Source organism: Myotis yumanensis, unplaced genomic scaffold (genome assembly GCF_028538775.1).
Source record: "Myotis yumanensis isolate MYYU_CA2020_CCGP unplaced genomic scaffold, mMyoYum1.0.hap1 SCAF_3, whole genome shotgun sequence".
NCBI lineage: Eukaryota > Metazoa > Chordata > Mammalia > Chiroptera > Vespertilionidae > Myotis > Myotis yumanensis.
In genome coordinates, this window is record NW_027223754.1 from 60,201,902 (window position 1) to 60,273,990 (window position 72,089).

The window sequence follows — 72,089 nt, forward strand, 5'->3', positions numbered from 1 at the left end:
GTGGTTTCTGAGGCCACTTATTGTTAGTGGGGCTCCTGATGCATCTCTCTTGCCAGTTCTTGTGGGTTTGCCTGATGCTATCAGAGGGGCTCCCATTGTTTCAGGGGGAGGAGGGAGCTTTCTTAGGCTGGCTTCTGTCCCTGGGTTGCAGGTCTGAACATGCTGGGTTTGGGTGCCTCTCTTTTGGGGAGAGGCACACAACACCCTGCCTCTATGTTGTTCCTCCAGTCCTGGCATTCCAAACAAGTTTGCTTACCATCTTTCAGAGGTCCCTTTGATTGTCTGTTGCTTTGGTTCCAGGATTTATGGTGTCTAGGGGGAAGAATTAGGGAGAAACAGGTCTATGGCTTCTTGTCTAGACCATAAGTCACCATAAGTCTCGATGGAATGAGAAACCATGTTAAGGTTTTAAGCAATGAAATTACAGAATCTTTTTTTTTTTAAATTTTAGAAGATCATTTTAGTTTCTACATGGAAAAGAGATGTTAGGGCTTAAGAGTAGAAATGATGAAATATAAAACTATTACCTACTATACTGAGATATGATGGCTACTTGGACAAAGGTATGGCTAGAGAACAGATTACAGACAGATTTTGAAGGAATTATGTGAAGATTTTGTGATAAATTGGCTATAGAATATGAATAAAAGGGACATGCCACAAATGCCTCTCAAAGTTCTGGCTTAATGGACTATGTGGGAGAGGAAAGAAGAAGGGGAATAGATTCAAGAGGTATTGAAAGAGTTGACTTTGAGATGGGTTTTACATATCCAAATAGAGATGGCACAGAAATGTTTGTAAATATCAGAAGAGAGGAATGGACTAGAAATACAATGAGGCAGATATCAGATCATAGGTAATATGGAAACAGCAGGAGTGAACCAGGTCACTTTGGAGAAAATAAAGTAAGTAGAGTTAAGTGCTCAGTTCAGAGCCCTGAGGCAAACCCACTTTTAGTTGTTAGTGGAGGAGGAATGTGCCAAAGACAATAAGAAGCATCAGCCAGAATGAGATAGGAATAAATCCAAGACATGTTTCCCATCTCTATTATAATTTATTTCAAATTCTCATCATATTAATCACCCTTAAGGATGATAAACAAAGCACGAAGTCACAGGAACACTCCTCCACATAATATAATGAAGCTCCCTAATTATTCAATTATATCATTGCCATGTCACATTTAAGAAATTATCTGTAGGAGAAATTCCTGTATGTACATACTCAAAAATGTGGAAGATAATGTCAGAAAATGTTCACAGATTATATTTAATGATGGAATTATGTATAGTTTTTACTTCTTCCTTTCACTTTTCTAATTTTTTAGAATTTTCTATAACAAATATATTAGAAAAATTGTCTACATTTTATTTATTTTCTATTAGTTAGAGCAGGGGTAAGGAATCTAAGTATTATGGCACCCCATGATTTTAGCAAGCATTCCAGCTGTTTTTTTTTAAAGTTAGATATATACAATTTATTTGCTTCTTTGCTATCTTCAGGCTTTTTCACACAGATTAGCATGTAGTTATTTATAAATATTGTGAGACAATGATGCATATATTAAAGAATGTGAAAATTGAAATTAAATGATCTGTATTTGAATTCTAGCTCTGCCACTTCATAGCTCTGGGATAGAATGGGACTGCTGCACTAGCTGGTTTGGCTCAGTGGATAGAGTGTCGTTCTGTGGACTGAAGGGTTCCAGGTTTGATTCTGGTCAAGAGCATGTGCTGGGGTTGTGGGCTCAATCCCCAGTAGGGAGCATGCAGGAGGCAGCCGATCAATGATTCTTTTTCATCATTGATGTTTCTATCTCTCTCTCCCTCTCCCTTCCTCTCTAAAATCAATAAAAAAATAAAATAAAATGGGACTGCTAATATATATCTTGAAGTGTTATCTGAGGATCAAAATGAGATAAAACATATGAATGGCACAGCCCGCTTCCTGGCACATGGTAGCTAATTGATATACTAGAGGCCCGGTGCACAAAATTCGTGCATGGGGGTGGAGTTGTCCCTCAGCCCAGCCTGCACCCTCTCCAATCTGGGACCCCTCAGGGGATGTTCAACTGCCTGTACATAGACCGACTGTCAGACATCCCTCTCACAATCCGGGACTGCTGGCTCCCAACTGCTCGCCTGCCTGCCTACCTGATTGCTCCTAACCGCTTCTGCCTGCCAGCCTGATCACCCCCTAAACACTCCCCTGCTAGCCCAATCGCCCCCAACTGCCTTCCCCTGCTGGCCTGGTTGCCCCTGACTGCCCTCCCCTGCAGGCCTGGTCACCCCCAACTGCCCTCCCCTCACGGCCCAGTTGCCCCCAACTACTCTGCCCTGCTGGCCCAGTTGCCCCCAACTGCCCTCCCCTGCTGGCCTGGTTGCCCCTGACTGCCCTCCCCTGCAAGCCTGGTTGCTCCCAACTGCCCTCAGTTGCCCCCAACTACTCTGCCCTGCTGGCCTGATTGCCCACAACTTTGAGGATGGGGCAGTCAATTAGCATATTCCCTCCTTCTTGGCTGTGGGTGGCGCCATCTTTGTGATGGTGTGTGGGTCAATTAGCATATTCCCTCTTTATTAGATAGGATGATGGTGGCTAATAGTGTAGGCTGTGTAGATAAGACTGCCTGGGATTGAAATTTACCCTTCATTTACCAAATGGGTCACTTTCTGCAAATTATTTCACCTCTATGTGCTTCATTTTCCTTGCATGATGAGAGTCTTAATAGTACTTACCTCAAGGATTATTATGAAATAATATATGTTCAACACTTAGAATAGTGCCTGGGAATAATACTCAAGTACTCAAAAGATAGCATTTTGCACATTTCTTTTATGATTAAGGATCTTTTATTTCAATGACTAGATTTTAAATTCCCCAGGGGGCAGAAACAAGGTCTTGCTCTTTTTTAAATATACAGTGATTATGTGCTCAAAACATTTACAGTTTAGAATTATCATTCCAAATATCAATTCTCATGACATAAGGCTAGAGTAGGAGCTCTCATAACAGATCTTTGCTGAACTGTCTACTAGGTTGATTGTCCTCTTCTGACTCAGAAGCACCGATGCCCAGTTGATGCTGATCATTCCTGTACACTACAGGCCATTACTTTCATGCATGTCAGCACGTTTCTGCTCCCAATAGTTGGATTGTTTTCTTACCAAGAGACCTGTGCTTATGTAAAAACCAGTTAATGCCTATTGTACTTACCATGGCACATTTATTTAAATTAATTGTTAAACTTTTGAGTACAAAAAGAAAAAGTTGTGTTTCTTATAAAAATTAAGTTGATTGCTTTAGAAAGATTTGATAAAATGAGTTCCTAAAAATTGCTATCAAATTAGGTGTGAGCAGTGCAAAGAAATATATTAAGAAAACCATATACACTCATTGCCTCACAAATATCTTTAGGTTCTCTTTCCTCTTAAGAAATACAAACTAGAAACCAAAGGCAATTAATGATTTATGTAATTTATATGTATGGTTTATGAAGTTACATATCTTCATCAGTGAACACATATTGAAAGAAGAGATCTTAGCCCAATATCTAGAGATTGGTATACACACACACACACACACACACACACACACACACGACATATACACACATACATTTAATGGGAAATGTATATACATGTACATATATATTTCAAGTTAAAATGAAATATTTAAGATTTATATGAGACAATTTTTAATGATTCCCTTCTTTAATCAACAACCATTCATCCTGAAAGAATAAGAGGTCTTTCAAAGTACTTAGATGGGTTCAGCAGAAATTAAACTGAATATCTACTGATTTTGAATTCTAGCTTAATCATATGCTAACTTTATGCTTTTGAGCAAGTTACTTATCCTCCTGAATCTTGGTCCTTCATTTGTAAAAGGAATTTTTTTTTTAAATTAATGAGAGCTTTTTCATAAATGAAACCACATATGTAAAGCACATGGCAGAGTTCCTAGAAGGGAATGAGTGCTTAATAAATACAGTTTTTTTTTTAATACTCAGATGATTACTCAGTCTTAAGCCATGACCTCTTTTAAGCCTTAAACCACATTTCTCATTGCAGACTGCACATATCCAATGACATTGCCTCAAACCACCTTCACCATTTTCTTATACTGAGTCTTAGACTAATTTTCAAGGCACCATTCTCCTATCTTTCAACTCATTCTCACCAAAAAAATTTGGCCACCAAATATGCTTGCTTTTGAATTTTCAAAATTCTCTTCCTTCTCCCTCCTTTTTATCCATTGATATACCCTCATTACCTCCTTCCCTCCTTCCTCTCTTCACAATTACTCTACTTTATTTAGTTTAATATGAGCTTTTTAATTCCATTATTCAAAAGTGGGTTTACATAAAGTCTCTATTAAATAACATCCCAAATTATTTGTTTCAATACTTTATTACTTATCATTGTACATTCCCATCTCTCTTCTCCCCATTGTATTCATTGCTATTGTTCTGCCTACCAATGTACACACACACACACACACACACACACACACACACACTCATGCCTTGCCATTAAATCCAAATTGGGACCCAGCCTTCTTAGTTTCCCATATAAGCTCATCACAGTCCCACTGGAACCACTCTGCAGATTAAACCCTTTCCTCCCACCCGCCAGACCCAACTTTTTGCTGTTCTCAAATACATCTGATTTTTCACAATTCTATATTGTCCTTTTATTTCCTCTTGCAGGTAAATTGCTCCATCATTTGGAGCACCCCCTTTTTTTTCTGCTCAGGAATTGACCCCATTCCCAATTATACAGCTCTGAAGATATTTAGGGAATCTGAGAGGCTAAAGCTGTATTTCTGTCACTATCTAGACACACACACACACACACACACACTCGCTGTTTTGCACATCTGTAGGCAGAATGTAATTCTAACAGAGTTCTCTTGGGTTGACTTAGTGTCTTCTCACTAATTACTCCACATAGGGCCTCAAGTGACAATAACAGCTGGTTATGCAATTAAATCCTTTGGGCTGTGAGTGGATAGCTCAGTTAGGATGACTAGAAGGGCACAGTGTATAATGTACTTATTGGTTTAATAAGATGGAAAGTATTCGGCTGCTCAGTTATGCAATTCATTTTAACTGGAATGGAGAAATCAAATTAACTGCAAGCAGGTATTGGAGGAGCTGACAGCTCCAACATCCTCAGTGTTCCATGAAACCAGAGATTGTCCTTGGAGAATCACAGGTGTTCTTCCACCCCTTCTTTTTCTTAGAGCATTTCAACATAAATGTTCAATATATATTTTTGAGCAGCTAAAAGGATATTTTGGTTTGAGCTCTGCCAACTACAGAATTTGAAAAACAGTAACGTGAACCTCAGTAGTAGAGGCTCAAATATGTAACCTGTGGAAACAGTGCACTGATCAGTATTCTAACTTGCTGCGTACCTTGCCACAGAAAGAGCAGAAATATATGGACATGGTATTTCCGTCTCATTTAGACTCATTGGGATAATTTTGATTCATGTTTCACAGAAAAATAGACTGTTCCTGTTTTCCAACATTACTTTGATAAAGGCTCGTGTGGTAGATTTACTTTTCAGTGCTCATAAGAGAAGGAGAGAATAAAGAACAAATTTAACTTCCATTGGAAATATTCCTTATTTTACCATTTGAGTGATTTAGGATGTTTTCTTAAAGGCTTCCACACATGGCTTAAAGAGAGAAGGCACAAGTTAATAGTATAAATTTATAATAGCAATTTAAATATTCAAAGCTCCTTGAAAACACCACCAACAAATTATTATTATATAGAGATAGCACCATTTCTTAATTTATTTGGTGTATGATTTAAGTGAACAAGTAAGTGGAAATGAGAGAATAACAATTACAGAAAAATTAAACCACTTGGCACATTCATTTTAATTGTTGAAACATTTCATGTTGATATAAATTTACTGAACTGTATAAAATTTAATGGCTTATTAAATCTTTCGTACACATGACTGTTTCCTCATGCATTTGTAGCTGTGCTGTGCAAAACAGAGGGACTTTGTATCTGTTTATTGCTGCTCTCTCTCTGTCTCTCAATATGAGCTGCTTGTGGGCCAGGGTCCTGTGTCTCATTTTTCTAATCTTATCACCTACCAGGATCTAGCTATTAGTATCTGTACTTTTAATGAAGAAATTATTTTTTTTAAGCACATAGATAATATCTAGTATGTGCCATGCACTATTTTAAGCACTCTCTCTATTAAAATATTAGCTAACTAGAGGCCTGGTGCACAAAATTCATGTACTCGGTGGAGGGGGGGCGGTGAGGGGGTCCCTCAGCCCTGGCTGCGCCCTCTCGCAGTCTGCAGTCCCAGAGTCCTTGGGGGATGTCTGACTGATGGCTCCCCAGAGGGGGAGTGGGCCTAAGCCATCAGTTGGACATCCTTAGCGATGCTGTGGAGGCAGGAGAGACTGCTGCCACCACTGCTGCACTCACCAGCCATGAGCCCGACTTCTGGCTGAGCAGTGCTCCCACCTGTGGGAACACACTGACCACCAGGGGCAGCTCCTGCGTTAAGCGGGATTGAGCGAAACCGGCTCTCCTACATCCCCTGAGGGGTCCCGGATTGCAAGAGGGTGCAGGCCAGGTTGAGGGGCCCCACTGGTGCATGATTGGGACAGGGGAGGGACACAGGAGGTTGGCCAGCCGGGGAAGAAGCGTGGGAGGGCTCCAGGGCATGTCCGGCCCATCTCACTCAGTCCTGATCAGCTTCAGCAGCAAGCTAACCTACCAGTCAGAGTGTCTACCCCTAGTGGTCAGTAAACATCATAGCGACTGGTCAACCGGTTGACTGTCTGCCCCCTGGTTGTCAGTACATGTCATAGGGAGCAGTTGAGTGGCCTTAGCACATCATTGGCATATTACACTTTGATTGGTTGAATGGACAACTGGACGATCAGACACTTAGCATATTAGGCTTTTATTATATAGGATTTTATTCCATAACAACTCTATTAGTTGTCAATTTTTGTGTAACAAATTATCCCCAAACTTAGCAGCTTAAAGCAACAACAGGTATTGATTGTCTCACACAGTTTCTGAGGGTCAGGAATTTGGGAACAACTTAGGGTGGTTTTGTGGTTTCAGGGTCTCTCATGAGATTATAGTCATGGTGGTTGTAGCTACAGCCATCTGAAGGTCTGACCAGGACTAGAAGAACAACTTCCAACGTGATTCACTCACCGGCCTCACAAGTTAGTGCTGGTTGTTGGTAGGAGGCCTCCGTTCTTACCAGGCCAATCGTTAAGTCCCAGTTGTTGTTACCTGTGCTTCTGACTGACTGGCTATAAGTTGGAGGCTCCCACCACCCCTTCTCAAGTTCCATTAATTTTCTAGAGTGGCTCATGGAATTCAGGATAACAGCCATGGAAAAGTTAAATAATTTGGGTTATGCTGAAGCTTAAATGAGAATACCCAAATGATGTAGAACATTACCTGGCACATATCAAGCATTCAGTAGATAATAACTAATATTTTTTCCCTGTAAACCACATCACTAAGTTATTATAAAAAGATACAAGTCAGGAACAGTCAGAGGAGATGCATAGGGTAAGAGATGTAGGAAGGGGCCTGGAGCTTTCAGGCCTCTCCAGGCACACCCTCCCAGCACCTCCACAGATTCACCCAACCTGAAACTCTCTGAACTCTATCCTGTGAGATTTTTACGGAGGCTTCATTACAGAGGCATGTTTGATTAAATCATCAATGATTGCTGATTGAGTCAATGACCAATGAGTGGGTGGTGCCTGAAAGTTCCAACCCTCGAATTATGGTTGGTTCCCTGGCAAGTAGCTCCCATCGTTAGGGACTCTCTAAAAGTCACCGCATTAACATAAACTCAGGTGTGGTCGAAAGGGGTTTGCTATGAATAACAAGACACCTGTCACCTTTATCACTCTGAAGCTATTTTAGGAACTGAGAACCAAACCCAAATATTATAAAAAGGTGCCATTATTGCTCTAATTACTTAGTAAGTTCCAAAAGTTTTGAGAGCCACAGGTGAAGAACAGTTTTAAAGACCAAATATATATTTCATGTAAATTACAATATCACAAGTGATCATTGTAGGCCATCTTGAAGGCTGGCTACCACAATGAAGTATATGAAATAGGAATTTTTTTTACTTATTTCCCATATTTTATATTTGGGAGAAAAGAGCCACAGAAAGCTTATATAATTTGGGTTATGCTGAAGCTTAAATGAGAATACACTCATGCTGTAGAACATTACCTGGCACATACAAAGCATTCAATAGATATTAACAAATAATTTTTCCTGTAAACCAAAATAATTGCCTTTGGCAGTTGTTTTCACATTTTAATGGGTCAAATTTTGGGTTCAGTTTTATGGAAAAACATTTTGTGGCTATTGAGAGGGAAAGCTGGCAACTGGTGTACATTGGTTTTCCATTGCTGCTGGAATGAATTACCGCAAACTTAGTTGCTTAGTACAAACACTAATTTATTATATTTCAGTTCTGTAGGTCAGAAGTTTTATTCAGATCTTACTGGACTTGAGTTGGCAAGTCTGCATTCATTCTGGAGGCTCTACGGCAGTGATGGCGAACCTATGACACGCATGTCAGAGGTGACACGTGAACTCATTTTTTGGGTTGATTTTTCTTTGTTAAATGGCATTTAAATATATAAAATAAATATCAACAATATAAGTCTTTGTTTTACTATGGTTGCAAATATCAAAAAAATTCTATATGTGACATGGCACCAGAGTTAAGTTAGGGTTTTTCAAAATGCTGACACACCGAGCTCAAAAGGTTCGCCATCACTGCTCTAGGGGAATCCATTTTCTTTCCTTTTCCAGGTTCTGGAAGTTGCCTGAATTCCTTGGCCTGTGGCCACCTTCCTTCATTGTCAAAGCCAGCAGAATAGCACCTTCCAATCTCTCTCACATCTTTCTAGCCTCTCCTTCCATGGTTGCATCCCCTCCTCTGCCTTTCCTGATCTTTGTGTCTCCCTCTTGTAAGGAAGGACCCTGTGATTACATTGGATGCACCAGCGTCCAGTCCACTCTCCCCATCTCAGTGGTCTTAATCACATCTGCAAAGTCACTTCTGCCATGTAAGGTAACAGTCACAGGATCCAAGGATTAGGATGTGGGTGTATTTGGGAGGCAATTATTCAGTCTACCACATGGTAAGTTTATTATTTGAATTAAAACTTGTGTTATTACTACTTAACTCTCTTGGGCAATAAAGAGAAAATTGAGTCCATCTCTCCCCCGCCCCCCCCCCCCCCCCCGCCCTCTCTCTGGGGTGCTTTTAAAGTTTATTCTCTCCATTTCCTGAAAATGGTATAAGCCTGCAAAGTATTGTGAGAAGCAAGCCTGTAGCAGAACCACATTGGACCACGTATCATAGCCCGAGTCCTTGCACAAACTCTGCCTCTTTCTATCTGTGAGGCCCTGGGCAAATCATTTAGCATTAAAAAAACAAAGCTAAATTATATTGTGACCTAAAGTACCTGTCTTGCCTACCTCACAGGATTGCTGGGTTCATCAATTGAGTAATAGGAAAGGACGTGCTTTGTAAGATATAAAAAGCCAAATAAATATAAGGACCCTTGGTTATCTCTGCATGATATTTGAGGGGTTTGCCGTAGTGTAGTGTGGGGAAGGAAGACATATTTCTCTACCATTCTAGTTTCTTCTGGCTGGTCTAATAATGAAATCAACATGAAACAGATTAACAAGAGAAAAGAACCAAATTTAATTATAAACATACATACTGTCACATACATGAGACAGTCAGACTCCACATACATGAGAAGTTCAGAGGCAGAAAGGGAAAATGAGGTATACTATATATGACATTCTGAGCTAAGGGGGAGGTAGGGTACCTTGGGACTTCAGAGGGGAGGAAGGTCCTTCACAGGATGATAATAAGAGCAGATGTTCAATAATTAGAATGTTCAGTAATTCTATGCCCTGTAGATAGGTCATAAAAAGTTACTTCTGGCCAAGTCCCTAATGTTACCTTGTTAAGAGGGGTAAAGTTCTTCTTGAGCCCACAGGGTCTCGACTGCCTTCAACTCGAAACTATCCACATGCAGAAGTGACACATCCTGGGGAGGCCTCCTCTGAACCCCTTCAGTACAACACCTGGGAGAGAGCAGGTCACTGGGGCCAATGCAGTCTTTTAAAAAGAGCCCTCTTCACAGTCCCCCTCTCTTGCCCGGGTCCCACACCCACCTTACTGCCAGTGTCGTCCCAAGCCACTCACAGATGAAGCCAGCACTGCTGTGAACACGGGCCAGGGCAAGTCCAGACATTCGAGGGGCTCCGTGAGTGGACAGGACTGTGAAGGGAGTATATTTTATTCTAGGCCTTTAGCAGTTAGATGGAACACTGGAGAGAGAGGCAGATTTTCCAACAAAAAAGGTATATCCCTTAGGACCGCCCATGCTCTAATAAAAACAAAGGCAGGCTTTAACTTGTGAGCTTGGATTTAAATAGCATGGTAATCAAGTAAAAATGTTATTAAACGGCTTTTATATGTCAATCAGAGAGGGACTTAAGTGTTGAATATCTCTCTGCATTTGTTTTTTATTCGCTTGTGTATATGTCGTGAAAGTAGACATTTTTGGGCCAATGGAGATGTGTTAGATAACTGGATGGTCACAAACATGGAGGGGGAAAGCCTTGATCGTGATGTATACTGTTGGTGCCTTTCCTTCTTTCATAAAAAGGTCTTTGGGCTGCTTGTGTGTGCCTGTGCCAGGGCCCTCAGAGAACACCAGGACTGTCATTTAGTAATCCTCTCAGAGCCCACAGATACAAATAAAAACAGCCTGGGCCCACCCCCGTTTCCTTCCCTAAGCAGTAATTTATACATTAAAGGCCAGGAACCCTGTCATCTGAAATAATGAGGTAATAAGGAGTTAGAGAATGGTCAAGAAATCAAAGCGCTGAAGACAGGGAGGACACCCAAGAGGTCCTAAAGTTAGCCTCTCTATTGCTACTTGGAGACCCAGAGCTTTAAAAGGTACTTTTTACCCCTTTTCAGCCAGGGACTAATTTTTTAAAAAAAAATTATTGATTTGTGTCAACAATCAGTCCATTTTCTATCAGTGCTGATTTTATTACCCATGATCCATCCTGCTCCAAGGGACTGTGGGGTTGGAGCTTAGGGGCTCCGCCCCAGCAGTGTGCCTGTCCTCCAGACCACCAGCCACATACCACACGGGACATCAGTCACTCCATGGGAGGTGGCTACAGATGACTGCAGCCTCTACCCAATCAGTATCTTTTAACAAAAGACTCAAACAATGTTGAATTTCTAGGAAACAACCTGGATTTTTGCCTTATTCTCCTTGAAGTATAGATTTCACAAAACGAAACTCCTTTAAAGAAGAGAATTACTGCCTGCCCTGAGAGAGAGTCAGAGAGACTGCTACTCTTCTGTTCATTTGTCCCTCTAGACAAAGGTGAGCAAGGGAGGACCCACTCTTCCTAGTCCCGAGCAGTCATATAAAGATGTGTGGGGGAAATACTGTTTTTTTTCAAAGCCCGCCTTTCATACTGAACATTAACCTCAATTTTTCAGGGAGCAGAAAAATCTTGATAACGATCCTGACCCTTTGACTTCCCCCCTCCTTTTTGCTGCCTAACTTCCAGACAGTTTGGTACTCATTAACATTTCTCTTTCATACAGAACAGAGAAAATAAGAAATTTGACTAGAAACAGACAATTCTACTGTCTTAAATAGGGTTGATGTATATACCAAAATAAGATGTTCATTTAATCTCTATCCCTCACACATTATGGTTGCATAAAATTTTACAAAACCTCAAATCAGTTTTCTTTGATTCAGCACTCTGCATATAATTAACTGGTTTGCCTTATTTGCAGGAATTCTAATGTACCTGCTAAGTAATCCATCTCTAATTGTGGCATTCAACAACTCTGAAGCTTGAAATGCAAACTTCAATTTTTAGGATTAAAAGCCCAGCTTTCTTTGCTAGAAGAAGAAACCTTTTTAGTGGCTGAAATGATTGACCTGTCAGTCATGTCTCAGAATAGTGAATGTGTTAGTTAAGGGATGATCCCTTTGGGTCTGCAGGATAAATGACCTCAATATGGATGTGCTACGATGGAGATATCCTGATATATAAATAAGGTTGCGGGGAGGGTGGCGCAGAGGAATTGGAGTGTTGAGTAGAGCTGGGACCTTCGGAGCACATCTTCCTGGGAGGTTGTAGACCAGGACTCAGACAAGCACTGAGGTGTGCGGCTCCAGTGTGGGGGGCCATTCTTATCCCCCACCCCAGTGAGCTCAGCCTGCACTATTCCCCCCTTGGGGATACTCATTTGATCTTCCTCTCTGCTGTTAAGAGGCATTTCCCTGCAGAGTTTGCTTCTGCAAAGGGGCCAGCTGAACCCTGTGGTGAACTCCCTCCAGGGGAGCTAGAGTGGGAGACTCAGGCAGGGACTGAGTAGTATGGTTCTGAAGTAGGGGTCACTTTCCCCCCATTGAGTGCTTGACTGTGTTGCTCCCAAGCAGGAGACACACTAGCCTTGTCCTCCCGACCCTGGTCATCCTGCCTATCAATCTCTGCCTTGTGGAAGGTTCTGTGAGTTGTGGCCAGCCTAGGCCCACTTTATAATCTTTCTACTGAAGGCTCTTGAGGAAGACCAGGCAACCTCAGGGGGTAGCTGGGCAGCCTAAAGGTGGAGGTGGACCTGAGAGTGCCTTGGACCTTTTACTAATCTGCTCCCTGATTCAGAGCTAGAGGAAGCCAACCACTGTACACAGCTTGGCTCCTCCCATGCACATCCAGGCCCAGTAGAGGCAGCCACAAACAGTGAATTGTGTGGTAGCCCAAGGTCAGTTGCACACAATGTCTGATTTTGATTTGCACCAGAACCATGCCCACGTGGACTCAGAACTAACACAACTAGTGATGGGCTTCAAACAACACAAGAGCTCAACCCAACTAACCACACAAGCAGCACACCTGAAAGGAGATCCCAGCAGGCACCAGACCATGCTGAGTGGCAGCCCCCTTATAGCGACTCACACAATGTGATTGAGGTCTAGCCTTATATTAATCCAACCTGAGGGTTAGCAGCATCCATGAATGTGCCAAGAGCATTCAAGATTCAACTACAACAGGAGGGCACACATGACTCACACAGGAGACATTTCTAGAGCACCTAGCCCAGGTGACCTAGAAGATTGCACACTGAGCCCCAAAAGACACCTACCACATAAAACTACCACATTTTTTGAGAGTCAGCATATCTACCTCATACACAAAGACAAACACAAAAAAGCAGACAAAATAGGGAGACAGAAACATGCCTGAAATAAAACAAAGAGAAATCCCCAGGAAAAGAATTAAATGAAATTGAAGCAACCAAGATACCAGATACAGAGTTCAAAAAAATGGTTATAAGGATGCTCAAGGATATTAGCAGAAGAATGGATGATCTAAGTGAGAACTTAAAGAAATAGTAAGCATGAAAAAGGACACAGAAGCCCTAAGAAAGAACCAGTCAGCAATGAAAAATACAATATAGGAAATGATGAATACTCTAGAAGGAATCATCCAGGTTAGATGACACAGAGGATTGAATCACTGATATAGAGGACAAGATAACAGAAAACACCCAAGTACAGCAGCAAAAAGAAAAGAAAATGTTAACAATGAGGAAAGTCTAAGGGACCTCTGGGAAAACATCAACCATAAGAATATACATATCATGGGGGTACCAGGAGAAGAGAGAGAGAGCAAGGGATCAAAAAGCTGTTTGAAGAAATAATGCCTGAAAACTTCCCTAACCTGGTGAAGGAAAAAAACCCCCCACACAAGTCCAGGTAGCACTAAGAGTCCCAAACAAGATGAAATCAAAGAGGCCCACACCAAGACACATCATAATTAAAATGGCAAAGGTTAAAGATAAAGAATCTTAACAGTAGCAAGAGAAAGACAATACATTATGTACAAGGGTGCTCCCATAAGGCTTAGGTGATTTCTCAATAGAAGCAGTTCAGGCCAGAATAGCATGGCACAAAATAGTCAAAGTGATGAAAAGAAAGGACATACAAACTACTCTATCATGTAAAATTGAAGGAGAAATAAAGAGTTTCCTAGACAAAAAAGTAAAGAAGTTGATTACCAATAAACCAGTATTATAAGAAATTATAAAGGGTCTTCTTTATGAAGAAGAAAGAAAAGAGGGAGGGAGGGAGGGAGGGAGGGGGAAAGAGAGAGAGAGAGAGAGAGAGAGAGAGAGAGAAAGAGAGAAAGAAATAGGGGAACATAGGTATAAAAATTAAATGGCAACAAATGAGTTCCTTTCAATAATTACTTTAAATGTAAATGGAATCAATGCACTAATAAAAAGATATAGGGTAGCAATATTTTTTTCAGATACATTTCCTCTGGCAAGGGAAATAAAAGAAAAAAAATAAAATGGTACTACATCAAACTAAAGTTTTTGCACAGCAAAGAAACCCATCAACAAAATGAAAAGACAACCCACTGAATGGGAGAACATATTTGCCATGGATACATCTGATAAGGGGTTAATATCCAAAATTTATAAGGAACTCAACACCAAAAAAATCCAATTAAAAAATGGGCAAAGGACCTGAACAGACACTTTTCCAAAGAGGGCATACAGATGGCCAATAGACATATGAAAAGATACTCAACGTCACTAATCATCAGAAAAATTCAAATTAAAACCACAATGAGATATCACTTTACACCTTTCAGAATGGCTGCCATCAATGAATTCACAATGACAAGTGTTGGTGAGGATGTGGAGAAAGGGAACCCTGTATACCATTGGTGGGAATGAAGATTGGTGCAGCCACTGTGGAAAAACAGTATGGAGTTTCCTCAAAAAATTAAAAGTGGAACTGCCTCATCACTCAGTGATTTCACTTCTGGGAATATATCCAAAGAATCCTGAAACACCAATTTGAAAGAATATATCACCCCTATGTTTATTGCAGAGCTATTTACAATAGCCAAGATTTGGAAGCAGCCCAAGTGCCCATCAGTAGATGAGTAGATAAAAAAGCTGTGGTACATTTACACAATGGAATACTACTCAGCTGTAAAAAGGAAATAATACCTTTTGTGACAGCATGAATGGACTTAGAGGGTATTATGCTAAATGAAATAAGCCAGTCAGAGGAAGACAAATACCATGTGATTTTACTTATGTGTAGAATCTAATGAACAAAATAAACCATTGTAATAGAAACAGACTCATAACAGCTGTCAGAGGGGAGGATTGGGGCCTGGGGAAAATTGGTGAAGGAATTAAGAATAAAACTGATAGACACAGACAACAGTATGGTGACTGCTAGAGGGAAAGGGGGTAGGGGCAGGTAGAGAGGGTAAATGAGGGATAATGGTGACAGAAGGAGACTAGACTTTGGATGGTGAACACACAATACAATATACAGATGATGTGTTATAGAAAAAGAATCTATATAATTGAAACCTATATAAAACACTTGACACCTATATAATTTTATTAATCAACGTAACCCCAAGAAATTCAATTTAAAAAAGTCTGGGGACGTTTAAAGTAAAACCAGAATTAACTAGCAGTATGGCAGGCTACCTACTTGTGCTCATTGGCTGGGTTACTTTCATTTTTGTGCTTTACAATTTCCCAGTCAGTTTTAAGTTTTAAAATCAAAGTATGTGAAGGACTTGCCTAAAATAAAGCAACTAGGAAGTATGTATGCATGTATGCGCTCACACATATAAGAGGAGTCAGGGCTGTTAAAGGATTAGGGTTGGGCATGGCCAGAGAAGGAAGAGGAGTTATTAATGTGGGCACTGACCCTGTTTGAGTCCCAGAGCAGGTCTTTGAGCAAACCCAGCTCAAGGTCAGAAAATGAGAGATAGTAGCTAAGGTCTGGGGTAAAGAGGAGATACATTTTCATGATTATGGAGTACAGCATGCCACATGCATTTAACTTACAATATTATGTATCCTTGCCAAGAATTCAAATTGTTACCTGGAAATTTGACACTATATTTGACAAGGTGAGTTGGATGTGCTTGTTAACATTCCATTATGTAGAATAGCAAAGTGAAATGAACTTTCATCTCAGAGTCGGCTCAGAAGAAGTTAGGAGCATCTGCTTGATTACCATGCACCTGTCTCTCAAAGACTGGGAGATTCTGGGAAGAGTATAAAGCAATATTTTCTTGATAATGTTTGGGAGTGTGGTATCTTCCTCATGGGTTTATCTCAAGGATTAAATTATGAGATGGACAGAATTCATTTTCTGAACAAAAAATGAATTTATTCTCCATTTTGTCCATTCAACAAATATTTACCCTGCCCTTACTAGTCCCAGCAAAGCACCAAGTACTAGGGTTATTGACAGCAATTAGTGTAAATTTGCCACTGCCCTCAAGGAATGCCTAAATTAAATAAATGTATAGATTCTAGACAATTGCTTGGCAAATAAGAGGCTCAACAAATACCATTTCTTTACTTTCTCAGTTAAAAAAATATAGAGTGTGTCTCTTACATCAAGCTTTTTAAAATTGCAAAACTGTAAATGAGCCTTAATGTGTGAAAATGAAATGTATTCTTTTATTCAGCCACTAAATAATTATTGAATGCCTGTGAAGTGAATATCACATTATTACTAGCACCTATGTGAAATACAGTAGTATACTTTGTTTAAAATTCACAGTGTCTACACTTACCTGGCACAATTGAGTGATTCAGGGGATAAAAAGCTATTTGGCCTTAAAATAATCCCTTCTGGTATTGTACAGAATTTTGTGGAGTTGTCAAGAGTTTTGTGTTTTGACTTCACAAGAGCACTCATGATCTGTTCCTTGTCTTATCTTTGTTGTCAGTGCTCCCTCCCTAGTTCTGTGTCACCGTCCGATGATGGACTTGTTGGCTGGATCTTTGGGCTGGAAGAGGCTTCCTGGTGAGAGGCCTTAAAATGTTCTCCAGACCAGGTAAGCACTTGCCAATCAATGAGACTTCTAAAGAAAATACCTAGAGGCAAATCCTGACTCCAAGGTAACTCATTGCATTTCCTTATAAATACTTCTCTAATGTGCATCTTTCTGGTTTGAGGAGAAACAGGGCAATGTGACTTGGATTGCTTTTATATGCCTAGTACCTGTGCATCCAAACAAAGAGTTCATCCACCAGATGCTAGCAGAGTCAAACCTGAACACCAAGAATTGCAGCGAAGAAATTAGATTGGTTTTATTGGTAGCGATGCACAAAGAGAACGGGAATGCAAGTGCTTAAAAGCTTGAACTCCCTGTCCAATTACTGGCAATGGGTGTTAGAGGGTGAAGTTGGGCGTAGGAATCTTCAGTCCATGATCAGCTCATGGGTATCTTGTGATTGGTTGGAGCTGGAGTTACAAAGGTATTTTAGGAGTTATGGTCATCAGTCCCCCCAGCTAGACTGGAGATTTAGGTGATGGCAGTCAGTGAGAGTAACTGGTGGAGGTTTTGTAAAAACAACTCAAGGTATGTGTCAAAGTGTTATCTGTGATTCCACAGGCAGAACTAGTGCCCCACGACCCTGATTTATGTCTGAGAAAGTTGACTCAGGTAAATGTAAAGAAAAGGGTCTGGTTTCTCGCAAGCAAGAAACTTGGGGTTTGGGGAGGTGCTGTGCTGAGAAGGGATTCTGGCTTGGTTTCACCTGGCACTATGCTGGGGTCAGTAGTGTTACATGGAGTTGGGGTTCGCAGATTCTCCTTGTGGGTTCTTGCCCTACAAAGTTTGAAGAATAAACTCTCGGACTAAAAGGTTTCTTTAGTAAAAATGTGGAAGTTTACTGGAAGCATATACAAACTCCCCCTGGGGAGAGGTCCCCAAATGGGAAAAGCCTGCTCTCTCGCTCTCTAACGGGGAAAAAAATCTAAATCTGTTCTGAGTTTCTTTTAAAAATATATATATATATTTTATTGATTTCAGAGAGGAAGGGAGAGGGAGAGAGAGATAGAAACATTACCGATGAGGGAATCGTTGATTGGCTGCCTCCTGCACACCCGCTACTGGAGATGGAGCCCGCAACCCGGGCATGTGCCCCTGACTGGAATTGAACCTGGGACCCTTCAGTCTGCAGGCTGACACTCTATCCACTGAGCCAAACCAGATAGGGCTGTCCTGAGTTTCTTATCTCTGGTTTATGTATGCTGGTAGCTCTTTGTCTGAACATGACCCTTTCTAATTGGACCCTTCCTTAATTTAGGCCCCCTGTGCTTTCCTCATAGGCCAGTCTCCTGCATAGTATCAATTTCAAAAATCAAAACCCATGTGGTGACCCCCTCCTCTTCTCCCCCTTACCTTGCAACATTACTCTATCCTCTGTGAATGTATGTTCCCTCTCCCCTGTATCTTGTGACATTTCTCTATCCTCTGTAAAAGTATGCCTTCCTCCTGTAACATTTCTCTATCCTCCGTGAAAGTAAGACAAGCATTCCCCCCTGCACCCCTTATTCCTGAAACTGATTAATGTCTGTCTCTAAAATTCCTTTCAATAGGGACAGGGTTAATATTTGTTGAATGGAGGAAAAGAAGAATAAATGAATTCTGCCTATCTTAAAATACATGCAGTTCTGACAACCACAAAAAATAAAAGGAATGGAGGACATTTGTCCTCTCTTGTGCCGCCCACACTGGCTTCCCTAGGCTAGTGGTCGGCAAACTGTGGCTCGGCAAACCGCGGCTCGTGAGCCACATGCGGCTCTTTGGCCCCTTGAGTGTGGCTCTTCCACAAAATACCGGCTCTTCCACAAAATATCGACTTTTGTGCATGGGCCACGAATTTTCAATCGTACTGTATGTGTGCACCGGCACGTGGTATTTTGTGGAAGAGCCACACTCAAGGGGCCAGAGAGCTGCATGTGGCTCATGAGCCACAGTTTGCTGACCACTGCTAGGCTATCAAGCTCTTTTGATGAGTGATTTTGCCTTGCTGTATTATGATGATCCTTTTTCTTGGAGCAAGTTACACAACATACAGGTTGCAATGTAGCTGAATTAAATTGAAATTCTGTTCTCTTTAAGTTTGGGAAATACGGGGTTAAACCATGTTAAAGGGGTTGCTTTTAACTAGGATTTTTCAGGGGCATTATTGCTGACTGTGTATGGTGAATCTCTAAGGATGTACAGCATCTTGAAACTCATTTGACTTTTGGTTCTTTTCTTTTTGGAGTATTTTGCGCAACTTGAGGTCTGTAACACACCCTTTGTTAAGCCCTGTATTTGGCTGTCATAAGGAAGAAACATAATTCTCCCAACAGTAATAGATCGTTGAATTCAGTTTTACTTTTTGCTAAGTTCCTGCTAAGGAGAACTCAAATGGCTACTATTATCTTCAAAGAAAGAAAATCTAATCAAATGTTATCTGTGGTAAATGGTAGGAAATGAGCTTCCCAGTGTTAGGAATAGCCAGACAGCCTCCCAACAGCCTCCTCCCCACATGGCCGACCTCCCGGCCAATCTGAAGCTGCCAACCAAATGCCTGGGGAGATTCCCATGGAAGCAGATGGTGCTGCCTGGAGACAGTTGTCCACAGCTTGGCATCTGGGCTTGTGAGTGCTGCCCAGCTGAGGACTGTTCAGGCAGAATGCTGGGTGATAGGCTTCCCGCTGAAATCCATTAGCACTTCAGCACAGCCCATTCTTCTTTTCCTTAAAAAGGGATTTGTACTTTCTGAAATCATGTGAGAAATACCTGCCCATGAAGATGTGCAAGGAAAGTGTCGCCTTTAAAAGAACAAACTTAAGGATAGAAAAGCATTAATAAAGATGGGGGTCACCCATTTAGTGAAAGCTGATACTACAACCTAGCTCCTAGATAGCACATGGGGAAGAGGGTTCTCTGTGTTGCTTCCCTACAGTAATTATCTTCTTAGTGACAAGGACTGTGTACTTGACCAAATTTTAGTGAGGCTCCTCTAAGCCTTCTTCTTGAGTGGACCTTGACTTTGGGCTTCTGTCTGTCCTTGCCAAGCCAAGTTTCAGCAGGTATAAGAATAGTTTTTTTTAAATTTATCATTAGACATGCTTTTTCCCTATTGCAACAGTCCTGAATAAAGTCTTCATTACCATTTTAACAGGTATAAGAATAGTTTTTAAAATTTATCATTAGAAATGCCTTTTTTTCCACTATGAAGCTCTCTGCTTGGGATCCTTTGTGCTTAGTTAGAATTAGCAAAGGTGAAAAAGTGAATGATTTAAAAGTAGCATTTAGAGATGCTAGCTGTCTCTTTGGCTGGTTCATAAACAGCTAGAACTTCAGTATAATGAGAGCTAAGAGAGAATCACCAGGTGAGAAAAGGGACAGCTCCTGAATTATGCCGACAGCAAGAAGAAATATTTATATCCTTCTGAATAGAAAGGCCAAGAATGTCAATAAATACATAATATTATAAATATGGCCTATCATTTCCATAATTTTATTTGCCTAATGATTATTTTTCAAAATTAAGCTCAATATTAAAGTAAAATTTAAAACTATAGAAAAATTGATAAATATTTATGCAAAAATTTTTTCCTGTGCCTCGTCCACTCAGACATTGAATTTTTATGGAGTTCTTCTAGCTATACCTAAAGAGATCAGATATCCTCGTTTGTCTAGAGCACTGTTCAAACTAAGTGTTCTAGTTGTGTCCCAGAGGACAGCTGTCTGAGAGCACAGTGTGTCTTAGCATATGTCCTAGACAGGAATCTCAGTTCGATTGTGAATTATATGACTCCTCTAACCCAGTGGTTCTCAACCTTGGCTGCACATTAGAATCACCTGGGAATCTTTTTAAAATCCTGATTTTTGGGCCTCATCCTCCAGAAATTGTTTCTTTGTTACTAATGTTGTGGCCCCTCCCTATAACAAAGAAACAGAATTTCCGGAGGATGAGGCTCAGAAATCAGGATTTTAAAAAGATACCCAGGTGATTCTAATGCGCAGCCAAGGTTGAGAACCACTGCTCCAACCCTACCTGATGTTGGGTACAACTAAATGTTGTAGTGCATACACCTGTGTGAACCCCCACTCCTTGTCATTGACTATATCAGATGCTTCTCACGACCCAGTTCTGTTCTCTTGGTTTCAACTGTTTTCAGAGCCTCTGGCCACTTGGTTATCCAGCTGAATGTAAAGCCAAATATGTGTGGCTCTCTCCAGCCACATGTGAAGCAATTGATTTCTCTCATGCCTGCACCACCCACCTCTTTCCTCCTGCCCTGAGTTTTCCCTGTTGCAGTTGTGGAATGGGAATTTGCAAAGGGCCCCATACATAGGCCATGTGGAATGTGGGGTGTTTATACCTATGTGCCTAATATTGACCAATGCGGGGACAAAAGAAAGCAAATAAATTCTGCTCCTTTTTTTCCTCCTGAGACCCAGTAGTTTATAAACTTCTTGGCAGATAATTTCAGGAGATGGAGCAACCAATTGTACACAATATCTAGTGGTGCCCAGCTTGATAATACACTGCTTTTTACTCTCCCTCTTCCTGCCTCATTCTGCTTTTCCTTCACTCTTGTTTTCCTGGGTTTGAAAATTCTAAGAAAATAGCAACATATAAGATTTTTCTTTGGGCTCAGGTTTCTGAGGAACCCATGCTAATAAATATAAATCTTTCAGCTCCATACCTCCCTTTTTCTTCCCAAGATTCTGGGGCTGGGACTCTGCAAATTACATTTCCCAGACTCCTTTGCCAGTTTGTGTACAGGTTCTTCCAATAGGAAGCCTGGAGGGCAATTGGAAGTTGAAAGAAAAGAAGCAGGGAGAAGGGATCTCTTTCCCCCTGTTTTTGACAGTGTGGCCACAGCAGTGGCAGTTACTCCAACAGGGTTGAAGACCCCAAGCTCCAGCTTCTCTTGCCATTCCCCAAGCCAGCCTCAGGGAAGTAGAGGCAGCAGAAGCAGCTGGGTGACAGCTCCTTCAGAGCACCTCCTTCAAGCTCGTAGGTCCAGGCTCCAGTAATTGCTCCTCTTTACCTAAGTGCAGCCCTTAGGGAGGTATTTCCTCCAGTTTTTATCTCAGTTTTGTTTCTGAGGATTTGTGTGAGGATTAAATGAGTCAATACACAAACATCTGATTCTCATTATTTGCAGGAGATTCTATAAAATCCTGGGAACATTAAATTAGTGAATACTGAACCATTACCCCTAGAGGAAATATGTACACACACACATACACACGTACATACTCTTCTCACATCATAATAATAAAAGACCAGAGGCCTCATGACCAAAACGACCAAATGACCGGTCACCAGGAGGTGCATGGAGCACCTCTCGGTCTGTGGGCCCCTGCAGGCTCCCATCCCTGGATGGCCAAGGGGGAACCAAGGGGAACTGGGCTGGGTGGCAGTGGAGCAGGACTCGGGACTGGTGAGCAGGGGCAAGGCAGACCTCCTGGTTCGGGAGGCACTCACCACTGTGAGGCTCTGGAGCGGAGACTTCACTAAGAACTTCAGTGCCTGCATCGACCCTCAGCCTTCACTGCTGGGAGGTGGACGGAGAGCATCAGCTTTAAAGCACAGACACCCTCCTCGGAAAAACCACCACTTCCCTACTCCACAGCTGCTTCTGTGTCTGCAAGAAATGGCGCATGCTCCTCCTTGTGGGATGGGTGGGGCCAGAGCCTGAGTTAAGCGGTTCCGAGTTCCTGATAGGGGAGAGGCCAAGCCAGGTGGCTGGGCCAGTGCAGGGATGGAGGGAGGGAGGGCCGGGCAGGAGCAAGGGGCAGCCCTGGTTCCCTGCACCTCCTCCCACAGGCATAGCCTTTCCTGGTGTTATGATAAAAGGAGTTGTGTTTTTCTAACTCTGTCCGGGTAAAGGAAACAAGTGTCTGTTGACTTCCTATCTTACTCTCCGAGCTGCCAGTTAATCCCTCTGGATGCATCATATCCAACCTCCAAAGGATCAGAGGAGCAGGTTCAACCTTCCTTCCGTAGTTGAGGAAACTGACCAATAAACCACGTGTCTCATGCCTCAGTGTCAACTCCCACAGTAATGGCCAAGTAATAACTCAGATTGTATATCTAAGGGTATGTTTTCTTCTGTTTTCGTGTTTAATTCAACCCCAGGAATCAAATAATACAATAAAGAATAAATGAGTTCAGAGGGCTCAGCATTGTATTCCCAGGGCCTTTGGTCCCACACAAACCGCAGAGCTCAGTTATCCTGAGATGAAAGAAAAGGAAAGAGAAACGTGGAAGGTTTCCCAGCTAAGTCACAGAGACATCTCATAGCCACATGCTAAGGACACGGCATTAATTTAGGGGTGGAAAGGACACAAATGGAATAGAAGATGGAGCCATTTCCATTCAGATTTAAACCAAGTTAACGAGGCAGAAGAAACACTGGACACCATGGAAGAATAAGGTGAAACGGCCTGGTACGGAGTTTCACAGACCTCGCAGGGACAGCACCTGGGGCTCCGGACATGACAGAGGAGGGAAGGGCCTGGGTGAGAGGAAGTGCCTAGAAAGGCCTGGGAGGAGGAACAAGAGGGTGCTATGCGGAAGGTGGGCCCCACAGGGTGGTGACAGGGGGAAGCCTGAGGGAGGTGGCCAAGTGCCCCCACCTCTGCTGAGGGGTGCATGCATCTGTCCTGGGAGCTGTGGCTGATGGAGAGGGAGACTATGGCTCTATGTGGATGAGTTGCCAATGAGAGCCTCCCTGCAACCACAGTACTCGATGTTCTCAACACGGTGGGAGCACAGGATCATGTACACATCACGAAAGAAAAAGCATCCTATTCCCAACTTATTCACAGACTTCTATTTCTGGTATCTATATTCCCAATGTGCCCACAAGTACATTTGGAAAAAGAAAAAGATTTGTACGTGATATGATGGCATTTTTAGAAAACCCAAGTGATCACAACCAGAGCACTTTTAATACTTAATGAGCCAAATACACCAATGAACAAAAATAGACACAGAGACACATGCATGAACCGACTGTGGAACCTCAGAGGAAAGGCGGGTGGGAAGAGATCAACCAATGGCCTTGTGTGCATATATGCATCCCCCTGGACACAGACAATGGGGTGGTGAGGCCCTGGGGGGGCGGGTAGTAGGCTGGAAAAGGTTAATGGGGAGAAAAGGGACCTATATAAATCATTCAACAATGAAGATTTAATAAAAAGAGTAAAAAATAAAATAAAAAAGTAAAAGAAAAGAAAAGAAAAGCTAAAAATAACTGCCCTGGATGGGTGGCTCCATTGGTTTGAGTTTTGTCCTATACATTGAAGGTTGCGGGTTTGAACCCGCGTTGGGGTGTATGCAAGAAGCCACTGAGCAAGTGGTGCCTGGAGGAGGAGGCTCCTTGGACCTAAACACAGTCCAGGCCTCACCCATGATCCAAGGCCCATCCTTTGCTGAGTGAGACCGGACCTCCCAGCTTCCTGTCAAGTCCCTAGTCTCTGAGTAATAGGGCCGCTTCCCCATGTTCCCCAGAATGCACTGCTCAGTAACCATCTATACCAGTGATGGCGAACCTTTTGAGCTCGGCGTGTCAGCATTTTGAAAAACCCTAACTTAACTCTGGTGCTGTGTCACATATAGAAATTTTTTGATATTTGCAACCATAGTAAAACAAAGACATATTTTTGATATTTATTTTATATATTTAAATGCCATTTAACAAAGAAAAATCAACCAAAAAAATGAGTTTGCGTGTCACCTCTGACACGCGTGTCATAGGTTTGCCATCACTGATCTATACTAATAAAAGGGTAATATGCTAATTAGACCAGATGTCTTCCGGACCTCTTTCCGGACAAAGCCATGGTGGTAGGGGCCAAGGCAGAGGTGGTTAGGGGCGATCAGGCAGGCAAGTAAGCAGTTAGGGGCATTAGGCAGGCAGGCAGAGTGGTTAGAGGCAATCAGGCAGGCAGGCAGAGTGGTTAGGGGCGATCAGGCAGGCAAGTAAGCAGTTAGGGGCATTAGGAAGGCAGGCAGAGTGGTTAGGGGTGATCAGGCAGGCAGGCAGAGTGGTTAGAGGCAATCAGGCAGGCAGGCAGAGTGGTTAGGGGCGATCAGGCAGGCAGGCAAGTGACCGATTAGGAGCCAGTGGTCCCAGATTGCAAGGGGGATGTCCGACTACCGGTCTTGGCCCGATCCCGCAGTCTGTAAAGGTCAGTGTGAGGCAGCTCCAACTCTGGGGACAATGGAAGGCAGTTTGAGTCACAACTGCAAGCTGGGCTGAGGGAACCCTCCCTACCTCCCCCCCACCCCCATGCATGAATTTCGTGCACCAGGCCTCTAATCCTATAAAATAAAAGCCTAATATGCTAAGTGTCCGACCATTCTACCAGTCGCTATGATGTTCACTGGACATCAGGGGCAGGCACTCCGACTGGTAGGTTAGCTTGCTGCTGTGGACTGGCCGATCAGGACTGGGTGAGAGGGGCCGGACCCGCCTTGGAGCCCTCCAGTGTTCCCTCCCCTGCCCGGTCATGCACTGGTGGGGTCCCTAGGCCTGGCCTGTGCCCTCTTGCAATCTGGGACCCCTTGGGGGATGTCGGAGAGCTGGTTTCAGCCTGATCCCCCAGGAATCCGTGCACTGGACCTCTAGTAGATTATAATCTTAAACTGTAAAAAAAACTCATCCTAGTAGAGTCTGGTTTGTTGAACAAAAGAGAAAATGAAGAGCAAATCTAAGGGGCTTGCCTTGACTTACCTAAGGTCACCCCACTGAGCAGTTGCTACATTTGTGACTCAAACTTTCTTCCATTGTCCCCAGACTTGGAGCTGCTGGAGCTGCTTCGCACTGACCTCTACTGTCTCCATCCTCTTCTTCATTCCATCTGAGAGCTGAACAGGAATGCTGAGCTGAAAATGTTAGGCTTCTTACATTTTCGCTGCTCTGTATGTGTCTCCTAATGGCCTTAAAGGCACCAGGAGTATTGAATTTGGGGTTACAAATAAATGTTATTGAATAGGTAGAGAATCCCCAGATAATGAGGATCAGGTATAGCAAATTTAGAACCTTACTTGCCACACAGCCAGTATTCAATTAATGTTCAGTGTTATCTGCTTACCTCCCTTTTTCAGTTGAGAAAGCTTAGTTCACATAATTTGTGTGTGGCAGAGACAGAGTTAAATTCTTGCCTCGGTTCATCTGATTTTAATACTTGTGTTTTCAACCATTATGCTGTATTGTTTTCAACTGTCTCAGAAATTCTTAATTATAACCGTTAGTGGCCATATAACATTTTGTCATTCTGATATATAATAATTTTCTTAAACTATTCACATAATATTAAGGATGTAGGAAAATTCCTAATTTTTATATATAACATTTCTGCAATGAACTCCCGTATACTTCTATCATTTTGCTTCTACTGAAATTCTCAATAATAATAATCTGATTGTGAGTGCTATAACATCTTTAGAGTTTCTGCTACATGCTGTAATTTTGTTTTCCACTAAGTTCTTGTTTAATTCTCTTCACCAAAATTTATTCAGTGTATCAATTTCCCCAAAATCACACCAGGTATTCTAAAGTTGTTACTGTTAACAGCAGAAAATTATTTTTCAAAGTTATTTTAACTTTAATTTCTTCATCTTGAGGAAACGTCTTTCCCTATTTTTTTTCTACTTGTATTTGAATTAGCTGTGATATCTTTCTCTCCTTTAATGTTTAAAGCCTTACTACTTGTCATATACATTTGTGTTTTCTATATATTAAAGAGAAACTTTAATATGTTATGTTTAATGCAATTTTTAGTCTGTAACTACTCTTTTAAATTGGTTATATTTTATTGCAGAAGTCATTATACAGTTTAGTTTTTAACTGAATTTTGGATTTTTGTTGCTCTTGTCATGGAGAAAAGCTGAATCTGGGTTAAACAAGCAGCATCAAGGGGGTTTGGTGGTGACTTGAGGAATAATAATTTGATTTGCCTTTTTAATAATTTCATTTTAAATATTAACATTCCTCATTTGTAAAATTAATGGATTTGAAAGATGATCTTTAAGGCTTATTTTGCTGCTAAAACCTTTTGTTTCTAAGTGGACCAAGTATGACTCTGGATAAATATGGGAGAAAACTACTTTGTAAAATTTGTTTGAGATATGGTAACTCTATTAGTATGCTCGGGCTGCCATAAGAGGATACCATAGACTGGATAGCTTCCACAACTGAAATGTAATTTCTCACTGTTCTGGAGGCTGAAAGTACATGAGCAGGTGCCTGGTTTCTAGTGAGGTCTGTCTCTCTCTCTCTCTCTCTCTCTCTCTCTCTCTCTCTCTCTCTCTTTTACTATTTAAAGTATTACATATGTCTCCTTTTTCTCCCATTGACCTCTCCCTGGCCACTCCCATCCCCCAGGACAAGCCCCTACCTCCACAGTGTCCGGGGCCATTGGTTAGGCTTCTATGCATGCATACAAGTCCTTTGGTTGATCTCTCCCTTAACCCCACTCTCCCCTGCCTTCCCTTTAAGGTTTGATGGTCTGTTCAGTGTTTTTCTGTCTCTGGATCTACTTTTGTTCATCAGTTTAATGTTGTTCATTATATTCCACAAATGAATGAGATCATGTGATATTTATCTTTCTCTGCCTGGCTTATTTTGCTTAGCATAATGCTCTCCAGGCCATGCATGCTGGTGTGAATGGTAAAAGTTCCTTCTTTTTTATAGCAGCGTAGTATTTCATTGTGTAGATGTACCCCAGTTTTTTAATCCACTTACCTGCTGATGGGCACTTAGGCTATTTCTAAATCTTAGTTATTGTAAATTGTGCTGCTATGAACATAGGAGTGCATATATCCTTTCTGATTAGTGTTTCTGGTTTCTTGGGATATATTCCTAGAAGTGGGATCACTGGGTCAAATGGGAGTTCCATTTTTAACTTTTTGAGGAAACTCCATACTGGTTTTCACAGTGGCTGCACCAGTCTGCATTCCCACCAGCAGTGCACAAGGGTTCCTTTTTCTTCGAATCCTCTCCAGCACTTGTCATTTGTTGATTTGTTGATGATAGCCATTCTGACAGGTGTGAGATGGTACCTCATTGTTGTTTTGATTTGCATCTTTCAGATGATTAGTGACTTTGAACAAGTTTTCATATGTCTCTCGGCCTTCTGTATGTCCTCTTTCGAAAAGTGTCTACTTAGGTTTGTTGCCCATTTTTTGATTGGATAGTTTATCTTCATTTTGTTAAGTTGCATGAGTTCCCTGTAAATTTTGGAGATTAAAGCCTTATCAGTGATAACATTGGCAAATATGTTCTCCCATGCAGTGGGCTTTCTTGTTGTTTTGTTGGTTTCTTTTGCAGTGCAAAAGCTTTTTATTTTGATATGGTCTCATTTGTTTATTTTCTCCTTAGTTTCCATTGCCCTTGGAGCTGTATTTGTAAAGATATTGCTACGACACATGTCTGATATTATGCTGCCTGTGGTTTGCTCTAAGATTTTTATGGTTTCTCGTCTTATGTTTAAGTACTTTATCCATTTTGAGTTTATTTTTGTGTATGGTCCAGTTTCATTTTTTTTGCATGTATCTGTCCAATGTTCCCAACACCATTTATTGAAGAGACTACTGTTATTTTTCCGTGTATAAGATGCTCCCATGTATAAGATCCGCCCCCTACTTTTCCAAACCACAATTAAGTAATCAATATTTTAAACATTTTGCTGGTTTTCCTTGTAAGGCCTTCTTCTTTTTTGGCATCTTACGGAGTTGTTCTTCCTGTAGTTGTTCTTCATGTTTTCTCCATTGTCTGATCATACACTCAGTGGGAGGAGGTCCAAATTGTCTCTCTGCAGCTCTATGTCCATGCTCTTTTGCATAGCTGATTACATTCAGATTGAATTTTTCGGAGTAAGACAATCGCTTACTGGCATTTATCTTTTTATTTTTTGACATCGTTATGGGCTCAGAACGTTCTGGTCCCTGTTGCATCTGTGCACTCTCCACCTCCACCTCCAATTACGGCATTGATTGGCCTCAGTAACAATAAGGTTTGTGATTGGAGGAAGCCTGTTTGACAAGGTATGGACAGCTATGCACCTGTGCAGCCCCCTACTCAGCTGAATTCTGTGTATAAGATGCCCCTCGATTTTCAGTCTAACGATTTTAGAAAAGAGTAGCTTCTTATACATGGAAAAATACAGTATCTTGACTCCATTGTGATCTTGCCTCCTTTGTCAAATATTAATTGAGCATTATGGCTTGGGTCAATTTCTGGGTTCTCTGTTCTGTTCCATTGGTCTATATGTCTGTTCTTGTGCCAGTACCGGGCAGTTTTGAGAACAGTGGCTTTGTAATACAGCTGGACACTTGGTATTGTGATTCCTCCAACTTTGTTTTTATTTCTCAGGATTGCTGTGGTTATTCAGGGTCTTTTTTATTCCATATGAATTTTTGGAGATTTTGTTCTAGTTCTGCATATTCTTCCATTTGTTTATGTCTTCCTCTGTCTCTTTCTAACAATGTCCTGTAGTTTTCTGAGTACAGGTCTTTTACCTCCTTAAGTTTATTCCTAGGTACTTAATTTTTAAAATTAAATCTTTATTGTTCAGATTATTATAGTTGATCCTCTTTTCTCCCCCATAGCTCCCTTCCACCAAGTTCCCACCCCACCCTCTGCCTTTATCCCCTCCCTCAACTGTCCTCATCCATAGTTGTACGATTTTTGTCCAGTCTCTTCCCGCACCCCCCAAGCCCCTATCCCCCTGAGAATTCTCAGTCCATTCCCTTTCTATGCCCCTGATTCTATTATATTCACCAGTTTATTCTGTTCATCAGATTTTTTATTCATTTGATTTTTAGATTCACTTGTTGATAGATATGTATTTGTTGTTCATAATTTTTATCTTTACCTTTTTCTTCTTCTTCCTCTTCTTAAAGAATACCTTTCAGCATTTCATATAATACTGGTTTGGTGGTGGTGATGAACTCCTTTAGCTTTTTCTTATCTGTGAAGCTCTTTATCTGGCCTTCACTTCTGAATGATAGCTTTTCTGGGTAAAGTAATCTTGCTTGTAGGTTCTTGCTATTCATCACTTTGAATATTTCTTGCAACTCCCTTCTGGACTGCATAGTTTCTGTTGAGAAATCAGCTGTCAATCATATGGGTACTCCCTTGTAGGTAACTAACTGTTTTTCTCTTGCTGCTTTTAAGTTTCTCTCTTTGTCTTTTGCTCTTGGCATTTTAATTATGATGTGTCTTGGTGTGGTCCTCTTTGGATTCCTTTTGTTTGGGGTTCTCTGTGCATCCTGGACTTGTAAGTCTATTTCTTTCACCAGGTAGGGGAAGTTTTCTGTCATTATTTCTTCAAATAGGTTTTCATTACCTTGCTCTCTCTCTTCTTCTGGCACCCCCATAATTCGGATGTTGGTTCACTTGAAGTTGTCCCAGAGGCTCCTTACACTATCTTAATATTTTTGGATTCTTTTTTCTTTTTGCTTTTCCGGTTGGGTGTTTTTTGCTTCTTTGTATTTCAAATCTTTGACTTGATTCTTGGGATCCTCTAGTCTGCTGTTGGGAGTCTGTATAATATTCTTTATTTCAGTCAGTGTATGCTTAATTTCTAGTTGGCCCTTTTTCATATCCTCCAGGGTCTCACTAGATTTATCAAGGGTCTTACTAAATTTATCGTTGGTTTATAGAAATTTCTTGAAAAACCTTATAACTGTGGTTTAGAACTCTATATCCAGTAGTTTGCGTTCCTCCATTTCTGTCATTTGTGACCTGTTTCTTTGTCTCCGCATTTTCGCTGCTTCCCTGTGTTGATAGAGTGGCTTTCTGTGCTAGGTGTCCTATAGGGCCCCGTGGCTCAGCCTCCCCAGTTACCTGAGGTGGACACTCTTGGTGCACCCCTTTGTGGGCTGTGTGCACAGTCTTGTTGTAGTTAAGCCTTGATTGTAGTTGGTATCACTGGGAGGAATTGACCTCCAGGACAATTGGCTGTGAGAATCAGCTGTGTCTACAGTGGGAGAACTTCTGTGCTGGAGGCACCCTTATGGGGCAAGACTTGCTTCAGTGGGGCTTTGGTGCTCACTGAGTCTGCCCCCTGAGTGTGTCTCTTATGGATCTGAGGACTTTTAATCTGGATGGTCCCACTCTGACCACTGGGTACTCTGGCACTTGGATGTCTAAGGAGGTGCTAATTTAGCCTCTGTTTGAGGCTACCCAGCAGGAGCTATGGAGAGATCTTCAGATTCCTCTTCTTTTTTGGGGGTTTGGAGGTGCCCAGATGAGGCCAAGGTGTGATGCAATGCAAGCTGCTGTGGGGCCTTGGGCCTTCTTTTGGATGTTCTGGGTCTCTCTGACCCATCTGCAGTTTGTTAGATAATTTTAGATTGCAAAGGGCCAGCCCATTTATATGCAAAAGCCTCTGAGCACAGCTTGGTTGGGGCGGGGTCTCAGGGAATCAACAGGGCGGAGCAAACAGCTATGGCTGATCTTCAGCCCTGTCCCAAGAGGCCCGGGTCTCAGTGTCCCAAGGTAATTGCTGCAAGCACCTCAGAGAAAGCCACCTTAGAGTTCCAGCACTTCCAGACAGTCTAGTTTCTCTCTGTATGAGTCTGGGTCCCCAGAGACTCGCCCGGCACTGGAGTTCAGGGCTGTCGGGAGCTCGTGTCTCCCTCACGATTGAAAATGACAACTGCTTCCTCAGTTGCCAGACTTTTCTGCATGTGCCTCCGTACCTGTGCACTTTAATTCTGCACCTCCTCTGAGTCTCAGTGTGCTTTTCTCTTTCCTTCTGGTTGTAGAATTTCCACTCAGCCAGCCTTCCTGTGCTTCTGGATGATGTCTGTTTTGTCTTTTAGTTGTATTTTTGAAGTGGTTGTGCAGGGCAGCAATTTCAGGTGTTTATTTATGCTGCCATATTGGTTTCTCTCTTTTCTTAATTTTTTTGGTGTACTGATAAATGGGATTTTTTTTATAGTTTCTCTTTCTGTGAATTCATTATCTACACTAATAAAAGAGAAAGATGCAAATTGTTTGTATCTTTCTGACATCTCACAGCTAATCATGAGTGAGTATGCAAATTAACTCAACAAAGAAGGTGGGTTAATTTGCATATGCAGGTGGTGAGTGGCAGCCTCAATGTGCACGCTGGTGCCAAGTGGCCTGAGTCCCGTGGATGGGCATCCTCCAGAGTCAGGCTTCTATGATTCAGTAGGCCCCCGTGCAGGCCCAGAGTGCCTGGAGTTCAAGAACACCCCTGGCCACTCTGGGCCTACGTGAGCAGGTGACTAGAAGCAAGGGGCAGGGCGGGAACATCCCTGGGATCCAGGCGCTCCGAGCCGGTGCACATGCAAGCGGCTGGGGGTGGGAACGTCCCCCACAGCGAGCGAGCAGACAGCAGGGCCCTGCTTGCCCCTGGCCATGGCAAGAAGGGGCTAGCAGTCCCCCACAGAGATCAGACAGCAGGGCCCTTCTTGCCCCTGGCCCTGGTGGCGAAGGGCAAGCAGGCCCTCATAGAGAGCAGACACCAGGGCCTGCGGTGGCATCAAGCAGGCAGGTCCACAGAGAGCAGAGAACCATGGGGAACAGTCCTAAGCCATCAGTAGGACATACCCTGAGGGCTCCCAGATTGGAGAGGGTCTAGGTCTGGCTGAGGGACAACCCCCCTCCCCGCCCCGTGCATGAATTTTGTGTACCAGGCCCCTAGTCCTATATAATAAAAGGCTAATAAGCAAATCAACCAAATGGCTGAATGTCTGGTTGCTGTGATACACACTAATCACCAGGGGCCAGACGCTCAATTCAGGAGCTGCCCCTGGTGGTCAGTGTGCTCCCACAGGGGGAGTACTGCTCAGCCAGAAGCCAGGCTCATGGCTGGTGAGTGCAGCAGCAGTAGTGGGAACCTCTCCCACCTCCGTGGCAGTGCTAAGGATGTCCAACTGACAGCTCCCGGACTGTTTTTGTATCCTGTTGCATTGCCAAATTCATTTATTAAACCTAGTAGTTTTTTGATGGAGTCTTTAGGGTATTCTATGTACAATATCATGTCATCTGCAAATAATGACAATTTTACTTCTTCTTTTCCAATTTAGATACCTTTTATTTCTTCTTGTCTGATTGCTATGGCTAGCACTTCCAGTACCATGTCAACAGGAGTGGTAAAAGTGGGCATCCCTGTCTTGTCCCTGTTCTTAGGGAAATGGTTTTAGTTTTTGCCCATTGAGTATGATGTTGGTTGTAGATTTGTTATATAAGGTTTTTATTATGTTGAGGTATGATCCCTATATTCCCACTAGTGAGGCCTTTCTTTCTGGCTTGCAGACAGATGCCTTTTAGCTTCCCACTCACACTGCCTTTTCTCTCTTTGAATGCAGAAAAAGTGACATCTCTCTCTCGTCTCCTTCTCTTATATAAGGGCAACAACTGTGTCAGATTAGGGCCCACACATAGGACCTTATTTAAGTTTAGTTACCTCCTTAAAGATCCTATCTCTAAAGAGTCACAGTGGGGTTAGGACTTCAACCTAGGAAATTTTTTTCGGGGGTCGGGGGAGTTGGGGTACATGATTGAGTTCATAGCAGCAACCAGCTGCATTCATTGACTGCTGCCACACCAGTAACGTACTATTAGAATTCTTATTTCAGTGGAGCTGGGGATTGAAGAAAAGTATGTAATTCTGGGGCCTGTCCTATCTCTTGTCTTACCATTTCCACCATGTTCCTGGCTCACCAACCTTCCTTCCCTCTTACCTCCAGCAGACCACCCCATTTGCACCTCTGGGCCTTTCCATCCACTCTCCTCCAATGTCAGCTACTTTCACTCTTGGCCTTCACTAGGCCAACTCCTTCATCATTCATGTCTTAGCTCTTCAGCTCAGCCTATAAAGCACTTCTTCCAGCTCTTCTCTTCCACCCACTTCGTTCTCAGCATAGCTCTTTCCATTTCCTGAAATTGGTTTTCTGATTTGTTTACTTGTTTACTGCTTGTTTCCCTCTCCCTGGACTGGGATCTCTGGAAGAGCAACAGCCTTCTCTGGTGTGTTTCTTCAGCTCCTGCTACATCACCTGCTACTACTAGGCTCTTAAGATTATTTGTTGAGTAATGGAGGCCATTTCAAAAATTTCAAGTTGTTTCAAATACAAAATGGAAAGGAGTAACTTTGCCACAAACGTAACAGATGTTGAGGTGATCATTTATACCAAAACAAGATCCTCCTTCCCTCGATTTTTGGTGATTACAGGCAATAAAGAAAGACTTAAGTTAATCCTTAGGAATTCTCCTTCACTTTCTGAGCAGTCAAGGCATTACACCTGATTTAGTCTTTGACTGTCATCTTGGACAACAAGAAGGAATTAACTTCTGAGGTTAAGATTTAAGAAAATGAAACCTAATCAGATCACAGATCTTGCCATGCCAAGATTTCACATGATTTAAATTCTGCAGCAAGCTTTACTATACAACCAAGAGTTCTAGCATGCAGGTGCCACTCACTGGCGTATTATTCCTAAGGAATTATTTAGCCCTGGAAATGCAATTGATCCTATACAAAAGGTAAAGAGAGACTTGCCTCTGTATGATGGCTGTTCCTTCCTGATGGAAAACATAAAACAATTAAGGTGGCGAAATGCAGCCCCTGACAGAAAGAAACAATTTAAAGGTACATGACTTATGAGTTGGCAGTTCTCTTATTTGTATCAAACATCTAAACAATTGACCCTATTTACTTTTTCATATATGTACAGAATTGGATTGCCCCTTCTTCTAATCTCATCAATATTTCAATGGCTGACTTGGTTTTGTGTTGTAATTTATATATATTAAAATAAGTATGTTTTGAGGACTAAGTCATGTGTGTCCATGCAAAAAATTAATAAACTTTGTAGCCCAAATTCTTTGGGTTATATTATATTTAATTGCATCCATGCATTTTTTAAAATTTGTACACAGGAGATACAGGAAATAAACATATAGGCAATATACAGAACCATTCCAAGTAAGATATTTAATTTCAGCTATATTTCTTATGGTGGTTATAAGCTTTTACTAAGTTAAATTAGGTTCATAAGCAAACAAATATATATCTTATTTTATGAAAATAAACTAGTCTTAATTATAAATGATAGGAAGCACGAAGTCTTCCCTAATAGATTTTTGGGTGATAAGATGGGAGCATAAATTGAATATCTTTATTTTGTTATCTTCAGATGTAAGTGATGTTGAGGGGGGAAATGAGGTGACAAATGTAAAAAAAATCCAGTGAAATACTAACCTTTCATTTGACTCTCACCAGGACAGTTTTTCTTGGATACAGGTTCAGACTTAGGGCTCTCTCTTTGACAGTGACTAGTTGGGAAATCAAAAATAGTCATTTCACCAGTTTTCTTTAAATTTCTATCATGTATCAAGAAATGATAGAAATATGGCAGCTGAAAGAGTTAATGGCTCAGGGGAAAAAATCTTCCCCTGGTGTGTGAGGGATTTGAAAAGTCTGAGGAACATTCAGAAGCCTACGAGGTGTCCTCCCTTGTGATTCTTGGCCCTCACAGGCTGAATCTAGACAAATATGAAAGAGCCAGTTAATACAGCATGTGTAAGTAAACAGTAGGTCAGTGTAACAGGAAAAGAACTTGTAGCTTGACTAAATTGAATCATCTGGTTGAACTGGTCCAAGCAGCAGTTCAATTATTTACCATCTTAGGAGCTCACCAGTGGTGCCCAGTGTTCCTTGGCTTCAGCCTACATATCTTGCTTCCTCACTGCTGCTGCCTCTGCTCAGAGGGGCCTCAGCTGCTGCAGTCACTCTGGCTCTGTGTGTGTGTGTGTGTGTGTGTGTATGTGTGTACATGTACATGTGTGGTGTGTGTGTGAGAGAGACTGCTCTGAACTTAGAAAGCCCCATCCAAGTGTAAGGTAAGCTCTTCCTTATCCTCTAGTGGGCAGTAGAGGTCAGGCTGTAATTTTACTTAGCCCTTCAAAGTTGTGGAGAAAGAGGAAGAGAAAGTCTATGTAGAGAATATTTATAACCATGATGCAGATTTAGACACCGTTTCTGGCTGGCCCCTGCCTGATTCCATGTGGTGGAGGCCAGCATGCCATTTATACTTGCTTCTTCTTCCACCAGACATATACCAGGTGTCTTGAACTTCCCAACCATACTGACTTCCACACTTAGATAAATGGAAATGGAATTTCCTTATTCTAATCCAAGCTCCGCTGAGTTTTCATTTCTGTCCTATGATTGACTTCTTCCCAGGAAAACTGACAGGAATTTTTTTCCCCAGAGAAAATTCTTCCCTCACCCTTAAAAGGTTGGTTTGACTTCCAACAACACAATTACTCAAAGTCTATAGGAACACATCTTGCAAAATCTATTTTATTCATATTTGAATGATATTATGTATGGGCCCATTACTATTCTATATGATCTTGGTTGTAGTTCAGATTTTAAAATATCTCACCAAGTTTTCAAAAAAAAAAATCTTGGTGTTCAATTTCACTGACATAGTTATGGCTGTTTGAAGTACAATAGGTCCTCAAATAATGTCATTTCATTCAACATTGTTTCATTATAAGATTGATGAGAACTTAATTCCAAGAACCTACCAATGATGTGAGGACTTACTATATATTTTACCCAAATTAACTTCCATATTCCACCCACATCATTTATTTTCAATGTTTCACTATGCTCTTCATCAAAAGGTTCTCAATGAACTTTCATGTATTCATTCATAATTTTATTATGATTCTTTTTAAATGGGTTACACTTCTAACTTAGTGCATGATGCCTAAAAAAGCCTGTGCTTTGATCCAATGTGGCATGGAAGATAATTCAATAATTATGATTTTAACCTTTGTATTTACAATCAAAATTACTTTTCACTTTAGATAAACGGATGGTGATGAATCTTTCTTACCCAAATATACTAATACTGCTTTATTAAAAGAATTGGGAAACGATTATTGGAACAAAAAAATAGAACAGAATCACACAAAAAGCAAAAGTATAGCAGGAAATGCTGTCACCTTGTATCCAGTCAGGGGATTATGTCACACAAAGAAGCTGAAGCCCGAGCTCAGTGCTCTTTGCAGCCTACTAAACAGGATGCGAAATCAGAGTCCCAGATTGTGGTGGGTGAGAACAATGTCACTGGTTGAATTTATAATCAAGAAAGGGCCTCACTAGATCCAGATTCCTTTAAAGTGGAGTAAAGGTGATTCAGCAGGGCATATCCATCAGTTACAAACACTCAATTATAAAGCTGAATGAAAGCTAACGAAATAAACACCTTTTCAAGTCTTTTGTCTCTACCTTATTCAGTGTTCAAAGAGGATATTACTGACCCAGTTTAAGAAACTGCAGAATAAAATATATTCTGAGGTTTAAAGATGTTTGCAGCAATGCCAGGTCCTGCAGGAGGACAGGGCAGGGCACATGCATGTTTGCATCCTCACATCCAAGGCCAGTGAGTAGAAGCCACTTGCAAAGATAAAGAACCTCGGTTGGAAGAGCAAACCTCAACCAAAGTGCTGGCATGTGGGCGCGCAGGTGGTTGGTCAGTGTATGTAAAGGAGGTCGGTGCCCTCTGGAGAGGGATGAAGAGGCAAAGGGGTGAGCAATCTGTTTAATCATGATGTGTGTTTATCAGGGAGTAGAAATTTCTTCCTGCCTCTGCTTCCTGGCCAGCAGGAGAGAGACGTGGAACCCAGCGTGAGTGGGGCAGTGAGCCTCCTGAAACGTCTCCATCAGGGAATTTAGCTCCTAATCTTTTCCTACAGCACAGCCGTGGAGGACATTTGGAGGAGACCAGTGAATGGGGTGGGATTGGCAAATGTTTAATTGCACAGCTTAAATAACAATAACTAACAGGCGCTGAACGTTTACTGATAAGTATTTTACAGACATTATTTAATTTAACTTTCATAACCTCTGAGGTTGGTTGGATGATCCCCATTTTAAAGACGGAGAACATTTGGGTTCCAGAGGTTAGACCATGTATCCTTAATAAGATATCGGGTTGAGATTCAAACCTAGAACTTGATCCCAAATCCTTCGTTCTTTTTAAAAAATGTGTATATTTTTATTGATTTCATAGAGGAAGGGAGAGGGGGAGAGAGGTAGAAACATCAATGATGAGAGAGAATCATTGATGGGCTGCCTCCGCACCCCCTTCCCCCCAGGGATCGAGCCTGCAATCTGAGCATAGGTCGACACTCAACTATTGAGCCATACTGACCGGGCCCAAATCCTTTGTTCTTAACAACCATGATGTACTGCCTTTCAGTGTAGCAACTAGACAAGTTAATGAACTCAACTGCTTATCTGATCCCAAAGTGAACTTCTTCTCCCAGAAGCCTTTCAGTTGCAACATAGGTTTCTGGAAACCCATTCTGTTCTTTTGTTTGAACCAGGTACAAGCTTTGGCAATTAAGAGGATATAATCAAAGGGAAGGTAATTCTTCTGTCATCTACGTGTCCTAGGAACATACACATTTCAAAATTGATTATGATGTTATGGTGAATTTTTATAAATCCACTAGTATCGTGTATGAAAATGATTATATTTAAGATCATAACATTGTCCCATATACAAGACCTGAATGACTAAGAAAAGGACTGACGGTCCTGTGACTATAGTTGCAAAGTTTAAGATTGTTGAAAGGTGGACAATTTTTGTAGATGGATAGTTTTAATCCTACTTTGTAAGTCTTTTATCATAATCCCAACCACTCAAAGTGACAATAATTGTCTCTTTTGCTGAATCTGTGTGAACACCAATTATGTGGTTTTTGTGACCAATTATGTGCTACTTTGTCATCTTTTGTCCATGTAAACAAACATCTCCCTTCTTCCTTGCTGGTGAAACCAGATTTTCTCCAGGCACCCAACCCTTCCCTAGCAGTGATGGTTATCTTAATCCCCTTATCAGGATTTTATTTAGGATATGTTACACCGCCCAATTTTGTTCACTGAGATGCAAAGGGGAATCTATTGGGTGCATCCGGGAATGGGTTCTTTGATGGTAAAAAAGAGTCACACAGGAAGAGATGCTTTTCTCCCACTGGATATTCTTATTTCTGGTTATGTATCTATTAAACTAGTGGAAGCTACCTTGTAACCATGAGGGAGCTATTCTGAGACTAGCAGAGTAGAAATATTCAGAAATACTGGGTCCTTGGTGACCAATTTAAATTTCAATCCTGAAGCCTACAGCCTTATTAATGTAAGAAATAAATGCATCCTTGCTATGAATCAGTTTTCATTTTTCTGTTATTTGCAGCTCCAAGCATCCTAAGTGACACAGATGACATTCTATTCCTCTTATCATTTAAATATATTTATATCATAGAAGAAACTTATATTTGTTTGATATCAACCTTCAAAAATGAATTCAAGTTTGTTATTATTTATCACTCTGTGAATTATATTTCCTTAGATAAGTAGATAAGATATATGAACACATCTTTGTTAAGAACAAAAGAAGACATGCCAATGAGTAGAGAAATAGGCAATATTCAGACCATAGGGTCTGACATTAAAAGACAGCATAAACCTTATATGTAATTCATCTGTTTAGAAAATGTTAAATGACAATTACTCACTACAACAATTGGGGAAATTGCCTTAATAAAGTCATTTATTCAGTCACTCTGCCAATTAGCCTTTATTCACACTAGAGGCCCAGTGTTCGAAATTCATGCACTGGGGGGGGGGGGGGGGGCGGAATCCCCCAACTTGGCTTGTACCCTCTCACAATGCAGGAGCCCCGCAATCAATCACCCCAAAGAGGTAGACCCCACCCACCCACCCATCTGGGGCTCCTTGATGGATTGCCCCCAAGAGGTAGGCCAGAGCCCCGGGACCCCCAGGACTCACCATGCAGAGCCGCGGGACCTGCCACCTACACAGTGTCAAGCTCCCACCCACCCACCCGAGCATGCAAGCAGCCCCGCCCACCCATGCGCGCCTGATTCTCATGAAGCCTCTTGGTGATTGCTCATTGCAGTGTGAAGGCATCACAGTGTGAGGGCGTGATGCCCACATAGGCTTTTATTAATAGGACTAGAGGCCCGATGCATGAAATTCGTGCAAGAGTAGGCCTTCCTTCCCCCAGCTGCCAGCACCAGCTTCCCTCTGCCACCTGGGACCCGGGCTCCACTCTGGCCACTGGCAGGTACCCGGGATTCAGACTCCCCTCTGGCCACCAGCAGGCACCCGGGACCCAGGCTTCCCTTGCAGCTCTGGCTTCATTCGGAAGGCCATCTGGAAAGATGGCTGGTCTAATTAGCATATTATGTTTTTATTATTATAGATTAGCATTTATTGTTTGTTAATATTTACACTGAGTACTGTGCTCACACCTAGTTTTACTATTCAGTTTCTGCCTGGTGGAGGCTATAGTTGAACAGGTGAGACAAGATACATGTATTTTATTTATTTCTGTGCAACAAAATGCTCCTAAAGTTAGCAGCGTAAAGCAGTTATCTCACAGTTTCTGTGGGTCAGGAGTCCAGGCATGGTTTAGCTGGGTCCTGTGCTTCAGGGTCTCCCACAAGGCTGAAATCAAGATGTCAGCGAAAGCCTGGTCTCATCTAAAGGCTTAACTGGGGAAGGGTCCACTTCCAAGCTCACTCACATAGTTGGCAGAATTCAGTTACTCCAGGGCAGAATTGTGGATTGAGGACTTTAGTTCCTTATTGGAGTTTAGCCTCAGGCAACCTGCAGTGCCTCACCAGGTGGTCCTCTTCAACATGACACCTCATTTTATCAAAGTGTACAAGCTGGGAAGGCAATAGAGAGAGTCTGCTAGCTAGACAAAGTTATAGTCTTTCATAATTAAATCAAGAAATGACTCCCAATTGCTTTTGCTGTATTCTGTGATTTGATGCAAGTCACTACATCTAGCCCACAGTCAACAGAAGAAGATTATGTAAGGTCATGAATATCAGGAAGCAGGAATCATTGGAGGCTATTGTCTAAATCTGCTTGCCACAATACGTAAATAAATATTGTCCACATGCAGCAATGGGTGATGTGTTCCAAGTGAGTAAAATAAAATAGGAGTGCATAAGGGGGAGGAACCAGTTCTGGCTGGAGGCACTGAGGAAATATGGAATGTACAGAGCTGGGTACTGGAGTCAGACTATGTATCTTATTTATGCTCTAGCTTGTATAGTACACTCATATGTCACAGTGGCAAAACAACTGGAAAATTGTTGTTCTTGGCAAGAGAGACCCATTGAAGCGTTATAAATAGTGGAGGGACCCCTCACAAAAGATCTGTGTGGGATTCGTAAGGCAGAATGGAGGGGACGTCTGGAGGTAGAGAGGCCAAGTGAAAGAGGACAAGAGTATTAAGGATGAACGGGGAATAATGACTGAACTTGTCTTTGGGTTGTAGGAGTGAGAAGAAATGGATGGTGAAAGAGACAATGCAAGAAAGAACTGGTCTTGGTGATAACTGAATTGGTCAACTTCAAGATGACTCATTTTGACCACAGAAGCCCGGGCTAATGTTAGTCCTGTTAATGAAAAAGGGAAACCAGGAAGTTGAATTTCTTTTTTTTTTTTTTTGGCGGGGGGTGAGGGGTGAGGGAAGGGGGGGGGGGGGGCAGGAAGTAATTATAATTTGAGCTCCTGCTAGAGAACCTATTATATTTCTACTCAGAATAGGTTTGCCTCTTGACCAAACTAATATTAGTAAAAGTTTTGTTTTTGGGCAAATATGCAAAGACAAAGCTTAGTGCAAAGACTAATATCTGCTATTCTAGAGGACTGTGAAATGTATTACCATCATCATTGAAGTGTTGAGATTTTGTTTCTCAAATTCCCCAGATGGAATTTCTGCCTAAATAAATAGCCATCAGATGACATTATGGGTCAATTTATCATAGGGTATTATAGGTAATCAATTTACAAAGCATTTGGGAAAATTTTCCTGTAGCTGTTTTATTGGCTACTATTAGTGTCACATGTCAACCATCTATTATTTTGGATTTGCAATGGCAGCTAGTTTTTTAATTTTTATTTTTTTACAAGAAATCTAATCAATTTGGTGCACAGGGGCCTGTGATTGAGGTAAAATTCTCACAACGAGGAAAGCTTCTTTTGTTCCAATGAGACTACACCCTGGTTTTAGGTTCCATTATTGTAGCAATATACAGTTACAATTGTACATAAGTAGGCAGAGCGATTCTGATCGATCAACTATGATGGTTTAATTCAAGAGCGTGTTAGAAAATGAGAAAAATGGAGTGTTGGAAAACTGCATTTCTGTTTTTACAATTGTAATACTCTACATGGAAACAATCATCTCAGCTTTTTATGAAAGGCAGCACTATCTGCCAAACTACACAAACTCCCGGTGAGCAGGACTGCGCCAGGGCTAATGTTGAAGCTAATGTATCCATTTTGTTCCCAGGCTGGTGGCAGAGTCCGCCTGTTTATTGGAACGTTGCCTCAGTCAAAGCCAGGAGTCTCTGGAATATGTAACATGGGCAGTTCTTAAAAGGAGCTTCGCAAAATGAAATAAAATGAAACAAATAGATGACGTTTTATTTGTAGTTCTTGTCTTGCTTTTAGTTAATGTGAATTAATTGGCATGCACATAACAAAAGGCGGCCAAAAAAACCTAGAAATGGTCTGGGAAAGGCTCAATCAAGATCTTGGCTATAGATGAAGATATGGCTGAAGCTGTGTGTGTGTGTGTGTGTGTGTGTGTTTGTGTGTGTGTGTGTGTTTGTGTGTGTGTGTGTTTAAAACTTCCTAGGTAGGGAACCCTCATCTCAGCAGGCACTTGGAAGGCTGAAGGAAATCAGCAGGAGACTGTGTGCCCGGTCGGTTGTGAGGAGACAGGAATTGAGGTGCTGGGTATGCGGGCTTACTCACTGGGGGTGCAGGGGAGGTACTGAATAGCAGAGGGCACTGTGAACACTTGAAGAGTAGAAAAGCCCACAGAGAAGAGGAGGCTCTGAATATCCACGGGTGGGTTTTGCTGCCTGGGTTCTAGTGTTGACATACTTGCTAAAGCAGTATTCTCCACTTTTGTTCTTGGTTCTCATTGGACCACCCTGGCTTTGTCCAGTTCCTGTGAAATTGTCTCAAAGTTGGAAGAATTATTATTCACTATTTCCTAAAACTTTTTTTCTTTAGAACACTTAAAAAAATGTGTGACAACTGGTAGATTCATATTTTCATGAGAGGTTTGCTAAAAGAGGAATATATTATCTTACACGTGGAGATGTCCCACTGGTTATTTTTCCCTTCAAAAATTTCCAACTTATAACAATTTAAACTGTTGAAAGAAATGTAGAAACAAATGTGTCAAATGGATTTGCTGACTAGAGTCTTATGTGAGGAAAGCCACATATTGAAGTAGCTGGGAAGTATCATAGCAGTGAACTTCATGCAATATTTTTGCCAAGATTCAGTCCCTTCCCGCTACCCCCTCCATGATATGTTAAAAATACAGATTCCAAAAATCAAGGGCATGTTAAGTCCCAATTGTAAATTGAGATGAAATCCTTAATCCATTAAAAATATTTGTACATTTTCAAATTAAAAAGAGAAAAACTAACCTTAATTTCCTAAAAGATTGCTTTAATCTTTAATGATAATTTTGTTTTATTTTTAATAGTTCTAAAGAAAATGCAGCTTCACTGTAGAATATCTGAAAAATACAGAGTACTAAAAACATGAGCATTTAATTATCTCTCTATTACATCATGTTTGTGAATAGTTTAAAAATTTAGCTTCAAATTTTATAAATATTTATGTGTCCTACTTGTTTTTACTGAACATGAGCACTTTCTAATGTCATTACAAAGCTTTAGAATAACCTATTGTATGGGTGTAATATAACTTATTAATATTCTTCTTTTGTGGAACATTATTTTCTAAATTTTCACACTTAAAAAGTAAAGCTGCCTATTTTTCTCCCATTGCCAATATTTCTGATCACATATTTGAGACCACATCATTTCTTAAGAGATATTTCTAGAAGTAGATTACTATATCTAAAGATGGAATCATTTTTAAGGCTCTAGACACCTATGGCAAATTGCATGAGAATTTTCATTTCATTGAACTCTTCCCAGAACTTATCATTAAAATATTGGAATAAAACTAAATTTATTTTGGTTAAATTTATATTTCTTTAATGAAAAGTAAAATTAAATATATTTTCCCACTCCTATTTCTTCTTTAGCAACTTGTTAGTCTTGTATGCTTACAAAGGCTCTTTCAATCTCCATTTTACCCTTTTCCTTTCAGAGTGGTTGGGAAACTAAAATTTGCTTTTTGCCCAGTCCCTCAATGTGAATTGGGTGGTAAAAATTAGACAACATAGCACAATTTTTGCCCCCTTCCTGTAGTGGGGCTGGTGGACAAGTGGCCTCCAGTGTGTGTGGTGGTTGACATTTCCCAGAATTTACATGTGATTGTCTAGTCGCCAGCTTCATGGATGTGGTGCTTGTGATGTCAGCAGCAAGTTCCTAGGAGAGAAAAATTTAGATCCTGGCCTCGCCAGTATGACCTTCAGGGCAAAGCTTCCTGAATCCGTTTCCCCAGCCATTCCAAAGACGTTGAAAGAACTCAATATCCTCTCTCATATTCTTTTCTGCTAGAAATATCTGAAGTGGTTTTTGTTCCTGCCCTGAAACATGGCTGGTACATTGCCTGTTCCTTACATCTTCAGTATTCTTTCCTGGTGGTCTAGGTAGCATACTGTACTGAAGAATTTAGTAACTTATTTTTGCATAGCAATGCAAAACAATTAAAAGTATTTAACAACCTGTTATGCCCAGATTTCAAGATCCGCAATAGACCATACCAGGGAGCCAGCCGAGTCCGATGCAAAAGCAGAGTCTTTTATTCGAACTAGTTCAGCTCCCCGACCACACTCACCAATACAACAGTAAGCCAAGTGGCAGAGAGAGGGCGAGAGAGCTCGGGAGAGAGGTTTTATAGTAAGGGGAGGAGAGAGGACTGTGGGCCCTGCCGATTGGCCAGGGGCAAGTCGGTGTCTCATTACACAGGATGTGGTCATCTCCATGGTGCGCACTTCCCTTGGCTGTCATTGGTTAGTTTAAAGAAATCCTGGGTGTGGCTAGCACAGGCTTGGGCTTCCGGGAAGAAGCCCCGCTGAGCACATGGCTGCCCAAAGATGGAGGATATGGGGCAAGATGGAGGGCGTAGCCCTTGCCCTTTCACAACCCTCTTCAGAAAGAGTTTTTACTCTAGTATTATTATTAATATATCTATTAATATTCTTTATTCATTCCAAGATTCTTTATTTCTATCTCATCTCTTTAGGTTACTCTTTAACTAACTCTATCATTATTATTTTTAAAATAATGAAATCTATTTAGCTTTTAACACATTTAGAAAACATAAAGGTTATAGTAATTTTTATTTTAAATATTGTTATTATTAACATGTTTTTATATCTGTCAGGAAAGAGTTGTCTTATTTTGCTTTAAAAGTATTATTTTGGGATTCATATCATTTACTTTTTTCAGATGAGCTTAAGAAATATGTTGTTATGTTCTATAAAGTAAGTCACAAGGTAGTTTTGGAATTACTGACTTCTTAATATTGCTGATTCTTTTCTATCTATGAATATGTTTCACTCATTTATTCAAATTATTTTTCATGTCTTTCAATAAAATATCATAGTGACAATTTTCTAACATATTTACATTTATTATTTTTTATTTATATCTTCACCTGAGGAAATGCTTATTGATTTTAGAGAGAGGAGGAGGAGAAGAAAGAGAGAGAGAGAGAGAGAGAGAGAGAGAGAGAAACATTGATTATTTGCTTTCCTGTAAGTGCCCCAACCTGGAATTGAACCCACAACCTTTCAGTGTAAGGGATGATGTTCCAAACATCTGAGCCATACCAGCTGTTACATTTCTTGTTTATTAAATGAAATTTTTGGACTGGAACCCAGATTCTTTGTCCACCAGAATCAAAGAATGAATCCATGGACAGAAAGTGGTATAATGAAGGTGGAGATTTATTGAAGAACAAGTACAGACTCCCACATCGGGAGAGGGAAAGAGTCCCACAGAATGGACTCCCATGTAGGGAAGGGGAAAGGGTCCCACTGAGTTCCTTTTCCCTAAGGCTTATAAAGACTGCAGATCCTGGTGCCTTGCTATCCCTTCTGATTGGTCACTTTCCCCTTAGAATGGTTACTATAGTAACTCCTGGGCTTACTATAGAAGGCCAGTGGGACATGTGAGGTTTCCCCCACCCCTTCCCTATTGTTTTCCTATTCCCTTTGGGCTTTCTTCCTCTCCTTCTGGGTGAAGGACTTCCTTCTCTTTATTCTGTAAATATAGACCTTTTGCTGTTCCCAGCTTCCTCATTCTATGGAAATGTACCTGTTGCAGCTTTTCAGCTTTCCTATTCTATGGAAATATACCTTCTGCTGCTCTGCAGCCCTCTGCTTCCTCCATGGTCCCCTTAATTTCCAAAATTTCTAAAATTTCCCAAACCTGTCCTATTTTACCCCTAAAATTCCTGTTTCATTAAGATTATTCATAATCTTTTTTACATTTATATTTTGAATCAATTTATTTCTGGCCTCTGAAAAAGATATTGGCTTTAGTGTATTTATTTATATCTGACCACATTTATTTTTCATTTGATTCTCTGTGGTAGAATTACTGTTCTTTATCTTTAACAACCGTTTTCTGTCTTATACTGAAAAACCAATTCTTCATTTCGAGATGTGGTATTTCAGTTTTCCTAAAGAAAAAAAAGAAAGATGATGCCATGCTTATTTAAACAAAACTAGCACATACTTGCTAAGGTCTATGTGCACACAGTTCTTTCTCTATTAAATGCTAATGGGAATATAAGGAGAAGTTTCCCATCTATATGGGGAAGCAAGGCACAGGTGCATGGACTTTTGAACAACAGTGAGATACTTTAAAATAGCTGAAGAAGACATTTGAAAAAGACAAAACTATGGAGACAGTAAACAGATCACTGGCTGCAGAGGTTGAGGGGGAGGGTGGGCAGGGATGAACATGTGAAGCGTAGTGATTTTTAGGGCAGTGAAACACTTCTGCATGACACTGTCATGGAAGATACATGACATTATGCTTTAGTCAAAATTCATAGAAGCGGGCAATACAAGGAATGATCTTGATGCAAACCATAGACTTCAGTTAATGGTTATGGATCAATATTGGTTCATGCATTGTAACAAATGTACCACACAACTGCAAGATGTTAATAATAAAAGAAATTGAGGGTAGAGGAGACAGGGAGTATATAATAACTCTGTAATTTCTGCTTAATTTTCGTGTACGCTTAAAACTGCTCTTAAGAAAAAGTCTCTTGGTTAAAAATAAAATAGCTAAAGAACACAATAGTAAAGATTTCACAGCATAGTATGGCCAAATACATAATTTAGACAGGGAGGTATTATTTCAAACAAATAGGGTCAGAAAGGCTTGTGCAAAATACTCTAAGCAAGATTGTTCAAGATTGATTTAGATTTGCTGATTAGGCAGTGCTGGGAGGCTGGCTGGTAAGAGAAGAGCATGGAGCTAGGTGCCAAATGTAAGGGAGGGCTAACAGTTTGCCTTGAATGTAACATTTTTCTAGGTTGTTGAAGGTAGGCTTTCAATGGAGTTGAGGATAAAATTTTTGAAGGCTCTGAATATCAGGCTAAAGTGTTTGGACTTGAATCTCTAAGCCACAGGGAGCCACAACTGGGAAATAAAATAATCAAGGTGGGATTTGAGTATGATAGTTTAAAAGTAGATTACTATAAAGTAATTGCAAAAACTCTCTGAAGGTTCAAAAGGGGAAAATATCATTACAAAGCTTTAGAATAACCTAATGTATGGCTATTCTATTGTGATAGGATGACACTTGTGGATTTAAACAGAATGCCTAGAGCAGACACCAGATGCTCCTGTGTGTGTTAGTTTCTAACAACCTGCCCCTTCAGAAGTCTGCCTGCAGGCTACTGGAGCGGCCTTGCAGGCACCCATAGAGAGACCCAGCGGCTCTGGGAGACTCCATTCTTTCTGCCCCTCAACAGCCAGACCTTAGTCACAGACCTCACCAACTTCTTCTGGGAACATTCTTTATTATTTGCACACGAATCCTTGTCTCAGAATCAGCTTCTGAGATCTCTGACCCAAGAAAATTCCCCTGTATCAACTTCTGTGAGAATTTAGTTTTAAAATTCTGGAAAAATCCATCTTTCGGGCTATCCATCTTGTTATCCACATGATGAGGTGGGTGTTCCGTGACAGTAGTTTCTAAATTTCCCTCTGGCTTTAATATTCTAAAGCTCCAACCCTAACTCTTCTGCTGCGCTCAGGGTGGGAACTGTAGTTCTGAGAAAATAAATTCCTGTTCTGTTCTAGGGTTGGCTCCAATTCCCCCACCTAAATTTTTTTAAAGGAATCATCTCTCTTACCCGCTGAGATGAGAGTAGTCAATATACCAGCAATGAAGAATGCATTAGCTTTATTAAAAACATTTGGTTATATAGCACAGGGAATTTGTAAAAAAAAAAAAAAAAAAAAAAAAAAAAAGGGAGAAAAATACAAGTGAATGAAAAATTGGTAAATTAGAGAAGAAAAGAAAGTGAAGATAGAGAATTTTAATCACAAGGTAAAGACAATATTGAGCAGAATAAGTGGAACTTTAGATTTAAAGACCAAAAGAGAGGAGGAAGGAGATATTTAAAATTGAAACACTAAACATTTAAATGCAAAAGGATAATTAGGAGCCAATTTAAGTCAACAAAAATAACCTACCTTACTGTCAATTTCTTTTCATAAAGATAAAAAGACATTACAAAATTTTTCTTCACAAAAGTGTGGAGAAAGCTGAGGGACTTGGAGATATATATATTTAAATTTATCTTTATTGTTGAAAGTTTTACAGATGACCCATTTCTTCCCTGCGTCCCCCCCCCCCCCCCAATAAACCCCCTCTACCTTGCTCCTGTCTTCAACACACTATTGTCTATGTCCATGGGTTACGCATATATGCATATGAATTCTTTGCTTAATCTCTTCCTGCCCCCCACTCTCCCTCCACCATCCCTTTATGGTGTCTGTTCCTCAGATGCCATGGCCAGCCAAACCCTCTTTAAGTGACAATCTCCCCTTTGCTTCCCAACATGGCATCATCCCATTAGGGTTCTTTCTTTTTTCCTAAACTGTTTTTACTTCCTCTGGACCCCACTCTCTGATATGTCTTAATGGGTGGCAATGGCTTATTAAATGACTTAAGAAATCTCTGTTAATACGTTGGCTAGGTCATTGATTATCTTCTTAGACAGCAATATTTTAACCCTTAAAGATGAATGCTTAGCAAGTTAGTTATTTATAGGCCTGGTTTAGGGAGGGGAATATTTTTAAACAAAAGTGGTATTTTTTTTTTCTGGCCCTTTCCCTAAAGAGGGACAATGACACAAATCTGTTCAAATAAATTAATGTTGCCTTTTTGATGACTGCCCCATAAGGCAGGAAGAGGTTTACATGCCAAAATATAGCCTGACTGATGTGCTCCACCAATCCCTTCATTGTATATTTGCACTAATGGGCATGGAATGGAGTACATTCATTTTTCTGTTCTTCAGGGTGATATTCATTGACCTATATACTTGATAATCTGTGTAATATGTTTGTGCAGAAAAATTGCAATTGTAAAAAGACCTTGCATGATGGGAAGAGGATATTCTCAATTTATCAAGATGGGTTGTAGGTTTTTGCAGTTTTCCTCAAGTCACACAGATGGCTTCTTTATTGGTAATGATAATTCCCAAAGCTTTGGATAATATGATAGGACACATAAGTGACAGTAGGCTTAAGAGCAGACAGAAGAATTCAGGCAATGATTTTGACAGCTCATTGGAGAAATTCTGCTGTAAAGGGGAGGGAAGAAGTGAGAAATAGCTGGAAGGTAAAGTGGAATCATGAGAAGGCTGTTAAGGGGGAGAAATTAGTGTTTTGTATGTTAGTGGGAAAGTCAGCAAGAATGATAAATTGATGATGCAAGAGAAAGAGGGGAGACTACTTTCAGTGATAATATTGGTTGAATCAAAATGGGATCTAGCACATAAAGTTGTTAGGTGGTTGGCTGAATTTAGGAGTATAAAGAAAGCACAGAAAGAGAAGCGAGGGCAGAGGTTCTGGGCCCAAATACAGGAGAGTGATTGGATGTGATGTGGGAGCTTGTGGAGTTCTCTTCATATTGTTTCAATTAACAGTGAAGTCAGAAGCAAGGTCATTGTGGAGAATGAGGATGAGAAGAAGAAAGGTAGAAAAGAGCCCGGTGTTTACTAGACTTGGGGATGAAGGATGGCCTGGGTATCCTGAACTTTGTGGGGTCTGGCATGACATGGCTATCCTGATGGTCAGTTAATAGAGTCCAGGTAGTTAAGTGTGGCCAAGATATGAGTGGTGAGCATGAGAGTTTTCCGGAGTTCTGAGTGTCCCTCTTGATCTTTGTTGATGGAGGCTTAGGCTGTCAGATGGATGAATTACGTTCAGTGCACAGACTCCCTCTTGATTTATGATGACATGTTACACACAGTGTCATTTACCACTACATTAAGATTGAGATGAAACTGTTTTCTGCTGACCTCATGATTTTGGTGAGACTTGCACTCTTTCTAGGATAGTTGTCCTGTGGCTCTTAGAATAGTGATGCAAGTGGAATTAAATTAAAATTTTAAAAGACCTTTTCTATTAAATAATGAGATAGCCACTAAACGCAATGCACTTTTATTAGTTTCACAAAGCTATTAATACAGATAATTATTACAATTAATAACAAAGATACATTTTACCATCCCAATGAGGGCATATTTGCTGGTGCCATAGGCAGTTCTCCAAGTCTTACGTATTCATTGATTTATGTCCTGAAACATGTCTCTGATGAAAATGTTTCCGCAGTTCCTTGCCATGTATTGGAAGTACTTTCAGGTGGAGGCTGGGTGGTTCTTTAAACTATATACTTGGAGACTGAAAAGAGTCCTGGGAAGAACAATTTGAGAAAGCTCTTTGATTGGAAAGGAGAATCGGATCCAGGAACAAATGTAGGTAACAGCTTCCTCCTAAAAGGAAAGCATCACTTGTTTTGTTTTTAAACTGTTAATATCAATCCAGGATGACTGTTTGGTTGTCCGAGAGATGTCAGTAGCCACTGACTTCAGAGTCTTGAGAAAATTCTCTTGGTCTTTGGCGAGAGTAGATGTGAAAGAAGCATGAGGACAAATGCCTTTAGGATTTTTCCCCCCAACATGTGCAGAATTCTTCAAGTGAAGCTGATACTATTAAACCATCTGCTATCGGTCATATAACACATAATCCATCTACTAAGAGAAAGCAGTGCCATTCCAAGCCAAAATCAGGGAGAAAATACGTATTCTTTTTTTATTTTTATTTTTTTATTTTTCGCTAAAAGTATTACAAAGGGTATTACATAAGTGTCCTTTTTCCCCCCCCACCCTTGACAAGCCCCTGCCCTCCCTTACCCCCCAGTGTCTTATGTCCATTAGTTATGGTTATATGGATGCATACAAGTCCTTCAGTTGATCTCTTACTCCCCTCCCTCCTGTCCCCCAACCCTCCCTGGCCTTCCCACTGCAGTCCGACAATCGGTTTGAGGCAGCTCTGCCACTGGAAAATACGTGTTCTTAAGACCAGTTCAACGTAATGCTGGCTGCTCCTATCACGTTGAATATAAGACAGGATCTAAAATGCCCAAACATGCAAATGCCTCAAAGAGGAACTTTCCCTAGTTCTTCTGAAAGTCTGGGGAGAGAAAAAGACATTAAAGAGAAGAAATGAAGTATTTTTACTCCTTTTGAAACATGTTTGGTCTCTGAAAGCACTTTTGTCCTGTTTGTAGGTGAAGGGACATTGGCAGTGAGCCTGGGCTGGGTCTCCAGCTGCCCGACTTACTGGAGCACACAGCCAGGGATGCACTCACTGTGAGTCTAAAAATATTCTGTGCTTCTGGGGAAGGATCTTGTCTTTCTATTTTAATGGGGCTACCAGTATTAATTTTTACCTTTCTGATTTTGAAACAAAGCGTTACTAGGTGAAAATTTCCAGATATGCAATAAAATGTTCAAGAAATAACTCATTAGAAAATACTGAGTAGTTGCAACTTACTCTTCACTTATGGTTCACTCTGAAGCATATTTACAAAATTAAATAAGTGGAAATTTAGGCTAAAATGAATTATATCCATCCAAATTTAACTTCAAAATGCTAGTTTCAAGTTGGTACAGAGGAAAGTGAATGTAAACCTAAGTTGACCTTTGAACAATGGGGGTGAGGGGTGTCAATGCTCCCCCAATAGTTGAAAATTCATGTATAAATTTTGTTTCCCCAAAATTAACAACTGTCTTCCCTCAGTCTTTGGAGGAATTGGTTCCAGGTTGAGTCTCCCTTCTCCTCAGAGATACCAAAATCTGGAGGTGCTCAAGTCCCTTATACAAAATAGTGGAGATCAATGCATACAGTCAGCCTTCTGCATCTGTGGACTTTCAATCAGGGATAGAAAATACTGATTTCCATCTGCAGTTGGCTGAATCCCCAGATATGAAACCTGTAGACATAGAGGGCCAAGTGTATTTATTGAAAAAAAATCTGCATCATTATAAGTGGAACTGCTCAGTTCAAGCCTGTTGTTCAAGGGTCAGCTGTACACATGGCATTAAAATTTATTCATCACAATAGTAGATTAGTGTCTTACATTTATTTTACCTGATGGGATAGGGGTGTTAAAATCAGCTTATGAAGGATGATTGTGTCAGTTCAATGGCATATTGTTTATTTATATCTCCTCAAAATCAATTGATCATAGTAAAATAAAAATTTGGTTCAAGCACTCTGAATATCTGTGATAATGTTGAGCTCATTCATAGTTTCATTCATTTATTCACCAAATAGTATTGTGCTTGTGCCGTTTTTCAGGAAGTATGCAGAGCCCCAGGCAACCAAGCAGCAACCAAGGCAGACATGGTCAGCATGCTCAAAGGCCATAATGGAGTAAGGTAGACTAGCATTAAACAAGCAGTTACCACAAAGTACAATAGATCCCATGATAAGACAAGTTGAGTTGTTATACATGCATATAAGCCTAACCTATGGACACAGACAACGGAGGGGGAGGTGAGGGCATGAGTGGTGAGGGACAATGGGGCGATGAGGACACATATGTAATACCTTAATCAATAAAGAAGAAAAATTTACAAAAAAGATTTGTATGAACACATGGTCATATGAACAGTGATTCAGAACTCTCAGAAATTTCAAGTCACATTTAAAGCAACTAAATTCAAAACATCTTGACCTCTTCTTTCTGCCTGGGAATGTTAATAAGCCAATCTGGGCCTCAATTGTCTCATCTGTAAGATGAAGTATTTGAAATGGTTGATGGTAGTCAAAAGGTACAAACCTCTAGTTATAAAATAAGTCCTGGGATGTAATGTACAGCACTGTGAGTACAGTTAATAATATTGGACACATGTTGTATATTTGAAAGTTGATAAGAGAGTAATCTTCAAAGTTCTCAACACAAGAACGAAAAGTTTGTAGCCATGAGTGGTGATGGGTGGTCACTAGACTTACTGTGGTGGTTGTTTCACAATATCTAATCATTTTGTTGTACAACTGACATGAATATAATGATATACGTCAACTATATCTCAAGTTTAAAAAGAAAAAAAAAGAACACACAGGAAGAAACATATAAGAACATATAAAGAACAGTCCAGGGATATGGATGGTCAAGAAGCCCTCACCAGGGAATAATCCTAAGAGACTAAACTAAATCCACCGACATGCACAATGGGCTGCAGCCCACACTCTCTCCTTGTATCTTACTGGGGGCATTTCTACTCAGAGGCTGTCAGGGAACAGTGCCACCCAGGACCCAAGTTCTAAAACTCACTGTCCTTTAACTTAGAGACTTTTACCAGAGCTCATTTCCTTATCTTTGTGCATATTTGGTTGTATGACACTTAGCAGACAGACACCTTAAGGCATTTGTTCTCTCTCCTACCAAATGGAGGGAGAGGTTGGGGTCAGTAGTCACTATGCCATCAGCTTGTATTAATGACAGTTGGAGGAAATGAATTATTATACTGCCCACTATGCATATGAATTACACCAGCTCTTTTGCATATTACAGCCTTTATAAATTCATCTGTGAAATCAAGCATTAACTTCATCTGGCTGCTATTTCTGATATTCTGCTCTTTGGTGATAGTGTGCCTAAATCAGGTGTCTGGAGTAGTGGCTTTCTGAGGGATGGTGTGATAATCTTGGCGAGGTCAATGGGAGCCCTTGATAATGATGCTAAGGTAAGTCGTTGGAAAACAACTTGAAGGTTTTTCTCCACAGACACAAACAGAGCTTGGGAAGAATCAGGAAGAGTTGTTCCTGATTCACAGGATTTGTACACTCATCCAGTAGAAAAATATTCTAAAGCAGGAACAGATGTGTAGGGTTAAAGGAACAAGATCATGAGATGTGGGAATTTGGCTATAAGCCCAGAACAGGAGAGGCTGAAGAACTTCATGAGGGATATTTGGAGAATACTGCAGTTTGGGGGTTTGATTAGCTACAGGGGAAGTTTCAAGTAAAATCTGTAGTGTGAATCTGGGCCTGGGTAGCAAAGAGCCTCAAGTCTCTAGAATGAAATGGCTGGAAGACACAGGTCAGACTTTGGCTAATGGTATAATTTTAAGGGAACTTGCAAGTTAGTCCCAAAGATCCAAACGTTGCTACAATTACAGCACAGCAATTTTACCAGCTGCATGAGGAAGAGTGGCTGAACGAGGGGATTTTTTTCAACTTCAACTAAGCTGAGTACTGATGTGAATGGGAAGGAAGTGCCTGAAATCCTTAGTCTATGGAGGAGAAGTTATTTATGAAACTGGATAGTAGCATTAAATTGTTACCCATATGCACAGTGTCTGTCCCTGCCATGTTCTAGGGCCATGTTTCTTCTTCAGCACCATGTCCAGCCACTAGCCACTGTCATTCTAGTTAGCATGGTGCCATAGTAATTGCATGGGTGTTTTACATCATTTTGTGCCATGTGAGGAGGCTCTTTGAATGGAGACTTAATAATCTACACTCAGTCATCAAGGCTTGTCCTTTTTCACCAGTAGACATCTGGAAAGTATGAAGTATAACTTTAGATAGCAGGAGACTTTTCCAGAAAGGGATCAAGAGTAGGCCCAGAGGTATGTGTTGCTTGTGTCTTCCTGAATTTGAAAGAGTGAATCTGTGTCAAACAAACTCAAGAAGATATAAACTTTTCACTTATTTGGACTTAATTAGGAATGAATTATCATAAAGATGTTTTCAGCCCATCAGTTCACCTCCTAGGGTAATCTTATTAATTGAGAAGTTCTCTGGGGTCATGGTATCCTTTCTTTGGGGTTTGAAATGTGCCCCCTTGGCTAAGTGCTACCTTCTAGTCTCAGCCAAGTGAAAGGGTCTGGAAGAGGTTCTCTTTTAAGTGTTGAAAGCCATGCCTTGTGGTTGGGAGACACAAAGAACTAGTGCCAGGCTTAGGACCAAGTCTGGTGTTTTGATATCTTGGACTAGACATTCTTATTTCATCTATCACCACATTAGCTTAAGTAACCTGAATTTACCAATTCTCTAGGAATCAGTGATAATGCCTTGTATCAAAGTTTAGAGGTGAAGGAGGATAATGTGCACTGAATGCACTTAAAAGGGATCTGGGTATAAAAAATAAAGTTGTACAATGCCCGTAGAACAAAGTGGCTGTGGAAATTAGGCTGTTGGTATCCTGATGAGAACACACGCAGTAGATAATACAGAAGATGCCAGGCCCATTCTGAGACAGCTAGGCCCAAGCATGTCAATATGTATCAGATGTCCTGGATATCAAGCATGCTCTGCTTTAGCTTTTTTTTTTTTTTCCATTTTGGATGAATCCAGAGTTGGTGTCTGTGTGCATTGCTATTTGGGATCCTTACACATTGAGAAAATTTGATAATTTCAAGGCCACACACTTCCCACCAATCTGTAGGCTTTAACTTGCCATGGGAGCAAATATGCAGGCATCTGGGAGATCCACACTGCAGGAATTGTTAAAAAGCTTCTCTTTCCCAAAGAAGAGTCCAGACCATTTATCACAGCCAGAAGCAATGCATGGGATGACTGTAACAAACAAATGAATGAGTGCCCAATAAATCACAGTAGCTTGATTAATCAATAAATATATTGATTTTTTTTAGTGATATTTCGCATTCCTCCCTCCTCCCTTAGCCAGGGGATTTACACAGGCCACTGAAAGATAAATTTCTCTTCCATTCTTTGGGGCTTGTATTTGACCCATTATAATAGGAATTGATCATTATCAAAATGTTGTTTTGGCTGGGATGTTGTAGTTTGCTATGTTACAATGCCTAGAGTTGCTTGTACAGGTACCATTATCTCTAATTACATATTTTTATAACACAGACTAATGCTTCTTATCAGGAATCCTCCGGAGTTCTCTTTCCCAATTATATGCCAATGAGGAAAAATACTACCAATAATAATAATTCTCCAAATAGAAGGGGCCATATCAGCGAATTCTACTGTTTAGCAGTGGCTGGAGCCCTAGTAATCTTATGGGAATGAACAGATCAGAAGCTGTGTTAGGAGGAGCAGTGCTTTATCTTCTTCCTGAGCAGAAAGGTTCCCAGGTCCACAGTGGGAAGCATGGATTCCTTCTTACACCCCTGGAGCTGGGGGTCATGGTTAGGTAGAATGTGTGCATGCTTCTCTTGGAGGAGAATAAAATGGGAGGGAAGTTTACCATCACTGGCACCTTCCAAGCATAGTCCTAGTCTCCATCCCCACTGGCCTCCCTATGAAGAGTGCTTAGCCTGCATCATGGGGCTGGGGCAGCCTCCTCATATCTCCTTGGTTTCAAGGCAACCTTGAAGGACTCAGTACTAATTTATCCAAAGTTTGAAGTAGTAAAATGTAAAAGATGAACAACTTAACCACATGATGTGTGTGAATACTGAGCCTTTATAATGTTGGTTTATATACTTTAAAAACATTTTTTTAATTAAAAAATTCTCTGTCAGCTGGTCTTTTATCTTTGCCCATACCTTTATATTCTGATCTCTCTCTCTCTCTCTCTCTCTCTCTCTCTCAATGTATACTCTTTACCTACATGGACCTATTCAATCATAAGATTTAAATACCATCCAAATGCTGAGGACTCCCAAATACTTATCCCCTTTTTATCTGAGCCACAGACTTTCACATCCAGCTGCTAATGTTGCATCCCCACTTAGATGTTTCGTGAGCATCTCTACCTTCACACATACAAAATGGAACCCTTGAGACTTGTCTACCCTCAAACCTATTCTCACCCAGGCTTCTCCATTTCAGTGAATGGATTTCTATGTACTCAGCTTTCTAAGCCAGGAATTGCTCAACTAATCTTTACAGAATTGACAGTGAGACTTTTTACAGGGTAACTCTAACTGTATCATATTTAAAGTCCTTCAATATCTTCCCATGGAACTTATAAGATAATCCATAATCTTTTATTGTGGTTTTCAAGGCTGTTTGTAGTCTGGTTCGTACCTGACTCTCTGGTTCTGCTGCACCTTAGTTATACTGACAACCCTTCTCCCCTGGACACACTAATTAGTCTTCTGCCTTGAAATCTTGCCCTTTCTATTCCCTCTGCCTGGAACCTACTAGTATTTTGACCCCATATTTCATCTCAGGTTGCATATCACTTCTTCAGAGATTCTATTTCTAAGTCTATTATCTATAGTAGGTCCTCTTCCTATTGTTCTCAAAATATTTTTATTTCTTACAGACCGCTAATCTCAATAGGTAATTATTTTCTTTCTTTATTTATTTGTTAACTTAGTGTCTTCCCACTCCTCTCAAAAAACATGTTTTCAGGCCAATGACCGTATCTCTCTTGTTGATTACCAAATTCTCAGTGCATAGCTCAGCTTCTGGCACCTACAAATATTCAATATATTATTTGCTGAATAAATGTTAAAAATTATGAGTAAACTTACTAGACAACTGGCCATTCCCCTATCAAATAATTATATATTACCAAATAACCATGTGCTGGTGAAGATGTGGGGTAATTGCACTCTCAAGCACAGTTGATGGAACTCTAAATCAGTATAACTTTTCTAGAAGGCAGTCTGGTAATAGGAATATATGAAATGTGGTTGCTGTATGATCCAGCAACCATACTTTTAGAAGGTAATCACAAAATGGGAAGAAATTTTGCCCAAGGAGTATATCATAGAACTGTTCTTAATAGCACCAAATTGAAAACCACCCAAACATCCATTAAACTGGTTAAATAAATTATGGTACATAAGTACAATTGAATAATAGGTGACCATTACAAATGGTATAGATCTATCTTTATTGACATGGATGAATGTCCATGCTATATTGTTGAGTAAAGCTCTCAGATTACATATTTTATGTACATATATTAAGATTCCCTTCACACAAAGTTGTTTATATTCAACTATGTGTACCTATATATCTAGAGAGAAAATGTAGGGATGTTTATTCAAATGTTAGTATTAATTATATCTTAGTAATGGAAATTCAAATGGTTTATGCTTTTTCTAAGTTGTTTTATTTTTACAAGGAAAATATATATATTTTATAGTATCAATAAAACTCCATTAATCGCTATACCTACCTTAATGCTGGGCTCAACTGATAATATTTTATTTGGAAATATTTTAATATGTATTCACAAATAAGGTTGCTCTGCAGTTTTGTTTTATGGTTTTGATAGCAGGTTTAGCAGGTTAAATAAAAAAACGTGGAATGACTTTTTTGTTATGTTATTGTATGCTATACAACAATTAAAATACTATAGAAATGATCAGGTTTTTAAATCAACACAACATATAGGTTAGGTGAGCAGAGGTGGGAGGCACTATTTCTTTGACAACTTTTAAAATACCTTCCATGATCATTGGACTGTTCTGAATTATACTGGTGTCAGTTTTAGTGTCTCACATTTTCCTAGAAGTGTCTTTATTTTCAAAGATATGAGGAAAAATTAAATTTCATTTCAAAAAATGAAGTAATATAATATAATTTTTGTTATATTTCAATTTTCCCACTTTTGCTCAGTTGACTTTACCAAGGATTCATCTATTATTTTGTTTGTTTGCTTTAAAATAGCAGCTCTTTGGTTACTTGAAGTTACTGAATTCCTATTTCCTAATTAATTTAGTTAAGTTCTTAACCTTTATTAATAATATCCTTCTAGTTTTCCTGAGGTTGTCCTATCTTTCCTTTTTCTAATCTTTGAGGTACATATCTATTCTTTTATGTTCACTTTAATTTAATAATAAAACAGTGGGCTAATGAATCTATATTATGAAAAGTAAAGGCCAGTTGTTTCCCATTTTCATTTACAAAGGCTCCCTCTGGTAAGGATGATCAAACAGAGGAGAGCCGACAAGCAAAATGTAGATTTTGTCATAAAAACACGGGGTCTATCTGATAAAATTGGGATAAATGTTCATAAATAAAAAATAGTAAAAAATTACAATACTTTAATTTTTTTGTGAGACTTAAGAGGACATGCTCTCCTAAAACAATAGCTGATGATATAAAAATGGAGCACTGTAAGACCAGTGGCTTTGCCTAATTAAAAGGGCAACAGTGAATTGTATCTTAAAAAAACCAAACTGTGTATTAGAAGACAAACTAAAAAATTTCTACAAAATTTATAAAATAGTAGATAAAAATTCAAGAAAAAAGACATAGAGAATGCACATCTAAAATTCATATAATAAAACTCATATGAGAGAACAGGGGAAATGAAATAGAAATTGTCAAGGAAATTTGAAAACAATCCACAATGGTGAAGTTTCAAATATAAAGCAGAATGAAACCTAGCTTACATTTAGATACAACCTTTTGACATTTTGGGGTTTTAAGGATAAGTATTTAGGCAGAACCACTGGACTGCCTATGAAGTTAGAACCACAAAGGCGATTTTCTCCCTGTGGCTCTCATTGGTTGAAGGTCTTTCCTCTCTCCTAAAGGTAATTGCCTTTTCCAACAGGCAAATGCACCTGTATTATGAACAATAACTAGAGGCCTGAGGCACAAAATTCCTGCAAGGGGCTCAGCCCTTGCGGCCGCGCCCACTGATCGGTCTGGAAGGTTGTTCTGCCATCCAGTCTAATTAGCATATTAGCTCTTTATTATATAGGACTAAAGGCCTGGTGCATGGATTCCTGCTCATTGAAAGGAAATTAATTAGAAGGTGGCTGGCAGGGTGGGACTGGGCGAGATGGGCCAGACATGCCCTGGAGCCAACTTCCTGTGGTCCCTCCCCAGCTGGCTGCACCTGGGGTGGTGCCAGGGTTCAAAGGGCATCTATGGAGTGAGCGGGGTCCCTCTGTCAGGTGGGGTCCCTCGGGTTGGCCTACAAGGATCAGCCTGAAACCGATAGTCAGACATCCCCTGAGGGGTCCTGGAGTGCGAGAGGGCACTCTGCAAAGTTGCTGTCGCTCAGCAGCTCCTGTGTTGAGCATTTGTTTCCTAGTGGTCAGTGCACATCATAGCTACCAGTCAGAGTGTCTGCCCCCTGGTGGTCATTGCACATCATAGCTACCAGTCAGATGGTCGCACGGTCACTTAGGCTTTTAGTGACCCTTGCTTGCTAAACTTACCATTTTGCTCATGCCAGATGGAAGGTGGGGATGCTCTGGCAGGCTTTGTGTGGATTCTAAAATCTGACCATTTCCTGAGGTTTACGTGTGACTGAATTAAATTATTACTGCTTTCTAGGGGTGAATACCTCTTCCTCTTCTGTATAAGTTGAGGGATGGGAAAGGGGTAAATTAAGTTAAGTTGGAAGATTTATTTTACTCCCTGCATAGGCTTTTTCATCATCTTTACTGGTGTAGTTTGGTAGGTCTTTGCCTCAATCTAGTTTAACCTGTATTATAATTTATGAAAAGTTCTTAAATCTTTCTAGCATGCAGATGCCATTCTTAACTAATTTCCGGTGATGGTTGCTGATTATGTTTTTTTAGATGTTTGAATAGAAGTCTGTAGAGGGAGTGCAATTAAAGTCATGGACTAATATTGCCATTTGGACCAAAAGTCTTCAAGTTGACTTCTTATGAAGACACTTATCTGTCCGTCTATGCCCCATGTGTCCCACTTAGGAGATGTTTGGAGAGGAAAGGGTAGCTTTTGACTTGAATGTATGTTGCTGAGCAATTTTTTTTCAGTGAAATTACATGAGTATCTATTTAGTTTCTATTACAAGTGCTATAATATATAATTTATATATTTAAGAATTTATGAAAACTAACAAGTACTTTCTGAAACTTAAAAAAATTTCTTTAACCCATGTTTATTTAATAGTGAACCTTTTATGAATTATTGTTACCTAAGTTAGTATTTCCACTTAACCCAAAGTTTGTTCCCAGTGTGTGTGTGTGTGTGTGTTTGGTACTAATAAAAATGAGGTTTATATTGCAAAGTGAGCAGAAATTTTCATGCTTCATAATTTGGTTGCTGGAAGGACTATCGAATTTTTTGAAAACTTGGAAATATTTCTCAATGTGTATATTAAAGAGCAAGAGAAGAATATATCTATCTATCTATCTATATATATATATATGTATATATATATATATATATAACACTTTTTACTGCTAAAACGAAGCTGTTCCTCCTTGTGTCTTTAGAATACTATTTGTAAAACAACAACAACAGCAGGCCAATCTGTATCTCAATGTGAATTTGGAACTATTTGAAAGAAACAAATTGTTTTATTTCACATAGTTCTAGGCATGAAATCTACCATCATGTTGGGCAAATATATATTGTGTTTGGGGAGAGAACCATTAGAAACTATTAGTAAGAAGAGATATCGGCACTATATTTAGTATTCTAAAGCCATACTTCAGGTAGTACAATAATAATTCTGATGAGACCAACTGTTTACACACAGACACACACACACACACACACACACACTCACACACACACAATTCTAATGGTTTTAGGAAAGCAAATTGGTGACTTTGCATAGTGAGTGTGGCACATTTTCTGCATTATTATGGTCATTGACTCAGATTGCTCAGTCCTCACATCTGTTGTGGGTGCCTTCTATGGTGATATTGCTTCTGCTTATTAATTCCCTTTAAACTGAAGAATATTTAGTAAAGATTTACTTGTTGCTTAAAGGACATTTACCTGCAGATCCCATTGATCTCTTCTGTGCCCCTTTTCTGGGAAAACTTCTGGTGGAAGCTTTATGAATTTGATTCAAAGTTTTGTGAGGAAGAAATTCACATTAGCATCACTCTGGTTTGATGAATTCATTTCTATTTTCTGTATGGATTTCTTTATTCTAGGAGTTGATAAAATCCAGTGACAACTACTGGCTCAAAACCAGTAAGAAACATATAAATATAGATTGTTTCTTCATCTAACCTATCCTCTCTTTCATTAATTGTAAATGATAGGAGATAACATCTTGGAATACATTGCCATTCAAATATTTGAATTTAAACTCATGAGTAGCTAATAGGGTCATCCACCCATGGGTTCTCAAAGAGGAATGAATTGGGACTCACAGATGCCTGTCTTTGGAGTGGCCTTACAATGTTTAGATGGAGAGTTGTGATATTCTGGATATAAAACTGGTGATACAGAAGATAATGAAATGAAGCATCTCATTAACAACAAATTTCTCTACTCTTGGGTGTTGAGTCTATCAGGAACTTCACAATGCCATTTTTCTTCTCCTTTTATAAATAGGGTAGATGTGTCTGCCCATATTGAGGCTTCAGGTTTTCCAAATAAATCTTCCTGCTTCCAACTAATCTGTGCTTCATCATTTCCACCTCATCTTCCTCATTTTCATTATTGAATCTCCCACTTGTTTTACATCCGCTCTAAGATCTGGAGCTATTGGTAATTAGTTTGCAGTCCGCTTTCAAAGCAAGACCATGGAAGACAAAACAGTCAACAGTGGCAGAAGCAGGTGAGGGAAGAGTCTCATTTTGGGGCCAGTTGAGTGTCCAGTGCCTGTCCATGGTTCTCTTGGGGCTCTGGCAGTGGGAGCAGCATTATTACTCATGTAGGCTGGGTCAGGAGGGATCCATTGTGGTTATGATTCTTTGTATAAGACTTACAATATGATCAACTTGGAAAGAATAAAAATCAAGCTCATTTGGAACTCCATTGACTAAACATGACTTTTGTATCTATAGACCAAATGATTTATATTGCAACCATTTTGTTTTGAGGGAGTTTTAAGTTACATTTTTCACTCTTTGATTCAAAAATATTTTTACTAACTTCTAAAATTGGGATGAGGTAAGTTAGTCTATGGAATTCCATATAAATTGCAATCATTATTATTTTCAAATTCATTTATTATGTAGCATTTTATAACATTTTTATTTTGTGGGCTTTGCTCAAGGGGATGCACTCTTTCTTTCTTTTTTTAAATACTTCTATCAAGGAGTATCTTTAATTTTTTAAAATGTCTTTTTATTTTTTCTATCATTGATAGACTTTCTATACCCCATAACACACACACACACTCTCTCTCTCTCTCTTTGCTTAAAGTATTACATATGTCTCCTTTTCCCTCCATTGACCCCTTCCCAGCCATTCCCACTCGCCAGAACAAGTTCCCACCGCCCAAGTGTCTGTATCCATTGGTTATGTTAATATGCATGCATACAAGTCCTTTGGTTGATGTCTTACCTCCACCCTCCCCTGCCTTCTCTCTGAGGTTTGATGGTCTGTTTGGTGTTCCTTTGTCTCTGGATCTATTTTTGTTCATCAGTTTATGTTGTTCATTATATTTCACAAATGAGTGAGATCATGTGATATTTATCTTTCTCCTACTGGCTTATTTTGCTTAGCATAATGCTCTCCAGGTTCATCCATGCTGTTGCAAATGGTAAAAGTTCCTTCTTTTTTATAGCAACGTAGAATTTCTTTTTATAGCAGTGTAGATGTACCACAATTTTTTAATCCACTCATCTGCTAATGAGCACTTAGGCTGTTTCCAAATCTTAGCTATGGTCTTAATACTGTGGCCAGTGAAATGCAAACCATGAAGGCCAAGCATCCTGAGTTTAATAGGTTTGGGGAGCACAATTGAATTTCCTGAGGAGATCTTAGCCTAGGGATGGCACTAATTCAGTTCCTGGCATAAGCAAGTTGATTCCTGGCCTTAAAGTCAGTGAGATGCCAAATGGAAGCTAAGTCAACCTGCTCAATTTCAGTTTAAGTATCTGTCAAGAAAAAATAAGGTTCAAAAACAATGTTGACTTTTATGACATCATTAATCAAAACCAAGGTGAGAATTACTGGATTCTTCCCACCAAAGTAAAAAAAAAAATTATTTCCCTTTATAAACTGCAAACCTCTAATTGAAAAACCTGGCTAAGGTCCACAAACCTTGGAATGTGTCTTGTAGAGTTAAAGCCTGGTTGAGTTCCATGGGTGCTCAGTGAATATTTTCCTTAACTCTAGAATGACTTCCCAGATTCTGGGATGAGCCCTTATGATGGGTCCTGAATTGAACCTTACTTCTCTTAATTTAGGCTGCTTGGTTAGAGTATTTTTAGCCATGGTAATCTGGCCCATATCTCCCAAGTCCTCTTTCCTGCATATGGCCTCATAACTATTGTCAGCTTCATCCTAGTACCCATCTTCAGTAGACATTCTCCATTTAATTCTTGAGATCCACTCTTTACCCTTCTCTACCCACTTCTAAACTCATCAGGCTGACCGTTATGGACTGCATTATTTGCCCTTCCATGCTCTCTAGTTTCCAGTTGGGTTTGGCCAATGAGAGGTACTGACAGAAACTGGAGGGTGGGATAAGAGAGAGGAGGGGGCACTTATTTCCCAGACTCCCTTCTTGTTTGGCCATCTCTTGGTAGTGGTTGCATTCTATTACCATATGTAGTTGTGGTTCTAAGCCACAGATCCTGTCAGACAGCCTTTTCCTGCTGCTACAGTTTTCCCTGGGTTCTGGTAACTGCTCCAACTCATTCCCTGTGGTAGGCTGAACAATGGTCCCCAGTGTTACCCATACCCTATTCCCTGGATCTCATGAATATTAGCGCACATGAAAAAAAGGTCTTCGCAGCTGTGATTAAGTTAAAATATTGATATATACTCTAGGATTATCTAGGTGGGCCCTAATATATAATTACAACTATTCATAAAATAGGGAGATAGAGTGAAATTTAATTATAGATGAGAAAAAAGCCAGAGGATGGAAGCAGACTCAGAAGGAGTAGATCACCCACTGCTCACTTGGAAGATGAAGTAAGGGACCACAACCCTAAATGCTGTAGAAGGCCAGTGCCTCCAGAAGGAGAGCAGTGCTGCTGACACCTTGATTTCAGTCTAGCAAGACACATTGTGGTCTTCTGGCCTCCAGAACTGTAAAATAAAATAAAAAATCTGTTGTTTTTAAGCCACAAAGTTTGTGGTGACTTCCCCCTGACCCCAGCAGCCATAGGAAACTAATATTTGCCCCTGGCCTTCCAAGCCTAGTGAAAATTATTCCTGCTGTCACTAGGTCCAGGTTGCTTTACCACCCCACCACCCCACGGTGGTCCTTTTTAACCTGTTTGCACTTTGTAAGATGCCCCATTCATTACACTCCCTTGAATCATCCCTTAGAGCATGCCTTTTGTTTCCTGCTGGGACCCTGACTGCTACACCCGCTTCCTTTGCTAAGTCCAGGAGAACTATAACAGGACAATCTCATTTAATTTTCAGTGAGTTCCAAGAGGGCAAGGATAAGAATTTTGCTTTGTTGAGCCTATTTTTATAAATGGATTAATTGATGTAGAAACACTGTCAGTCTGTGTTTGGGAAAAGTCCCACTGGAATCAGAAACAAAAGGGTCCTAAAATGATGTCATTGATACGTGTGCAAATATACCATATGATCTGAGCTACACCTGATCTCATCTTACATAAATAGTATTTATATATTGAAAGCAAGGGTTTACTTCGCCAACCACAATATGAAAATAAAATAACTATACTGAAAGAATTCAGTCTTAAAATGTTTCAAATAGTATGCATACTTTTGAACAAGGTTTCTGGAAATCTTATTGATTCCTGGCTGATAAATACCCAGTCTGGAAAGTTAGGACTGTCAGTTGTTATTTGACACACATACAAAATCTAATAGTTTATTGTGTGGTATTTTAGTCCCACTGAAGACATTTAAAGTGAGTTTGTGCTTTTGTAACTGTAGAACATAAATATATTAAATGATATTAAGCTGAGGTCCAGAATTAGTCCATAAGCTGGAAAACTATTACCCTTATGCCCCTAAAGAATAACTAAATGTGTTATTCTCTAGAGGATTGATTTAATAGCTTTTTATAGATCAGAACCAAGCAATTATTCCAAAACCCCAGCTAGTCTGACCTTTTTCATCATTGTTGTTACTGCTATAAAAGCATTTTTTACATAGTGCTGGGCACTGAGCAGGGATCTTGAGCACACACTATCCCTAAACTCAGCTTTAATCTTTTACCACAGCTCTTCTGTTCTGAAGAGAAAGGTTTACTAAGAGAAACTAAAAGCAGCAGGCAAGACTTTGAAAGCACATAAAAGCATGTTTTATAAGTGTGCAGTGAAATACTTATTTATCTTTCTTTTTGCTTATGGGACCCTTAATGGATGAATTTTCTACAGTCCTCCAAATAACATAATTTCTACTTCTTATATTAGTAGTTGACTTCCACCCAACATTCTTCATGAGCATATTTTAATTTTCTTTATAGCACTCATTACTAGTAAAATTACCTTGTTTAATATATTTACTTATTTCTAAAATCTGCCTTCTCCACAATAATAAAAACCCCATTGGGACTGGTACCTGCTATATCCCTAGAGCTTTGAAAGTGCTTGGAAAAAAGTAGGGATACAGAAAAAATCTGTTAAATGAATCAGGATGTGATCAGCTTTGGGCCTTTAGATGGTCAAGTTGATTGTGTCACAGGTTACTTGGTGACAGCTATGTTTGTAACACTACTTTTTTTTTTCTAAAAAGAAATTTATTGGGAAAAAAACCCCACCTTAGTATGTTGGACCAATAAGTATGCTCCAGATAGATTGCATCATCAAAGTAGACCTAGAGTCAAGGCTATGTACCATCCATCCAGAAACATTCTATTGCTCAGGAGTCAGGGAGAAGCGCTTGTTACCACTGATGCTTTACGTTAAACAATTTAAAAAACATGCTGTAACATCCACTCCTGTACTCCTAAAGTAAGAACAAGGATTAAAAAGGCTCCAAGAATTTCCAATCTCAGTAGAAAATTGGCTGTCACACGGAACGAGATATATACTAACTGATTTTGCCGTGCAATCGGGTTCTTAATGAAAGCAGCATAAAACAAAACTGCACCTCCCTGCACTTCATTGGTGCATCGTGTACCTGGAATAAAATGTAACTGCTGTAAATCTTTAAGTTGGATTCAATAAAGCAATAATACTGCACTGTGCAAACAGACCATTTAGCTTAGCCGCTGATTTGTTACACCATTAACTTGTCCCATGCCGTGTCTTAGGGCTCTTTGCTAACTGAGTAGTTGTTAACTACTGTAATGTACAGATTCTGCCAAGTGGAAAAACCATCTTAAACTGGAAAGATGGTGATGTCACCGACAGATGTCTTAAAGGTGGCCCTGGGATAATGAATTGATTTTAAAGTCATTAAAGTTTAATCCTGGAGGTGTTATCTCAAGCCTTCATTTGGAAGAAGAAACTCCAATGTTTCCACTTTGAGTGTTTGTAATATACAAACCTGTTCTCTTGCAAAGCAGATTCATTTCAGCGTTCTTTTAGAAAGCAAGCTATCTGCAAGTCTTTGATATGTGATTTTCTAAGATTATATTAGTATCGATTCTTTCAAACACATATGTCTCTGTATCTATGTCTATTCATCATTTATGTAGTTCATAATATTCCACAAATGAGTGAGATCATGTGATATTTATCTTTCTCTGATTGGCGTATTTCATTTAACAAAATGCTCTCCAGTTCCATCCATGCTGTTGCAAGTGGTAAGAATTCCTTCTTTTATACAGCTGAATTCCATTGTGTAGATGTACCACAGTTTTCTAATCCACTCATCTGCTGATGGGCACTTAGGCTGTTTCCAAATCTTAGCTATTGCACATTGTGCTACTATGAACATAGGGGTGCATATATCCTTTCTGATTGGTGTTTCTGTTTTCTTGGGATATATTCCTAGAAGTTGGATCACTGGGTCAAATGATAGTTCCAGTTTTAGTTTTTGACTCAAACTCCGTACTGTTCTCTATAGTGGCTGCACCAGGCTGCATTCCCACCAGCAGTGCATGAGGGTTCCTTTTTCTCACATCCTCTCCAGCACTTGTCGTTTGTTGATTTGTTGATGATAGCCATTCTGACAGGTGTGAGATGGTACCTCATTGTCATTTTGATTTACATCTCTCCGATGATTAGTGACTTTGAGCATGTTTTCATATGTCTCTCGGTCTTCTGTACGTCCTCTTTCGAAAAGTGTCTATTTAGGTCCTTTGTCCATTTTTTTGATTGGATTGTTTATCTTCATTTTGTTAAGCTGTATGAATTCCCTGTAAATTTTGGAGATTAAACCCTTATCAGAGATAACATTGGCAAATAGAGACGAAGAAGCATTGAACAGACTGTCAAACTTCAGCAGGAAGACAGGTGAGGGTTGGCGGGGGGCGAGGGGAGGGGGTAAGAGATCAACCAAAGGACTTGTATGCATGCATATAAGCATAACCAATGGACACAGACACTAGGGGGTCTAGTGCATGTGCTGGGCGGTGGGGGAGGCCAGGGGAGGTCAATGGGGGAAAAAGGAGACATATGTATTACTATTTGTAATACTTTAAACAATAAAAAAAACATGCAGGAATCTTATAAGCATAATATTGAATAAAAGAACTTAGTCACAGAAAATGATAGTATGTATAACTTATTTATATGAGTTCAAAACCATATGAAACTAATCAGTAACTTTAGGGAATGCTTGATCAGAGAATAAAATGATTTTTTAAAAGCAAGAGAATTAATAAAACCATTAGTTATTAATTAATATTAATAAAAATTATAAACAAAACAGAAAACATGTAAAATGAAAAAATTGCTGGAGGAAAACATCCATGAATGTTTATATAATCATGGGAAGGGAAAGGTTTTTTTTTTTGTTTTGGTTCTCAAAAAGTTTTCTCAGTATGGCACTAAAGGCAGAATTCACAAGTGAAATGTTCATGAACTTCTACTTAAAAATTAAAAACAAACTTCTGAATGCCAACTCACAATCAAGTTAAAAGACAAACTACAAACTTGATAACAATATTGCTACACAACAGGCTAAATGTTAATTTGCTAAATTTTAGAATCGCTTTTATAAATAAATAAGAAAAACTGGAAATAACCTAAATATTCAACAATGGGGGACTGATGAAATAAATTATGATAATCCATAAAACAAAATAAAAATATGTCATCATAAAAAAGAGAATTTTATATAGGTCATGGGAAGATATCCATAATATAGTTAAATAAGAGAGGCAGTTACACAGTAGACTATACAATATGATAAGTATATTTCTATTTTTACTAAATGTTAATTGACTATGACAGAATTCTGGAAGGATAAACAATAAAATGTGATATCATCTCTGGTTTGTAATATTTTAGGTGATTTTTAGACAATGTTCTAATTTAGCTAAAATGAACATGAATTACTTATGTAAAAGTAAAATGAGTGACATCAAAATGTGTTAAATACACTGTGGGTGTATCTAGAAAGTGAGACTGCTGCCTTAAAAAATTCTTCCATGTTGCTTTTATTTTTGGCAAATTAACTTTGAAAGTCTTTTCAAGTTGATGCCTGTGGAAACCATATTAAATCTTTCAGATCCTTGGGGGCATAAGTTGATATTTAAAGTTTCTGTTGATAGGTTCTATGACAACCTAATATGTGACCTTCAGCCATTCTGGAATCTACAGGTCAGGGAAAATGATGCAGCTGCTGCCTCTGTCTGTGCACCAGAGGACCTCAGAAATGACGCTGGTCATACACCACCATTGCTCATGCTGGGTCATAAAAGTCTCTGGCCATAAACCCCCTGTTCCTGCCATGGTTGTCCTGACTACTCCATGCCAGGGACATAGCCACAGAAATGATTAATGGGAAAAATTACAGAAAAAATGTCCTGCTATGGTGTGGCTACTTTTGCTGTGTATCTGATTGTGATGGTCTACACTGATGTTCTAAATTAGGTGTTAATGGACCAATTCTTGCTCTTACATAGTTTTCTCTCTTTTTATTCTCCGCCCCCCTGCCCAGTAGAAGTATAGCATTATGATGTGTAACTAAACTATTAGTGGGGATCTTGAACCTGTGTTCAAATCCTAGCACGACCACTTGCTAACGTGTAACCTTGGTCAAGTCACTTAACGTCTCTGTTCTTTGGTTTGCATAGCTGCAAAATGGAGTTGATGCTACTATCCCCCTCATAGGGTTGATAGGATTCAGTAGGATATACATATAAGAACTAAGACAGTGATTGGGCTATAATAAGTACTCAATGAATGTTAGCTATTGTTATTGCCACAGTGTTTCTGACCTGTCAAAAAGCTCCCAAGTTTAGAGAATGTCCTTGGTTATTGTACAATTCCATAAGTCACTGAAAGGGCTGGTTGATTCACATCCTTGGAGTTCTAAGTCAGAGCTATCCACTTTGTATGCAATAATTTACTAGTAAATAACTCTAGGAGTTCATATTGTTTTCTGTTTTCCAGATGAAAATACTAGGTTCATCAAGACCTGGTTTTCTTTTCCAATCCCCCACAGTCCCTCCCTCTACACATCCTGCCAGGCTTCCTATTACAACTCCCCCCAGAGTTCACAGTGGTGAATTCCAGGAATCCTCCTGAGTACCTCCTCTTCCTCAGACCTGGTACTCTGAAGGGAGATTTGAAGAGTCCTGATTGAGTAGCACATAAGAATTGCTGCTGGTTCTCCTGTGGCCTTTTAGCACACTTCTAATAGGTAGATAGCATTATTTTTGGCAAAATAGAGATTTTGCTCTCTCTCGGGGAACAAGTCCTGCTTAGAACTTCCTTTTCTCTTGATTTTGGATACTGCCTTTTTGTTCACTCACCTCAGACCATAAATCTTGGTGAATTTCATTTCTGCTTCCTGCTGCCATACCACATTCGTATAGATGACCTGCCCAGACCTCTACCCATTGTGTACCCTTTGCCTTCACCTCCTCCCCTGCACTCTGTTTTGTCCACTGTAGGCCACCTATTGACAGAAACCACCTGCCTACTTGAGCCTCTGCCTAATGGCCGTTGGCTCTGTCAGTGTGCCACTGGCCAATGCAGATTTTGTCCCTGCTGGGAAGTCATTGAATCAACAGCATGCTCTCTGCATTGGCTCTGTTAGGAACACAGGACCTTCCAAATCTGTCCATATTGCCCAAAACAAAGCTCCAGTTCTGGTATCTGTAGTCTGTTCATGTCTGAACCCTCTTCTGAACTCCTTCCTTGGCCACTAATGTAAGCCAATGAACGAATTCCTCATACAAATTCTGTGAGGGCAGAGGCAGGTCTCATTATTGACCTGAATTACTATTACCATAGGAGCATTCTCACATCTGTTCATATGAGGAGTTGGGATTATGGAAGGTGTTTCTTGCTTCTGAATGAAGGAAGAGGTCAACTGACCATCTCAATTCATGCTCAAAAACTCAAAATGAGCTAATTTTACGGCAAATAAAATTGTTTATAAAACTGTATTGATTTCTGAAGCTTTTAATGTTTAAATATTTTTCATCAGCAGTCAAGAACTAAAGATGCTCACAGAAAGCAGAAAATAGAGCAGTCAATTCTCTGACTAGAGTAGAAAAACTGCATTATTTGAAATTCTCTTGCCTGTCTCCTATAAAACAGAAAACACACAAAAATAACATTTTATTTGCATATAAAATAGCTACATAAAATTGGTCTACTGCTTATCTCATGTTGTAAACTTAAGAAAAGGAG